Source organism: Hemiscyllium ocellatum, chromosome 18 (genome assembly GCF_020745735.1).
Source record: "Hemiscyllium ocellatum isolate sHemOce1 chromosome 18, sHemOce1.pat.X.cur, whole genome shotgun sequence".
Taxonomy (NCBI): Eukaryota; Metazoa; Chordata; class Chondrichthyes; order Orectolobiformes; family Hemiscylliidae; genus Hemiscyllium; species Hemiscyllium ocellatum.
This window is the reverse complement of record NC_083418.1, coordinates 44,895,945-44,968,033: the sequence shown is the minus strand read 5'-3', so window position 1 is coordinate 44,968,033 and position 72,089 is coordinate 44,895,945. Positions and strand designations below refer to the sequence as shown.

At 41.0% G+C, this 72,089-nt stretch overlaps 2 long non-coding RNA genes and 1 other non-coding gene across 3 annotated transcripts in view; all 3 read left to right on the top strand.

The window, feature by feature from the left end:
- LOC132824207 (uncharacterized) overlaps positions 1-2,254 on the top strand; it is a 5,636-nt gene extending 3,382 nt beyond the window's left edge. The window contains exon 2 of the long non-coding RNA XR_009645647.1: positions 459-2,254. This is a non-coding gene — a long non-coding RNA (uncharacterized LOC132824207). The remainder of the gene's footprint in view (positions 1-458) is intronic.
- A 25,796-nt stretch (positions 2,255-28,050) lies between these two features.
- LOC132824206 (uncharacterized) lies at positions 28,051-32,943 on the top strand. The gene is made up of 3 exons (XR_009645646.1): positions 28,051-28,325; positions 30,934-31,212; positions 32,727-32,943. It is a non-coding gene; the product is annotated as an uncharacterized LOC132824206 (long non-coding RNA).
- Positions 28,490-28,569, top strand: LOC132824557 (small nucleolar RNA SNORD35). Its single transcript, XR_009645678.1, has one exon. It is a non-coding gene; the product is annotated as a small nucleolar RNA SNORD35 (small nucleolar RNA).
- Positions 32,944-72,089: the final 39,146 nt, after the last annotated feature.

Below are 72,089 nucleotides of genomic sequence, written 5' to 3'. Positions count from 1 at the left end.
ATCAATTTTCATGTCATCAAGAAACTTATAACAAGGTCTCCTTTCTTCTCATCCATATCATTTTGTATAAATGACAGACAAAACTGGACCCAGTACCGATCCCTGTGGAATCCTGCTAGTCACAGGCCTCCAGTCCAAAAAAACAACCCTTCACCGCCCTAATTGTGGTGTACAGCCAATTTTATATCCATCTATTGTGAAAAGTATTTCTGAATACTGAGGGAACAGCAATTCTGACTACTGTCTCTTTTTCACATCCCTGCTTTATACTTTTGGTTGAATAAGGCTGATATAGGTCTCGGAAAGTGCTTGTCATGTGGACTGCAGTAAGCCACTTATTCAATTTATCATGAGTTAATTTATGTAATAACATCTGAATTGTTTCTGCAGACTGATATCTATTCAAAAGTAGTTCTAATCATTGATAGGCACTTGTGTTTTAACCTGCTTCTTTCTAGATAAGACTAGATCCTGTGAGAAGCTCACCATGAATCACTGCACCTGGTGTACTCAACCAAATCATGAAAATGCAAGAAGAAATCAAACCAGCAATGTGCACAGAACTGTTGTCTGGACTACCTTGTTATGGATTGCTTGTGAACCCATGAAACCATGTCAAGTGCTGCAGGTGGTGAACATATTAACTTTGCTTTCAAGACCAAGTTTGACATTTTCAATAGTGTGCTTCCTTTTCTCCTGGCAAGTTGCTTTTTTAAAAAAAAAGCAAGGGCAGGCTCCAATGTATTTTCATGAGCTAGGCACATTTGTGTGTCAGTTTTTTTACTATAGTTATTTCATGGCATGATGACTTAGCTCTGCTTAAATGTTGGTGTTATTTAGGGTTTTGTGCTGTTGTAGAGTTAGTTTGCCTCTGATTTCTGTCGAGACTTCTATGCTGATTTTTTTTTTAAAAAGTTATTCCAAAGTCTCCGAAGGGTGCCTAATCTACTTAGGTGCTTACCTAGAAGTGTACATTATATAGTCTAGCATTCTCAGCACTGACCTTATCTGGTCCAGGGTTAAAATTATGTTTATACTCGCGATGGTCTTAATGACTTTGAGATTGCTTTATAGCAATGATTGATTACCCTGGGGTAGGGATGAAGCACGTAATTGCAGTCACTGCATGTCATGCATTGCATGAATGTCTCTGTCACAGATGCAAATTCATGCAGCAAGATAATTAGCCCCTCAAACACCACTAGTCAGTAAGTGCATGGCTCCTCTAATTCATTTTCCCATTTAACAATGATGATAAATTCACTTAATCTGTCTTTTTGTGAAAAGAAAAATGACCCTGCTCTCCCACGGATTTGAGTTCCGAAGTTGAAGAACAAGTTTTTTTAAATCTCTCATCCCCTTCCTGAATTCAAGAATGAGTTCTCATTCTCACTCAGGCATTCATTTCAAGTTCACCCTGAGATTTGGGTAGATGTGAGTTCAATCGGGGCACCCCTCATTCTAACTCCCATAGAAACTTGCCTAGCCTCCTAACTTCAATTCCTCCTTTTTAATAAAGGATAGTATTGTTAACCCTATGTGCTTGCTGTACCTGCCCATAACTTTGACATAAGCCGGAACACTCGATCTCTGCATCTGAATTCTGGGGTCATTTTCTACTCAGTAATATTTTTTATTCTCTGTGCCAAAGTGAATAGCTTTACACTTGGCAAGATTTTTGCCCAGTAATTCAACTCTGCACTTGTGTACTCTTTATGGTATTAATTTTCCTAGATAACTTTGTCTTCTGAAAATTTGAAATGCTGTCTTTATTGATCATTTTAATCCTTGTATTATGATTATGGTATTTGTGATTAAATACCTTTTTTAAACAGCAAAAATTGCTGTCAGTTCAAGTTGCTGAAGTTAATATTAAATAAGTAGATTTTTCAAAGTTGTAATGTTGTCTTGAGGTTATGTAGATATTTTGCATAAACATGCCTGATATTGTCTGTTGGATCAGCATTAACAATGTCTATTTAGTTTTGCTTATGTTTAATGCTATCTAAATTAATGCCCTGATTAACATTGTAATCCAGAGACCACTATATTGGACATCAGTGAATTGGGCTGTTGAGTTTTTGAGAACACCTCCGTGGAAAGGCTGGAATGAATTGCAACATATTTCAAATCTGACCTGTTTCCCCAGCAGCATATTTGAAAAATATGAAGTGCCTCTTAAGACTTGTAAATATGCAATAATCACTTGGTGGTTATGTAGAATATATTCAAATAAAGATATTTATTCAAATTATCCATGCTTTTAAGTTATTCATAGTATTAGTTTTTTATTCCACTAAATGCTTGACTTAAATGCATCTAGTAAGTGTGTCAGTTGGAACACTGATTGGAATGGACTGTTGAGCCTGCTGTGCTACTCAGTGAGATCATGACAGAACTGTGATTTATTGCCAAGTGTTCCTTGCACTGTTCTAGGTTGACTTACTTCTAATGACATTTCTTCAAGATCAGGTGTAGGGGTTTATTAATGATGAGAATCGTGGGGTGGAGAGAGAGAAGGGTTATTCCTTAGCATGGTACAGTGAAATAAGCATGTTGGTTTTAACCTAGAAGAACTACTTCTGCAGAAATTAGGATGTTTCCAGATAAGGTATTCAGGAGTGCAAACTCATGTTATTTGGTCCACCTCCATTAGAAGGAGCAGTGAGCATTTGGAATAAAGACTATCTGCAGCATAGACTTCTTGCACAGAGGAAGGAATCAAAAGACCAAACAATGGTCAGCTATAATAAATACCAGTGGCCATTGTGATGTGATGTTACATGACTACTTTGAGTAGTCACAAGATAACAAATTCCAACAGACATCACCATGGGTATGTCAGTGTTGTATGTTGAAAGGAAATGATTATTTTTGGTGTTTTTGAGCCCATAGTTTATTTGACTGTATATAAAATATTTTTGTGGGACTGTCACTGTCTTGGACTTCTCCACTCCAGAGATTTCTTCCATGCTGCACTGGTAAGGAACTCAAAGATCAATTTGTGCTCCTGAACACAGGATTCAACTGAGATTTTGCTCCTGCAATTGGCAGGATGCCACACCTGTTCACAACCAACTGTGGGTCATTAGTCTTTGACAAATGAAAATGCACAGGCAGCATGATCAGAGTCTCAGCTGATGGTATTTAATAGTCCAAATGCCAGGTAATGTATGTTGTTCAGTCCAGCTACCTTCACTCACCTTTTTAAAGGGATTGAAATCTTTGTTTTCTTCCCCTCTCCTCTCTTCCCTCCCAGTTCATTGCATTCTGAAGCGAGAATGGCCTGAAATGACAACCAGTCGTGTGAATTTTTTTGAGCAGAATTGGGTTAGATAGTGACTCAGAATTAACTTGACATAGCCATGGTACTTTACAAGGAGTGAGGGAGTTTTGGATAAGAGCCACATCAACAATGCCAACCATCAATGAGAAAGTAGCCTGTCTGACAGGGATCCCATTCCACTGAGCATTTAATCCATTTTGTCAACAGCAGCTTGGATGCATTGACCAGGTACACTCCAGCAACTTGTCAACAACAACGCTTTGATCTGTTAGTGGGCATACTGGTGAGATGGTGTAGCCTGATAACATTCCCTGTTCATGGGGATTACAGCTTTTACTTAGGACTTTCAGATGTGAAGGTCAGTCTTCGTGATCCTTTTTCATTCAAATAATGCAGTTTGTATGATCTACAAACCTAGTACTGAGATACTTCAAACACACTGATTCCCTGTTTCTAACTTTCTCACCATTTAAAAGTATCCTGACCTTGTGTCTAATGTGGGTGATTTCACACTTATGTACACTACAGTCTGCTTCTAACAACCTAAGTTAGGCTTTTGGTGGCAAGGTTTATGGCATTCTATGCTATGTTTGCAATGCACTGAATAGGCAAATGATGCCAATTAATGCTTGCCCATTGTACCTCTTTTCCTACCATACTGGTCAATAGTTCTCCCAATGCAGAGCGTTGCTCAGTTTATGATTAAACTGTAGTGCATTGCATAGTTAGGATAATTTCTTATCTACTATTTAACAAAGTAACAATTGTCTAAATGGTGCCTTGTCAAGTTGTGTACTTCATAACCTGTGAATAGAACATTCCAATAAATAATCCATTTGTACATGATTTTAGCTCTTTACAGCCAGCTGGTCATTTATCTACAATTTTTCTCATGAGAAATATATGGTAGGTAGTCATGTGAGTAAGAGGGATCTCTAACCAGGGCAGTGGTTTTGAGTAGCATTTCTTGTTGAGAAAAACACCCAAAAGGCAGTGAGTATATGGTAGAAGTAGGATCCACCACCATTTGTATTGGATGAATACTTGGGCCCATAACAGCATGCAAGGCTGTTTCATGGTGGGAAATGGAATTAGGGCTGGTGTGTCCACAATGGTCGTCAAAACATCAGGTGCTTGAATTCTGTGCTGTGAGCAATAGGAAGCTAAACTACTGCTCAGGTTGAAGTTGGAGTTTTACCATGCTATAGTTTAGCTGCCTGTGTACATAATCCTATTCATTGAGACTAATCTAACTGTGAAGTTTGTTCTTGATTTTGTTGGAGTGGACAACATCAGGCAATATAAGCTTGCTTCCTAATGAAGGGCTCTTGCCCAAAATGTTAATTCTCCTGCTCCTGATGCTGCCTGGCCTGCTATGCATTTTCAGCACCCCACTTGACCCTGATCTCCAGCATCTGCAGTCCTCACTTTCATAGCAAAGCTTGCTACCCAGCAAATATACAGGTAAACATCACAACCTCTGCTGACAAATTGTATGGTTGATGAAAGCTGAGCTTCTGTGTTGCAGCCACCTTTGGCTAGTTACAACTCTGGAGAATCTAACCTGGTCTTTTGGCTGCCATATGATCTTCCCATTCCTGCAACTCTTGAGCTCAGAATTGTCAAGGTGAGCATGATTTAGATTTGAAGCTAAGGACCTCCTTTTTCCTAGGATAGCATTTTACTAGCAGCTTGGAAGTGTTGAATAAAAGCAAATTATTGTGGATACTGGAATCTGAAACCAAAGCTGAAAAAATCTCAGCAGGTCTGGCAGCATCTGTAATGGAGAGAAAAGCTGCTTTGACAAAGGGTCAGTTAGACTCAAAACGTCAGCTCTTTTTCTCTCCTTAACAGATGTTGCCAGACCTGCTGAGATTTTCCAGCATTTTGTCTTTTGGAAGTGTTGAATCTTGACTAAAGTTGGTTCTGCTGTAATGCATGTTTCTTAAATGCAATTGAAGAAGTTAGATTTGTTATTTGTAGTACCCCTGAAATTTCCTTGGCTGCATTGGCTATAATGTGATTATGGGTGAAGAGTGGCACTGGAAGAACACAGTAGGTCAGGCAGGATCTGAGGTGCAGAGAACTGATGTTTCAGGCAAGAGCCCCTCAGTAGCAATGAGGCTTGTGAGCCATGGGGATGGTGAGATAAACAGGAGGGGGGCTGGGGCAAAGTAACTCAGAGTGCGATAGGTGGGAAGGAAGATGGACAGATCATGGAGTGGTGCTGAGTTTGAAAGTTGGAGCTGGGATGGGGGGGGGGAGAGGGGAAATGAAGAAACTGGTGAAATCCCCATTGATGTCATGTGGTAGGAGGGTCCCAAGCCGGAATATGAGGTGTTCTTCCTCCAGGTGTTGGGGGTTAAGGAGTGGTGATGGAGGAGCCTAGGACCTGCATGTCTTTGGTGGAGTGGGATGGGAAGTTGGAGTGTTCGGCCTTGGGGCAGAGAGGTTGGTTGGTGTGGGTGTCCCAGAGATGTTCTCTGAAGCGTTCTGCAAGTAAATGTTCTGTCTCCCCAATGTAGTTGAGTCTATGATCAAGGAAGAAGTAGCAAGGCATCTAATAGAAATTGTCCCATTAGGCAGACAGCATTGGTTCATGAAAGGCAGATAATGTTTAACTACAGGAGACCCAGTAAATGTGGTGTATCTAGATTTCCAAAAGGCATTTGACAAGGTCTTGTAGAAAAGGCTGCTTTATAAGATAAAGATGCAAGACCTTACAGGCAATATATTAACATGGATAGAGGACTGGTTAACTAATATGAAGCAAAGACTGGATGGATGAATGAATTCTTTTCTGGTTGGCAGTCTGACTCGTGGTGTGCCTCAGGGATCAGTGTTGGGAATGCAATTATTCACAATTTACATGGATGACTTGGAGTTGGGGACCACCTATTGTGTCAAAGTTTGCAGATGACACTAAGCTGAATGGTAGAGCAAACTGTGCAGAGAAATTTTGCAAAGAGACATGGTTGAAGTGAGTAGGCAAAGTTTTGGCAGATGGAGTATAATGTTAATAAATGTGAAGTCATTCATTTTGGTAGGAATAACATTAAAAAGGGCTATTACTTGAATGTTAAAAAAAAATTGCAGCATGCTGCTATGCAGAAGGACTGGGTGTCCTTGTGTATGAATCAGAGGGTTGGTCTGCAGGTGCAAAAGGTAATTCAGGCTGCAAATGAAATTTTGACTTTCATTGCTAAAGGCTTTGAGTTTAAAAGCAGGGATGTTATGTTGCAGCTGTACAGGATGCTGGTGAGGTCACACCTGGAGTACTGTGTGCAGTTTTGGTCTCCTTACTTGAGAAAGGATGTCCAGGCACTAAAGGAATTGCAGAGGAGGTTCACTAGGTTGATTCTGGAGTTGAGGGGGTGGGAGTTAATGAGGAGAGTCTGAATAGACCGCAATTATATTCTTTGAAACTTGGAAGAATGAAAGGGGATCTTATAGAAACAAACTTATGCAAAAGATAGATAAACTAGCAGTAGCATGGATGTTTACACTGGCAGGTGAAACAAGGACAAGACCGCTCAGCCTCCAAACTGGGGGGAGCAGATTTAGGACTGAATTGAGAATGAACTTCTTCACCCATAGGGTTGTGAATCTGTGGAATTCCTGTCAAGTGAAGTAGTTGAGGCCTCCTCAGTAAATGCTTAAAGCTAAGATGGATAATTTCTTGAACAGTAAAGGAATTAATGGTTAGAGTGAAAGAGCGGGTAAGCATAGCTGAAGCCACAAAAACAATCAGCCATGATCTTATTGAATGGTGGAGCAGGCTAGAAGGGCCAGAGACCTGCTTCTCCTGGTTCTTTTGAATCTTTCCTCTCTCTCACCCTGAAACCTATGCCCTCAAGTTTTGGACTCCCCATCCCAGGGAAAAGATCTTGTCTATTTACCCTATCCACACTCCTCATAATCTTTTCAACTTCTCAGGTCACCCCTCAGCCTCTGCATCCAGGGGAAATAGCCCCAGTCTATTCAGCCTCTCCCTCTAGCTCAAATCCTCCAACCCTGGCAATATCCTTGTAAATCCTTTCTGAACCCTTTCACGTTTCACAACCTCTTTCCTTTGGAATGGAGACCAGAATTGCACACAGTACAGAGGAACCTCAATTATCTGAAGGCCATGGGTGTGGAGTATTTCATTCGGTTAATCAAATGCCAGATAACACAGTTTAGCTATGCATCGGGACCTTGTGATCTTGTTCAGATAATCTGAAATTCGAATAATTAAATGTCGAATAATTGAGGTTCCTTTGTATTCCAATAATGGCCTAATCAATGTCCTGTACAGCCACAACATAACTTCCCTACTCCTATACTCCATGCACTGACCAATAAAGGCAAACATATTAAATGCCGCCTTTGCCACCCTGTCTATCTGCAACTCTACTTCCAAGGAACTATGAACCTGCACTCCAAGGTCTCTTTGTTCAGCAACACTCTCCAGGACCTTACCATTAAGTTTATATGTCCTGCCCTGATTTGCCTTTCCAAAATGCAGCACCTCACATTTATCTAAATTAAACTCCATCTACAACTCCTCAGCCCATCTGATCAAGATCCCATAGTACTCTGAGGTAACCTTCTTCACTGTCCACTATAATTTGGTAGTTTCTATAAACTTACTAACCTTCATGCATCTACTTCTGTATCTAATTTAAATTTAGTTCGCCTATCATTTACCATAGTGTCTGGGTACCTGAATTCATCCTGCATATCTGTCACCAAGGGAGTCAATCTCCCAGAGGGCCTGCCTTACCCCAGGAAGAGTTCATTTTGCCCTCTCTGTCCAGCACTGTAAGGTCAGGTGCAGACTGTCGTGGTCTGTTTAATTCTTTGTGTTGGTGCTGCAGCTGTATCCCTCTCTTATTAAGCTGGCTGGTGGCATTTCATGGCATAGACTACACCGTTTTGATTTCTTGTTCCCTATTGTTACTTCCACAGTTTCATTCTCTCAGGTTCTGAAGGAGGGTCCCTGGATGTGAAACAATAACTCTTTTCTTTCTAGTGATGCTGACAAACCTGCAAAGTTCCTCAAATTTGTTTTTGTTCGTTTCAGCTCTGGCAGACACCTGCAGTTCTTTGTTTTATTTTACTCTCCAAGCTTAGTTTTTGCTTTGGTCTTTCTTTTCCTATGTAAAAGAAAGGCTCTAGTTGCCCATCTTGATATTTTTTGGCTGTCTTTTGTTGGCTTTTAATGATTTCCTAATCCTATGCCTTACCACTGATCTTTACCATGTCTATGTTTACATTTTAAATTTTATACAGTTCTTAACATTCTTGATGAACCATGATGGTTTATCCCCTTCCTAGAATCCTCCTTCCAGGCTTATCTTTTTAAAGTGAAGAGCTATTACATTTCTGCATTGCTTGTAAACTCTTTTCTGGTAAACTCCTTTTCCAGCTCACTCCAGCCAACTCTAATTTCATTCCTTTGTAATTACTCTTATTTAAGTTTAGTACAGGTCTTTCTCCATCTCAAACTGAAAGCTAAATTTTGCCGTGCTATGGTCTTGTTTTCTAGGTGATTGTTTTTGGCATCATTTATTAAATCTGCCTTATTGCATATCACTCACTAGACCCAAAATAGCCTGATCCCTGTTTGGATCCACTACACATTGTTCCAGAAAACTGTCCTGAATGCACTCTGAATTCTTCCTCATGGCTACCCCTGCCAATCTGACTTTCCCAATATACTTGAAGATTTTTACATGCCCTCATCTCCTGACTTATTCTCTTGTCCTATACTGTAGCCAGTGCTAGATTGTCTATAGACTGCTCCCACCTCTGTCCCCTTCTTTTGTTATTTCTTACCTTCATCCATATAAGTTCTATATCTTCTGATCGTAGGTCTCTTGTGGTACCTCTGAGCTAGAAGGCCGAGGTTCAAGTCCCACCTGTTCCAGAGGTTTGTAGTAAAGTCTCTGAACAAACTGATCAGAAAATATCAGTCACATAATTATAACAATTCACAGATGAGGTAATGCATTTTGATTGTTCCAATTTTCATTTCAGATTTATATAAAAGGTCCAGAAAAGAGACAGAATAATTTTGGTAGAATTTATAGCTAAGTGCTAGGCAACTCCCTAAGCATAGTTTTCAATGTAATAAGAACAGTATGTTGTGCATTTTTATTATTTGCTATTCACAGTATTGTATCCAATGATTTTAAGCTGAAATATGGACAAGAGGAATGAGATTGTTTACCATACTATGTTAAGTGCACTGCCCTTCAATACTTGAAAGCCTAATGAAATTCTAGGCACAGGCCGATACTCTTAAAGATGCTGGAAGAGATGTGGCCTGTAGCTATACTCTGCACTCAACTTTACTGCTTGTCAAAACATTCCAAGCTTCACTATAATCATTCAAGGGATGAGTGTTAAAAAGGAAAACCTATTTACCTGCAAAGTTTCCAAGTACAAGCTTAGGACCCTGGCAGACACTGGGTTGGAGTTCACTATTTTCTGTCAGCTCTTTATCTGTGCAATGCTTTCATGGTTGAAGCTGTAACCAGGTTTAGAACATAGAACAATATAGCACAGAACAGGTCCTTCAGCCCACGATGTTGTGCCGACCACTGATCCTCCTGTATGCACCCTCAAATTTCTGTGACCATATGCATGTCCAGGAGTCTCTTAAATGTCCCCAATGACCCTGCCTCCACAACTGCTGCTGGCAACGCATTCCATGCTCTCTCAACTCTGTCAGAACCCGCTTCTGACATCCCCTCTATGCTTGCCTCCAACCAGCTTAAAACTATGACCCCTCGTGTTAGTCATTTCTGCCCTGGGAAATAGCCTCTGGCTATCGACTCTATCTATGCCTCTCATTATCTTGTATACCTCAATTAGGTCCCCTCTTCTCCTCCTTTTCTCCAATGACAAAAGTCCGAGCTCAGTCAACCTCTCCTCATAAGATAAGCCCTCCAGTCTAGGCAGCATCCCTGGTAAACCTCCTCTGAACCCTTTCCAAAGCATCCACATCTTTTTTATAATAGGGCGACCAGAACTGGATGCAGTATTCCAAGTGCGGTCTAACTAAAGTTTTATAGAGCTGCAACAAGATCTCACGACTCTTTAACTCAATCCCCCTGTTAATGAAAGCCAAAACACCACATGCTTTCTTAACAACCCTGTCCACTTGGATGGCCATTTTAGGAGATCTATGTACCTGCACCCCAAGATCCCTCTGTTCCTCCACACTGCCAAGACTCCTATCCTTACTCCTGTACTCAACTTTCAAATTCGATCTTCTAAAATGCATCACCTCGCATTTATCCAGGTTGAACACCATCTGCCACCTCTCAGCCCATCTCTGCATCCTGTCAATGTCCTGCTGCAGCCTACAACAGCCCTCTATACTGTCAATGACACCTCTAACCTTTGTGTCATCTGCAAACTTGCTGACCCATCCTTCAATCCCCTCATCCAAGTCATTAATAAAAATGACAAACAATAGAGGCCCAAAGACAGAGCCCTGTGGAACACCACTCACCACAGACCTCCAGGCAGAATATTTTCCTTCTACTACCACTCGCTGTCTTCTATTGGCCAGCCAATTCTGTATCCAGACAGCTATGTTCCCCTGTATCCCATTCCTCCTGACCTTCTGAATAAGCATACCATGGGGAACCTTATCAAATGCTTTGCTGAAGTCCATATACACCACATCCACAGCTTGACCCTCATCAACCTTTCTAGTCACATCCTCAAAGAACTCGATAAGGTTTGTGAGGTATGACCTGCCCTCACAAAGCTGTGTTGACTGCATTTAATCAAGCCATGCTCTTCCAGATGGTCGTAAATCCTATCCCTCAGAATCCTTTCTCACACCTTGCAGACGACAGACGTGAGACTTACTGGTCTGTAATTGCCGGGGATTTCCCTATTTCCTTTCTTGAAGAGAGGAATTACATTTGCCTCTCTCCAGTCCTCAGGTACGACTCCAGTGGAGAGCAAGGATGGAAAGATCTTCGCAAGTGGCGAAGCAATTACATTTCTCGTTTCCCAAAGCAGCCGATGACAAATCTGGTCCGTGCCTGGCAACTTGTCAATCTTCATGTTTGACAAAGTTTTCAGCACATCAGCTTCCTCTATTTCTGTCCATTCCAGCATGCACACCTGCTCTTCAAAGGTTTCATTCACTACAAAATTTGTTTCTATCGTAAAGACAGAAGCAAAAAACTCATTTAGGGCCTCCCCTACCTCCACAGACTCCACACACAAGTTCCCTATGCTATCCCTGATCGGCCCTACTCTTTCTTTGTCCATTCTCTTATTCCTCACAAAAGTGTAAAATGCCTTTGTGTTCTCCCTAATCTGTTCTGCCAAGCCTTTCTTGTGCCCCCTCCTGGCTCTCCTCAGACCATTTTTAAGCTCCTTCCCCGCCTGCCTGTAATCCTGTAGAGCTGAGCTTGACCCTAGCTTCCTCCACCTTATGTAAGCTATCTTTTTCCTTTTGACGAGAAGCTCCACCGCTCTCGTCATCCAAGGTTCCTTTATGTTACCATTTCTTGCCTGTCTCAGAGGGACATATTTACTCATCACTTGCAACAACTGTTCCTTAAATAGTATCCACATGTCTATAGTGTTTTTACCATGGAACAATTGCTCCCAATACATGCTTCCAAACTCATGTCTAATCGCATCATAGTTTCCTCTTCCCCAATTAAATATCCTCCCATTTTGCCTAATCCTCTCCTTCTCCATAGCTATGTAGAATGTGAGGCAGTTGTGGTCACTATCACCAAAATGCTCTCCCACCACAAGATCTGATACCTGCTCCGGTTCATTTCCAAGCACCAAGTCTAGAATGGCCTCTCCCCTCGTCGGCCTGTCAACGTACTGAGTTAGGAAACCCTCCTGAACACACCTTACAAAAACAGCTCCATTCAAATCTTCTGCTCGAAGGAGGTTCCAATCAATATTGGGAAAGTTAAAGTCACCCATTACAACAACCCTACTACGTCCACACTTTTCCAAAATCTGCCAACCTATGTTTTCTTCCATCTCCCTGCTGCTATTTGGGGGCCTGTAATAAACCCCTAAAGAGGTGACTGCTCCCTTGCTGTTCCTAATTTCCACCCATACTGACTCGATAGGCAGATCTTCCTCGACAATGTAGCTGTGATACCCTCTTTGATTAGTAGTGCTACACCCCCTCTTCTTTTTCCCACGTCCGTATTCTTTTTAAATGCTGTAAACCCTGGAACATCTAGCAACCATTTCTGCCCCTGAGAAACCCATGTCTCTGTTATGGCCACAACATCATAGCACCAGGTACTGATCCATGCTCTAAGTTCGTCACTTTTATTCCTGATACTCCTTTAACTGATACCTTGGTTCCTTGCCAGGAAAATCCTTCCCACTAGCTGGTCTACCTCTTGCTATTGCCTCATTTGCATCAACTCTCACCTCCGGTATACAGCTCAGGTTCCCACCCCCCTGCCATACTAGTTTAAATCCTCTCGAACTACTCGAGCAAACCTTCCACCCAGGACATTGGTCCCCTTCCAGTTCAGATGCAGCCTGTCCTTCTTGTACAGGTCCCACCTTCCCCAGAAGGCATCCCAATTATCTACATATCTGGAGCCCTCCCTCCTATACCAGCTGTGCAGCCCTATATTAAGCTGCGCCCGCTCCCTGTTCCTCACCTCGCTATCTCGTGGCACCGGTAGTTAACTAGAGAACACTATTCTGTTCACCGTACTTTGCAGCTTCCATCCTAACTCCCTGAAATCATTTTTTATATCTTCGATCCTTTTACTGGCTATATCATTAGTGCCAATATGTAACAAGATTTCTGGCTGTTTGCCCTACCCTTTTAGAACCTTATACACCCGATCGGAGATGTCCCTGACCCTAGCACCAGGGAGGCAACATACCTTCCGGGAATCCCGATCCTGACCACAAAATCCCCTGTCGATTCCCCTAACTATCAAGTCCCCTACCACGAGTACTTTTCTATTCTACCCCTTCCCTTCTTTACCACAGTGTCAGGCTCAGTGCCAGAGAACTGACTGCCATGGCTTTCCTCTGGTAGGTCATATCCCCCCCAGCAGTATCCAAAACGGTATACTTATTGCTGAGGGGAATGTCCACAGGGGATCTCTGTACTGTCTGACTGTCCCCTGTCCCCTTTCCACCCCCTAACTGTAATCCATTTATCCTTGTCCTGAGCCTTAGGAGTGACCAACATCGCTAACTCCTTTCAATTACCCCCTCAGCTCTCGAATAATCCGTAGTTCATCCAGTGCCAGCTCCAATTCCCTAACACGGTTTTCAAGGAGCTGGAGTTGGGTGCACTTCCCACAGATGTAGCCAGCAGAGACGTGTGCCATGTCTCCCACCTGCCACATTCTGCAGGAGGAGCAAGCAACTGCCCTAGCATCCATACCCGACTTATCTGAACACCCACTCAGTACTAAAGTAGAAAGCTTACTTCAAGTTGCTATAAAATCAATAACAAACTTATATTCAATAGAGGAAGTTTAGAATGAACCTTACCTTATTAACTAAGTTAGAGGAGGAAAGCAGGTGGGAGACTCTACAGTTGTAGAGTCTCAGGTTTAGCCACCTTGCTGATATATATGGTCACTGCTTTCCTTCCCGACTGCCCCTCCGGTCCACGTCACTTCCCCCGCTGCTCCCGCTCCTTCTGTGAAAGGGAAAACACCGCTGTCCGCTACCGGTAAGTAATTTTTAAAAAACTGCCGTACCTTAGCTACAGTCTTCCGGGTTCGCCTTACCTCCACTGCTGCTCGCACTCAAATCCTGAATACTTCATGCATATATCACAAGGTTTTATGATAATGTACTCAAAAAAAATAAGGCAACAAATAAAATGAGGCCAGAAAGTGGAAGTGAATTTTCTGGCTCAGAACTATGTTAAATCTTCAAGCATAAGGTGAGTCTACTTTTAGAGTGTGACCTAGCTGCAATGACCAATATTATGTTATTTTGACATAACTTCTTCACGGATCTACAACATGAACGTAGAGTCTGGGTATTTGGGGAGTTAAGTGCTAGAAGTTCTTTAAATGTGCTCTTTAACCAATTAAATATTTTTTTCTTAAAAGGACTGCAGTTAGGATTCTAAAATGTAGCAATAGTTCAAAGTGATTTTTCCACTTTTGATTTTTCCAAAATCCCAATGAAGAGACAATCTCCCTTGTCTTCTTTTAGAGTTTGAGAAGATAACAATGAGGCATGCTCTTGAACTGTTGAAGTCTGTGTGCTATAGATATATCCACAGCCGTGTTAGGGAGGGAGTTCCAGGTTTTTGATATAGCACAAACCTCACCTTTGATCTGACTCCACTATGCAATAACCTAGTGGTATTATGGCTGGACTGGTAATCCAGAGACCCAGGTAGTGTTCTGGGGACTGTTTATGGAGAAAATATAGAGAATCACCAGGAGATGCAGACAGTTCTTCAAGAAGTAGGTCTTTTATTTGCAAACAAAAAACCATGACACTGAGAAAGCAGATTGTCGATTCCCTACGAACCTCAGGGTCCGTGGATTTTTATATTTTTTTTATCATGTTTCTGTTGGTTTATCAGCATGTCCAACTATATTAATCAAAGTACCTCACTCCAGTTACACAATAAACCAGTAATGTTAGTTCCCATTATCTCTTTAGTTGTACATTTTACTTAATGTTATTCTAATGTCACGGTTAGATATTTATTGCTAACTCTGCTACAGTGATCTTCCATTGCAGACTAACCTGTTATGATAGATATTTAGCTATTCCATCTGTTACAACAGTCTCCTGTCTCAAGCTGACTCTACTAACTATTAATTAGATATTTTAATGTCATGTCCCAAATATTTATGGTCCCAATCCTGTCAGAATAACACTTAACAGAGAAACTTGTTTTATTACTTGTGTTATTTCATCACGCCACAGTGACCTTTCAGCCTTAACCTTACTCTGCTAATTGGTGTAAGAGCATTCCACAATTCTTATCCCATCCTGTCTTCCACAGACCACAGATTGCCAGTGGTCTTCATGCTTTAACCTTTCCCATGCTTTCATGTTCTTTACTTTCCATAGGACCCAGCCAGATGCCAACACCAAGTGCATCCCAAAACAAGTATTCAAGCAGAAACAAGTGCTTCAGCAGTCATAAAACCCAAGTTGGTGAACCCCAGCAAACAAGTCCAGTATTTAGCATGAGATTATGCTGCTCCTTTAACAAGGTTATGTTGTCCTTGGTTTTTCTTTCAGAGCGATCATAAAGTACAGATTCCGGGGTTTCTAGGCTTGAAAGGTTTTAGGGCCAACTGATTATAGCTAACAGATACTGCCACAGACAAAAGGCTTTCAAATTAAAGAAAAATACTTCTACAATGAAAGGGAAGTGGCCAGTTCTCCCAGCTCAGCTTTTCTATGGTTTGGTTTGGTTTGGTTTTGACAAGCAGTTGGATTTGATGCTGCTGGTCCAAGAAACAGCTATGTCAAAGAAGGTGTTCCATGCTGAATCCCTCTGCCATCTCTCTCACTCTCCTATTACACTGTATTTGATTTTACCTTTTTTTGCCAAGGGGTGTTTATGGGGATTGTTGCAGGAATTTGGAATAGCATCATTAGGTTGGGATAGTCTGTTGGGTTTTTGGCTAGGTTAAGTTACTCTAATCTTGCAAGTCAACTCTGTTTTCTTTAAGACTAAGCAGTTGGGCCAGCTACATCACTCCTGGAATATCCATTTACCCCTGCTTCAAACAACTAGCAAGTTTGGGTCTGTGCTACTTTTTTGAAATGGTTTGAGGGGGTCTGGCCTGGTCCATAACACATTGGGGGCTCTTCTGGGATTTGTTCTATTGTTCCAAATTGGGATTAGGGTTGTTGGACTCAAAGGCTACGAGTGGCATGTGTTAATGTCTTTTGTTCTGGGTGTTGATTTCGGCTGATTTAAACAGTACTTGGGATAACAGTGGTTCTTTCAGTCTTCTGGTGGTGGAAGAAGTGACTTTGGGGGTTTTACAAAAGGTGAATAAGGTCAAGTTGTTGGAATTAGCAAACAAACTGGAGTTGTTGCTGTTTCCTTCTGTAGGGAAAGGAGAGATAATTACAGCAATAGCTCAGCATTTAAATTTGCTGGAAACACCATCAGAATCTTTAGAGATAATTGAAGTTCAATTGAAAATGTAGCACCTTGAATTAGAGGCAAAAGAGAAGGAAAGGGCAAATGAAATGAAACTTTGAATTACGTGAAAAGCAGAGGAAGGAGAAAAATAACAAATTGCTTTACCAAAAGAAAAAGAGAGAGAGAGAAAAGGAAAGGAAGAAAGAGAGGGAGTTTGAACTTCGGAAATTGGCACTTAGACAAGAAACTGGATCAGTAGTGCTGGAAGAGCACAACAGTTCAGGCAGCATCCAACGAGCAGCGAAATCGATGTTTCGGGCAAAAGCCCTTCATCAGGAATAAAGGCAGAGAGACTGAAGCGTGGAGAGATAAGCTTGGCTAGGTTGGGGGTGGGGAGAGAGTAGCATGGAGTACAATGAAGGGCTTTTGCCCGAAACGTCGATTTCGCTGCTCGTTGGATGCTGCCTGAACTGCTGTGCTCTTCCAGCACTACTGATCCAGAATCTGGTTTCCAGCATCTGCAGTCATTGTTTTTATCCACTTAGACAAGAAAGTCAGCTTAAAAGGATGGAGATGAATGCTGAAGGTAAGCTTAGTGAGGAAGAGAGTGAGGGTGAGAAAACCCATCTTAGCCAAAGGCCTGGTGAGAAAATGTTTAAATATATTCACGCATTGCCTAAATTGATAAGATGGATGTGGAAGCCTTTTTCGTCTATTTGAAAAAGGCAGCTGAAAAAATGCAGTGGCCAATGACCATGTGGGTTTTGTTGTAGACTTGTAGATAGAGCTAATGAGGTATTTGTTTCACTATCAGAGGAGATAGGTGGGAAGTATGATGAGGTGAAGAAAGCCATCTTAAGTGCATATGAGTTTGTGCCAGAAGCCTACAGACAGTGTTTCAAGAATCTAAGGAGGGACCCTGGTCAAGCCTACATTGAGTTTGAAAGGATCCAACAAAGTAATTTTGATAAGGGCATTAAAAATAGAGCAAACCTGTGATGCCCTTAGATAGATGAATATTTTGGAGGAGTTCAAAAGTTCACTTCCTGAAGTAAAGAGAAATCATGTGGACAAGCAGAGAGTTAAAATGGCAAAATTAGCAGCTGAAATGGCTGATGATTATGAGTTGGTCCATAAATCAAAGTTTTGGCTTCCAAAATCAATTTCAATCCATGAGGGATAGAAATTGGGGAAAAGAGAAATCCTCGCGTGGAAAGGGAAAGGTAGATCTTGGTAAAGATCATAACAATAACTTATCACAGGGCAAAAAAGAAATCTTATAGGGAAAGAGAAGTTAAAATGCTCTTGTGTTTTCACTGCAACATGAAATCAGTCTTGGCGGGTTTGGAAAAGCACGGGGAAGCCAGATGTAGGAAAACAGGATAAGCCAACCAATTTTGTTGGAGTGGTAATAGAAAGCACAGTGGAGGCTAGAAAGCTGCACCAAATGTGCAAGCTGGTTGAAGGTTGGTTAAGGAGGAAGAGTCAGATCTTCTTAAACCATATACCCATGAATGTAAAGTTTAATTGCACAAGCCAGGAGCAGCAGGTAAAGAGGTTACAATATTTAGAGATACTGGATCCTCTCGATCTTTGATATTGAAAGAGGAGGAGATATGTACCTCTGAAGGACTATTGCCAGAAAAGGTGCTAGTAATGGGAATTCACATTAAGACAAGAAGCGTTGAATTATGTAAAGTGAGGTTAGAGTGTCCAGTGAAGAGTGAAGAAGTTATGGTAGGAGTACTGGACCATCTCTCAGCTCCAGGAATACAATTTGTCTTTGCTAATGATATAGCTGGTTCACAGGTAGGCATGCTTCCTACTGTGATTGAAAAACCAGTGGAAATTCAGACAACTGAACTATTGCAGGTCACATATCCTGGGATTTTTCCTGACTCTGTGGTAATGAGGTCACAAATTCACCAGTCGAAACAGGAGAGATCAAAGAATATAGATAAGAAAGGTGAAGTGGTATCAGATTAGATTGGATTCCCTACTCAGTGGAAACAGGCCCTTTGGCCCAACCAGTCCACACTGACCCTCCGAAGAGTAACCCACCCAGATCCATTTCCCTCTGACTAATGCTCCTAACACTATGGGCAATTTAGCATGGCCAATTCACCTGGCCTGCACATCTTTGGACTGTGGGAGGAAACCAAAGCACCTGGAGGAAACACATGCAGACACGGGAAAAATGTGCAAACTCCACACAGACAGTTGCCCGAGGCAGGAATTGAACCTGGGACCCTGGTGCTGTGAGGCAGCAGTGCTAGCCGCTGTGCCACCCCCAGAGATTCTGTTCGATCGGATGGTAGGCACAAACCAGGAGCAGATAGATAACAGTGCAGACATCTTTAGCTCAGATAAATTAACTGAGTTACAGCAGAAAGATGAAAATTTAAAGCAATTATATCAAAAGGCACACATGGAACAAGAATCCTAATGTATTCCTGAATGCTACTATTTTAAAAATGATGTCTGAATGAGGAAATGGAGATCACCACATATTAAGCAGATGAGAAATGGGCAGACGTTCATCATATTCCTGATGAAGGGCTTTTGCCCGATACATCGATTTTGCTGCTCCTCAGATGCTGCCTGAACCGCTGTGCTTTTCCAGCACCACTCTAATCTAGAAGTTCATCAAGTCGTATTGCCAGTGGGTTATAGAACAGAGATGTTGCAAGTGTTGTATGAACTATCAGTAGGGGGTCATTTAGGGATAAGAAAAATACAAACTAAAATACAAAAACATTTTAACTGGCCTAGACTGCACAAGGATGTAGTTGAATTTTGTCAGACAAGAAAATCACAGGCAGTAATAAAATTTAATAGTAATCTTGCATTTGAGGAAACTTTATAAGAGTCTTACGTTATCGCATAGGACCCCAATCTAAAACAAAAAGTGGGAATCAGTATTTGTAAACAATAATGGATGGTCCACTAGATTTCGAGAGGCCGTTTCAATTACATAATAGCACAGCTAAAAGGATTGTAGAGGAGTTACTCAAACTTTTCATGAGATACAGACTTTCCACAAAGATACAGTCAGATCAGGGGTGAAACATCATACTGAAATTATTCAAGGAAGTCGTGGACAGCTTAGAAATAAAGCTATTCAAATCTACTGCATACTATCCAGAGTCGCAGGGAGCACAGAAAGGTGGCATCAGACATTAAAGACCACGTTGAGGGCTTTTAGTCAAGACTATCCACATGATTGGGATAAGGGGAACTCCGTTTGCACCAAATTAATCAACCAAATTCACTCCATTTGAATTAGTTTTTGAGCATGAAGTGAGAGGTCTGCTGAAATGGATTAAGGAGAAATTGGTAAGTCATAATTCAGAGACCACTCATTTGGACTATGTTTCAAATTTTAGGGAGCGATTAAATAGAGTGGGGGAGTTGGTTAGACAGCATTTAAAAATATCACTTGGTTAGAGACAAATAAAACTGTCCATGCTGGAATGCAAAGTGGACACACAGGAGGCTTGAAGAACACAGCAAGCCAGGCAGCATCAAGAGGTGGAGAAGTCAACTTTAAGATATAACCCTTCTTCAGGACCCTGAAACAGGAAGCAGACAAGAAATCAAAAACTCGCAATTTTGCTATCGGAGATAAGGTGTTGCTGTTACTTCCATTGATAGGTGAACCTTTAAAAGCAAGATTTAGTGGACCTTATTAAGTCGAAAAGAAATTGAATGAGGTGAACTACTTGATAAGGATTTCAGACAGAAAGAAATCTCACAGAGTGTGTCATGTGAATATGCTCAAAAGGCATTTTGACAGGGAAGGAAAGCCAAAGGATACTGCGTTATTGGTTACAACACAGAGTTCAGAGGATTCTGAATTGGACATTCCTCAAATAAAATTGGACAATGAGGACGTTGTCAAATGTTGGGAAATTATTGAATTACCTTCCGGAGGAAAATCAAAATGCCCTAAAAGAGTTATTACTATCACATGGGGAGACCTGTGAAACTAAGGTGGGAAGTACCAACCTATTATGCATGGTGTAGATATAGGAGATGCTGTTTCGATTAAGCAACATTGTTACAGGCATAACTCTCTAAAGTTAGCACAGGTTCAAAAGGACATTGAATGCACGCTCCAAGACAACATAATCGAACTGAGTTACAATGACTGGTATTCACTCATATTAACCCAACGGTGAGTGTGGATGACCGTAAAGTCAATGCCGTTAAATAGACTGATGCATATGCAATTCCATGTTTGGAAGACTGTTGAAAAGATACGATGAGCAACTTCTATTTCTAAGTAGGACTTGTTCAGAGGATACTCGCAGGTACCTTTGTCTGAAAGAGCGAAGACAATTTTGACTTTTGTAACATTGAACGGACGGTATCAGTTTAAAGCCATGTCTTTAAGTAGAAATAATGTGCTAGCCACATTTCAGAGACTAACCGATAAGGTCATTTCCAGATTACCCAATTGTGTAGTTCGTATTGATGACCTGGTGATTTTTAATCACACATGGAAAGAACATTTGCAACATTTATCAGAATTGTTCAATCGACTTCGGGAAGCAGACTTGGTAATAAACCTGGCTAAAAGTGAATTTGCCAAAGCCCAAGTCACCTTCCTGGGCCACGTTATTGAACATGGACAAATGGCCCCACTGAATGCAAAAACAAAGATAATTGGGGAATTTCCCATACCATCGACAAAAAGGGCAGTCCTGAAATTGAGTGGATTTTATTGAAAATTCGTACTGGAATTTAGCAGTTTGGCTGCTCCACTCACTGAATTGCCAAAGAAAGGCAAGAAGTTTCAGTGGACAGCATTCAGTCAGAATGCATTTGACAACCTGAAAGCTGTGTTAACCATTGCCCCAGTGTTAGCCACATCTAATTACGCAAAGCCATTTGGGGTGGCTTTCGATGCAAGTGATGTGGGTGTTGGTGCTGTGCTCTTACAGGAAAACAACATAAAGACAGAAAGACCAGGAAATTGAACATTAATCAGTAGAAATATTTGACAGTTGAGAAGGAGACTTTGAGCTTGGTGTTGGCGTTATAACACTTCCATGTTTGTTACCAGTAATGTATCTGAGACTATCATATACTCTGATCACAACCCTTTGAAAGTTGTGGAGAAATTTAAGGACAAAAATTCCAGACTGTTTAGATGGAACTTGTTGTTACAGCCATTCAATTTGAAAATTGTGCATGTTGCAGGATGAGAAAATGTGACTGCTGATGCATTGTCGAGACTTGAATGACAAACAGAGGCATTCAGTAGCAGGAGTAAAACAGACTGGAACACAATGTAGCAGTGTATGCTTGCATGATTATTGTCGATATATGTGTCTTGTAGCATACTAACAATTTACGATTAAGGGGTTTTAAAATAAAGCCACCTTTGGATATTATTTTTTTTAAGGGGGAGATATGACGATGCTGCTCCTTTAACAAGGTTATGTTGTCCTTGGTTTTCTTTTTCAGAGCGGTCATAAAGGCACATGTTCTGGGGTGTCTAGGTTTGAAAGGTCTTAGGGTCAATTTGATTAGAGCTAACAGATACTGCCTCAGGAAAAAAAGCCTTTCAAGTTTAAAAAAAACAGTTGTACAATGAAAGTTCTCACAGCTCAGCTACTTTCTCCCCACCCACACCCTCCTCTAGCTTATCTCTCCACGCTTCAGGCTCACTGCCTTTATTCCTAATAAAGGGCTTTTGCCTGAAACGTTGATCTCGCTGCACTTTGGATGCTGCCTGAACTGCTGTGCTCTTCTAGCACCACTGATCCAGAATCTGGTTTCCAGCATCTGCAGTCAATGTTTTTACCTCCTTTTTTCTCTGACTTGGTTTGGTTTGGCAAGCAGTCAGGTTTGATGCTGCTGGTCCAAGAAACAGCTCCATGGAAGAAGATGTTCCATGCTGACCCTCTCTGACATCTCTCTCGCTCTCTGTGTTTGATTTTACCTGTTTTGTTTTGAGGTGTTTATAGAGATTGTTGCAGGAATTTGGAACAGCATCATGAACTTGGGATGGTCTGTTGGGTTTTCGGATACGTTGTTATTCTACATTCTGTTCTGTTTTGTTTGTGTAATTTTGCAAAGAAATTCTGTTTTGTTTAAAACTAAGTGGCTGGGCCAGTTGCATCACTCCAGGAATATCCACTTACACCTGGACCATAACAAGCTGAAACTGTGTTTTTTCTTTCTGAGAAATCCTTTCTTTAAAATGTTCCTGGGTCCTAAAAGACCGTCAATGACCCTTTAAAATAGAAACAAACCAGGTGTCCACAGATTTTCAAATTAATTCATTATTTCCTCAAATCTCAAAAATAGACGCTTTTGTAACATTACCTCATGAAACGTCTGAGCCCAAGATCTGCAGGTCAAGAATCGATCTGCCCAGTCACACAATAACACATGGCAGAAACTAGGGACCCCATGTAGATAGCAGCTTGAATCAGGGGACAGTGAACAAGGACATGGAGTAATTTCCCAATAACAGATGTTAAGCTAAGGTATCTTGGTTTCTCTTCTTCCCTATTCTTAAATAGTGAGATGGATACACAATTTTTCAATCTGTAGGATTCATTTTATTTCAGGAGAACTTTGGAGGATTAAAGGACACGTTAAAATGCTTTCATTTACTTCCTCTTAAATTCTGAAATAGATCTGGGGAGTTTGTCAGTATTTAGGAGAGTTATGTTCTTCATTACTGTTATAAGGATTCTTGAAATAGAAGGCGGCCATTTAGGACCTCATGTCCACTCTACCATTCAATAAGATCCCAAAATACTGGGGAACACACAGTCTACTGAGAAGGAGCAACTGAACGAAATCAGTATTGGTCAGGTAGTCGGGTTGGAGAAATCGATGGGATTAAAGGCATATATATCCACATGGTCTAACAATCTACATCCCAGAGGATATAAGGAAGTGTTCCTACAAATAGTGGATGCATTGATGGTCATGTTTCAAGATTCTATGGAGTCAGGGACAGTTCTTATGGATTGGAGGGTTGTTAACATAACCCCACTATTTTAAAAAAAAGGAGAGAAAACAGGGAAATTTAGACTGGTTTGCCTGACATTGGTAGTGGGGAAAGTACTAGATATCATAAAAGATCGATTATCACAGCACTTGGAAAACAATGACAGGATTGAAGTCATTATGGATTTTTGAAAGGGAATATCTATTGGAACATTTTGAGGCTGTAGAGTTGATAAGGGAAAGCCAGTGGAATTTGTTTACTTGGACTTTCACAAGGCTTTTGATAAAACTCGCGTAAGACAATTTGCAAAATTAAAGTGCATGGGATTGAAGTAGTGTACTATCATGGTTAGAGTACTGGTTTGGCAGACAGGAAATAAAGAATAGGAATTAATGGGCTTTTTTCAGAACGTGGGTGTGATCAGTATTTTACTGCAGGGATGTCTCCAAGTTAGCAGACACATAAAGCTGGGTGGGAGGAGGAGTTATATGGAGGATACAGAAATGCTTCAGCATGATTTGGACAAATTAAGCAGCCAGCTGAATTCTAATGTGTATTAATGTGAAATTATCTAAATTGGTAGCAAAAACGGAAGATAAATTATCTGAATGGAAATAGGGGAGATCCAATGAGACCAGAGTGTCATCATACACCAGTACCTGGAAGTAAACATGCCGGTGCAGCACGTGGTGGAGAAGACAAAAAAAAAATTGGCCTTATGAGTGGGAGGATTAAGGACAGCAGCAGGGATTTTTATTGCAATTGTACAGGGTCTTGGTAAAACAATACCTGCTTGTTGAGAGCAGTTTCAGTCTCCTTATCCGAGGAAATGTACCTCACAAAAACCTATGACATTCTATCAGGACTGGACAGGGTAAATGCTGGAAGGATGCTCTCAATGGCCAGAGTCCAGGATGTGGAGGTGCCAGTGTTGGACTGTTGTGGACAAGGTCAAACATCATACGACCCCAGGTTCATAATCCAATGGGTTTATTAAGAAACACATGCTTTCGGAATGCTGCCCTTTCGTCAGGTGAACTTCTGAGGATATGATGTAGGCCATTTCGGATCAAGATGAGGAGAAATCTTTTCACCAAAAGAATGGCATGCCTGTGAATTCTCTGCTACAGAAAGCCACTGAGGCCAAAGCATCAAATGTTTTTAAGGAGGAGTTACATGTAGTTCTTAGAGCTGAAGGTATCAAAGTGAATGCGTAGAAAGCAGGAACAGGGTACTGATTCGACAATCAGCCATGAATACATGGAATTGTGGACCAGCTCAAAAGGGCTTATTCTTGCTCTTATGTTCTAGTTTCTAAGATCACGGACTAAGCTCCATTCATCATCCTGTCCCCTCAATCAATGACTGAGCTCAGCACTTTGCTTCTCCATTTGGCAGATCCCTAATCCCCTTTCAACATTAGTTTCCTTGGAAATTTGGACTGATAGAGCAAACCATCATAAATACTGATGCATAGTAATTATTCTGCATATCTGTCATTTCTTGATTTTCACTCACATTATCACTACCAGTTTTCAAGGGGCTTATATTATTCCTGACCGCACTTTATGCTAATACAATTGTAGAAAATGGTGACTTTGTTACACCTTGCAAGTTTTTTTCCCAATCAAATCGGTTTTGTCAGCTGCGCTGTTTTACTATCTCATTATCCAGGATCCAGGTTATTTTTTACATTTTGCTATACTATGTATTTGAATTTTCTGATGCCTCCCAGGTCTTCAGTTATTTTTCATAAGTAGAGTTCTGGCCTCTTTGGAAATATAAATTGGTCATGTATCACATTAAAAAAATGATTTAAACATTCCCTACTGATCATCTGTTGACTTATCTTTTAAACTTGCCTACAGGAATACAAAAGCCATTTTTTTCAGCTTCTGCCACAAAAGTTCCACTTCTTCCAGATGATGGTCACACCAAAGCCTTTGCAGGCACAAGAGAATCTGTTTGTCACTGCACGTGTCCCTCAGTATGGAATGTTTGTGCAGCATCATCAACATACGGCAATTCTCTGAATGACGGTTTGGTGGATTTTGTCTTCGAGCCCAGGCTAGCAAAGGCTCTAGTATGAAAGTAGACAGTCTCAGCAAATGTCTTGTAGGCAGAGAACCACATTTTTATTGCCAGAAACAACCTGGTTGACCCTGCTGAAGATATCAAAGGATTCTGATGTTGCCCCATCAGACCTGACATTACAGTCTGTTGTAATGGAAGGAGGTGGTCACGCCAAGCAGCTATGACAGGCGATTAGGTTTCCTCAGAGGGTTAAAATTAGCTGCCCTGCTCACATGCTTGTATGCCTTGGAGAGATCAAAGAAGGCAAAGTGCAGTGGTCTCCTTGTTCAAAGTATTTCTCGTGCACTGCTGGGGCTGAAATGTTCACATCATGAATCTTCCTGTTCTGGGAAACTGGGATTTGGAATAGATGCATCTGACCAGAAGTTGCAGTGTGATAGCAAGAATGGAGGAACATAGTTCTCATGATGCTCAACAGTGAAATGTCTCAACAGTCACTGTAACTGTTGCTCTTACTCTTGTTCAGGGTCACAATCTTTGTATCTTTCAAGTCCTGAGGTGCTGATACCTCCCTTTAACAAGAGATTAAAGTTCATGGATATGTACAGGAGTATCTATTTCATTTGCTTGATGAGTTCAGGCAACATTGGATTATCACTTTACCCACAGTGAACACGTCTACAACTTTGACAAGTCCCTTTGTTCTGGGTTAGACATCTAGCTTTACAATGACAGACCAGCTTTCTACGGTGTCGATTGCTGTCACTGAAAAGGCATTCTCCCAAAAAACTTGGTAGCTGACTCTCACTTACCTCATCAAAAGTTCACTGTAACAGCAATGGCCTCTTGTTTTTTTTATTGATGGATATGTTGCCTTTTAGATCCCATCATGCACACCCATGGCACTACTTATGATGGATATCTAATTATTCTGGCAGACGTGTAATCAGTAATTATTGGTGCACCTAGCACAAACTATTGTTTTTTCAAAACAACTAGCTTTATACTGTTCTCCAACCCACTCTTCTCAACATTGACGATATGACTATCATTTTTCAAGGAGCCCACATTGCCCTTGAGAAAATAAATAAGAGCAATTAATATTACCCTAACCAGTGACACCCGTGTCCCATGAACGTATTTTGTAAAAATCCTTTGTTCAGCATGAGATTCCAGGATTTAAACTATCGTCTCCTAGGTTTTTCATAGCATCGCCCTATTATAATTCCAAAACCTCTTTGGGCACTATATTTCTCTTCGCTTTCAGCCTCAGTAAAACACTCCCTAAACTCCTCCTCATTATTTTGCCCTGTCTCTAACTCATTCATTTCCAACGCTTCCCTCTAGATTACATCAGGGTGTACTTTTACTCTGAAAATCACTACTTAAACATGCTATGGTTCTGGTGAAAACAACACATATGCTGCTATCACCAGTGGATAGCAACTGAAAATAGTGCCAAGGATCAGTTTTGCATGACTAGAATTAGAGATAACATTCATTTCGAGCCTGAGCTGTTTTGTGTCAAAATACTGAAAAACTGACAACATATAGGATAGAAATAAGCCTTTTGCTCCCTATAAATTACCCAGTTCAAACTGAACTATAGTTGATCTAAACTCAACATCATTTGCTGGATTATATAAACAACCCATGGAACACCAATTACAGAACCAATTTCACAGAAAACATTTCCAACTAAACTATCTGAACAAGTGGTCAAGTTACTTTACGACCCAGCAATGCATGCTTCAGCAGATGGGAAAAACAAATTGTCAAACCACAGGCATGGGCAGAAATATGTAGAAACTTGGATGAAATCATACATGATACATGAAGGTTGCAAAAATAAATTTTATTGAACAGAAGCATAACAATGAAAATAATGATGATAAGTGTATCGTGTTGTGAAGAATACATGGCCGGGCTGGAATGAACAGTAGGAGGAATGGGGAAAGGAGTATTGAAAGGCGGTATGAGTATTGAGAGGGTGTTTGTGACCAGCAGGCGAGAGAGGATAACTAAGTAGGGTGGCGGGGGGGGTGTCAGTAGGGAGAGTAGAGTGGGGTGGAGATGAGAGGGGGTCAGTGAGCAAGTGGGGGGGAAGAAGGTATCAAATGGTGGGGGAGGAGGTCAGTGAGTGAGTGAGTGAGAAGGAGGGGGATGTGACTGAGTGGGCGGGTGAGTGTAGGGGGCAGGAGCATGAGGAGAAGAGGGGTGAGTGGGGGGGAGAGAGAAGAGGGGTGAGTGGGGGGGAGAGAGAGAAGAGGGGTGAGTGGGGGGGGGAGAAGAGGGGTGAGTGGGGGGGGAGAGAGAAGAGGGGTGAGTGGGGGGGAGAGAGAGAGAAGAGGGGTGAGTGGGGGGGGAGAGAGAGAGAAGAGGGGTGAGTGGGGGGGGAGAGAAGAGGGGGGGGGAGAGAAGAGGGATCCCCATCCTTACCCTCCGGTGGTGGAGCCTTGTCTCTGGTCCCTCGGGGAATGAAGAGTTTGGAGAAGATCACTGAGGAGCAGAGCACGACACAGGAAACCAAAGCCACTTTGTGTCCGGTCGAGGCCATGGCACCGACACCGGGGGAAGGGGCGGGGCGGAGGGGGTCACGTGCCCGCGATTTCCGGTCGCCCTGGCAATAAATAGTGCTCCGGAAGTAGATATCGGCCTCTGTCTTTCTCTGGGGAAGGTTCTGGAAGGAGCTGTTGGGGGTAGCGGCGGGGATTCGGCTTCACATGGCGGTGATCTCCTGGGAAAGGCCCCGCCCGGCTCAATCCCACCCCCCCCCCCCCCCGGGCCCAGAGGGCTCCCTCCCGGATCTCGGTCGCACCGGTTAAACTTTTGTCTCTTTGAAGCCCCGTTTTCAGGTCCCGGGTGAAATGTGGAGCTGGCGGAGCCGGGGCTCTGGCTGGAGGGTGAGCCGAGTCTGGAGCGAGTGGGCGGTAGGTCTCTGACAGCCCGCTGGAGCTTTCTGATGGTTTACTCTTTAACCTCCCGCTTTAACAGATTGATAATTCTCTATAATCTCCTGCTTTACTCGACACTAACAGCCACGTGCACTCGCTTTATAAAACCAGAAAGATCTGAGATTAATGATTTACTGAGCAGAATATGATGTTTAACTCACGATGGTCTTCATAGCCTTCTGTGATGAGACTGCCTTAAGGCATTGCTGATTACTGCTCAGGATTTCATCAAATGTGACCAGTGGAGTGCCACAAGGATCGGTGCTGGATCCTCTACTTTTTGTCATTTAAATTAATGATTTGGATATGAGCATAAGAGGTATAGTTAGTAAGTTTGCAGATGACACCAAAATTGGAGGTGTGGACAGCGAAGAGGGTTACCTCAGATTACAAAAGGATCTGGACAATAGGCTGAGAAGTGGCAGATGGAGTTTAATTCAGATAATTGCTGCATTTTGGGAAAGCAAATCTTAGGACTTGTACACTTAATGGTAAGGTCCTCAGGTGTGTTGCTGAACAAAGACCTTGGAGTGCAGGTTCATCACTCCTTGAAAGTGGAGCCGCAGGTAGATAGGATAGTGAAGAAGGCATTTGGTATGTTTTCCTTTATTGGTCAGAGCATTGAGTACAGGAGTTGGGAGGAGAAAGTGAGGTCTGCAGATGCTGGAGATCAGAGCTGAAAATGTGTTGCTGGAAAAGTGCAGCAGGTCAGGCAGCATCCAAGGAACAGGAAATTTGACTTTTCGGGCATAAGCTATTGGGAGGTCATGCTGTGGCTGTACAGGACATTGGTTAGGCCACTGTTGGAATAAGGTTCAGAAAAGATTAACAAGGATGTTGCCAGGTTTGGAGGATTTGAGCTACAGGGAGAGGCTACAGACTGGAGCTGTTTTCCCTGTGTCGTAGGCTGAGGGGTGACCTTTTTATAGAGGTTTACAAAATTTGAGGGGCATGGATAGGATAAATAGGCAGTCTTTTCCCTGGGGCTGGGGAGTCCAGAACTAGAGGGCATAGGTTTAGGGTGAGAGGGGCAAGATAAGACCTAAGGGGCAAATGTTTCAAGCAGAGGGTGGTACAATTGCTGCCAGAGGAAGTGGTGGATGCTGGTACAATTGCAACATTTGAGGCATTTGGATGGGTATATGAATAGGAAGAGTTTGGAGGGATATGGGCTGGGTGCTGGCAGGTGAGACTAGATTGGGCTGGGATATCTGATTGGCATGGATGGGTTGGACCAAAGGGTCTGTTTCCATGCTGTACACCTGACTCCAACATCAATTTTCTAAATTTAATTTAGAAATCTATTGAGTAATAGGTTCCTTAAATGGGAAAAGTAACAAATGCCATTTTGAATCTTGCTGTTGTCTGTCTCTAACTTTTGATAATCTCCTGTCCTAATGCTGTTTCAACTGAAAAGTTTAAGGCTTGTTTTGTAATAAAACAAATCTACGTTTGATCCATGTGCTGAGTACTGTATTGCTCACCCAGTTGCAACTTTCGGTTTCCATCTGATCTTCTGTATTGGGAGGTTCCTGGCAATTAGCTTGGAAGTTTAGATCTGTTATGCAAACCAAGTGTGCAATCTATGCTTGAGTAACAGCTTGAGAAAGAAGTAGGCAAAGAACTGGTAGTTGAGTACGAAAATGAACGGTGGTGTTCCTTGTGATAGCTTATTGAACTTCATTAGAACGCTGAAGGGAGGAAGTCCTGGCCTATCCTTGTCACTCAGGCTCTCTTCCTGGCAAACATCCTTGTAAACCTTTCCTGAACCACCACCAATTTAATAACCCTCCTATAGCAGGGCAACCAGATCTGGACACAGTACTCAAGCAAAGGCCTTGTCAAAGTCTTGAACCTCAATATGATACTCCAACTTCTCTGAAATGTTTGAGCAATCAAGATAAGTATGTTAAACATTGCCATAGCACTCACTGTCTACCTGTGACCTAAATTTTGAAGCATTAAGCACCCAAACTCCTAGTATCTGTTGTAAACACTACTCTGGGACCTAACACTTAATTGTTTGCGTCCTGTCCTTGTTTTTTTTACCAAAAATGCAATCCCCCTCATTTATTCAAATTAAACTCCATCTGCCCCTCAGCCCACTGATACATTGATAAAAATCTCTTGTAATCTAAATACCAACTTGTGGTGTCATCGACAAACTTACTAACCATGTCTTCTGTATTCTCATCTAAATTCCTAATATAAATTACACGCAAGTGGACATAGTACACTGCTTTTCACAGGCCTCCAGTCTGAAAAATAATGCTCCACCACACACCTACCTGTAAAGCCAACTTTGTATCCATCTGTTCTGAAGTGTTTGAATACTGAGGGAGCGGCAATTCTGACTCCAGCCCTGGTCTCTTTCACATCCCTGATTTTTACTTTTGGCTGTACAAGGCTGATACATGATCTCTGAAAATACTTATGGGCAACAGTAAGCCATCTTATTTTTTTGCAGCATTCAATTTATCATGAGTTAATTGTATATAATGGTCTCTGAATTGTTTCTGCAGAATATGACTTTAATTCAAAAGTTGTTGTAATCATTAATCTATTGTGACCTGCTTATTTGTAGATATTACTGGGTTCTGGGAGAAACTCACCTGGTGCGCCCAACTGAAACATGAAAATGCAAGGAGAAGAAATCCCAAGCCAGCAATGTGCACAAAACTCTTGTCCGCACTAACCTGTTCTGGGTTCACAAGTAATCCATGAAACCATATCAACCACTGCAGGTGGTGAGCATTGTTAACTTTGCTTTCAAGACTAAGTTTGACATTTTCTGGAGTGGACCTGTGCTTCCTTTCCTCCTGGCAAATCTTTTAAAGAGGAGGCGCTGCTGTATTTTCACCAGGTAAGCACAATTCAAGGTGTCAGTTTTCATTCTATAGTTATTTCATGCCATGATTACTTTGCATTGCTTACATGTTAGTTATTTGGGATCTGCTGGTGGTGTTGCAGATTTCTGCAGGGACTGCTGTACTGATTTTTATTTCTAAGCCTCTGAAGTCTAATCTACTTAGATGCTTATCCAGAAATGTACATTACATAGTCAAGCATTCTCGATACTGACGTTATCTAGTCCAGGGTTAAAATGTTTTATACTCATGGTCATCTTAATGACTGTGATGAGATTCCTTTAAAAGTGACTGATTACCCTGGGATGAGGATGAAGCAAATAGTTAATGTGATGCATTGCATGAATGTCTGTCACAGATGCAAATTCATAGGGCAAGATAATTACTCCTTCAGCATTACTACTTGAATTACTCCATTTTCCCACTTAATAACCTCACTTTAAGAAAAAGACAAGACTCTTAATAAGTAAAAGGTGACCCTGCTTCCCAATGGACACCAGATTAGAGTTGAGCAACACCTGGCATTTTTTTTTTAAAAAACTCCCTCACTCCTTCCTGAACTGTCTCTGACTCCTTCATGGAGGCACCCATTCCAAGTTCACCTGAACAGACTTGACTTCACTCGGGATACCTCTTACTAAGTTAGTAGCAATGAGTTCAGCCTGCCTAACCTAGCCTCATAGGGTCGGCTGCTAAGTATCTATTTTAGTCAGTTATGAATTGATGTGTATATATCCTTCATTGTGGTCTTATGTGCCAGCTTTCTTAATAAAGTATTGTATAGCAAGCACACAAGGTTAACAATACATGCCCATGTCATTGTTATGGGCTAGAACACTCAAATGTCAGCACCTGAGTTCTACAGTCATTTTCCACAAGTAATTTGGCAGGGAGAATAAAAATTAATAGCTTTACACTTTCCCACATTATACTACTATGTCACTTTTTTCCAATTTAGTCAACTCTGCACTCCTATTAGATTAGGTTCCACACAGACCCTCCACAGTGCAACTCATCAAGACCCATTTCCCTCTAATGCACCTAACACTATGGGCAATTTAGCATGGCCAATCCACCTGACTTCCACATCTTTGGACTGTGGGAGGAAACCCATGCAGACAATGTGCAAACTCCACACAGATGGTCACCCAAGGCTAAAATCTAACCTGGGTCCCTGGCGCTGAGGTTGCACTCTTTAATTTTCCTAGCTAACTGTCATCTGAATTTAATATGCTGCCTTTATTGATCACTGTAATCCTTGCATTAAGATTATGCAGTTTATGAAATACCTTAACAGCAATAATAACTGTCACTTAAAGTTGCTGAAGAAGTTGAGATATTGAATAAGTAGATTTTTCAAACTTGTAATGCTATCTGGTTATGTAGATATTTTGCAGAAACATTCCTGATAACTGTCTCTCTGTAGGATCAGCATTAACAATGAATCTGTTTAGTTTTGCTTACGTTTAATGTTATCTAAATTAACACCCAGATTAACATTATGTTCCAGATGCCACTATATTGGACATGAGTGAATCAGGCTGTGATGAGTTTTGAGAACACCACCTCCATGGAAAAGCTGGAATGAATTTCAACATATGTCAAATCTGACCTGATTCCCCAGCAGAATATTACACACTTGAAGTGCCACTTAAGGCTTGTAAATGTGCAATAATCAATTTTAGGTTATATAGAATATATTCAAATAAAGAGCCTTATTCAAATTATCAATGCTTTTAAGTTGTCCATTGTATTAATTTTTGATTTCACTGTTTGGTGACTGGGTGCATCTAGTAAGTGGTCAATTGGAAACTTGTGCAGTTGGAACACTGTTCAGAATGGATTGTTGACCAACACTGCAGGTTCAATGAGATCATGCCTGAACTGTGATCTAACACCAAAATATTTATTCCTTTTTATAGTGTTCTATGATTTGCTTCTAATGACCTTTCTTCAAGATCAGATGTAGGACTTTTTATTAAGGAAGATGAGAATCATGGGGTTGGGGTGGAAGAAAAGAATTTTCTTAGTATGGCAGTGAAATATACATTTTTAAAAAAAAACTAGGAGACCTATTTATGCAGAAATTAGCATGTTTCCAGATAATGTATTCAATAGTGCAAACTCATGTATTTCGGCCCAACTCCAGTTCTTGGGGAACAGTCAGCACTTGGGAATAAAGGTTATCTGCAGCATAAGATTTTATTCCTTCCTGTGTAGGAAAATATGACTTAGTCCAAAGACCAAACCACAGTCAGCCATAATGTACATTGTGTTGCATTGTTACATGATTACTTTGAGTAGTCATGAAGAATTCTAACAGACATTGCAGCAAGGACATAGGTCAATGCTTGTTGAAAGGAAATTTTTATTCTTGTCTTTGATCTAGATTAATATGGCTATTGTGACAGTGTATAAATATAATTGGAACTGTCTTTGGACTTCTCCAGAAATTTCTTCCACACTGCATTGCTAAGGAGCTCTAAAGATCCATTTGTGCTACTGAACACAGGATTCACGACAAAGATCTCTCCAACAATTGGTGCAATTGACAGGATGCTACACCTGTCCTCCGCCAACTGTGGGTCATTTGTCTTCAGTTACATGGTATTTAATAGCCCAAATGCCAGCTAAATGTCTTATTCAGAGTCCAGCTACTTCACTTTTGCATTTTAAAGGGATTGAAATCTTGTGTTTTCTTTCCCTCCCTCTTCTCCCAGTCCCATCACAGCATTCAGAAGGGAGAATGGCATGAAATGACTACCAGTCACATGAATTCTTTTGTGGACAGAATCTGGTTAGGCACTGACTCAGAACAAGCCTGACCTGGCCATGGCAGAAGTGTGTGGGGAATTTTGGTTGAGAGCCACATTGACAATCCAGGATGCAATCTCCTGATGAAGGAGCAGCACTCTGAAAGTTAGTGCTTTCAAATAAGCCTGTTGGACTGTAACCTGGTGTTGATATTTAACTTTTGACATTCAGGAGAAAGTAGCCAGCCTAACTGGAAACCCATCCCACTGAGCATTTAGTCCACTTATCAACACCTTGTATGCACTGACCAGGTGTACTGCAGCAACTTGCCAACAGTAACTCTTCTGATTTTTAGTGGGCTTACTGATGAGGTGGTGTAACCTGATAACAGTTGCTGTTCATGGGGATGAGAGCTATTACTTTTTACTTCCAGATGTAAAGACCAGTCTTTCATTAGCCTAACACATGGAGAAACTTTGAATACTCCTTAATTCCCTGTTTCCAACTTAATACCATTTAAAAGTATCCAGATCTTGTGTCTAATGTAGTTGACTTCACGTTTGTGTACATTGTTTTGGAAGCAGACTGCAATGTTAATGTGATTGGCAAGGTTTGTGGCATTTTATGCTATGTTCACAATGCTTTTAATTGTCAAATGATGCCAATTAGTGCTTGCCCATTGTTCCTCTTGTCTCCTGCCATACTGGTCAATGGTTTGTCTCTGCATATGTCAGATCAGTTCATGATAAACTGAATTTGAGATTCATATTGTCTCCTTCTTGTGGAAATTATTCTGTAAAAGGTTCCCTTATACAATGGATCTTGTCCATAGAATTGTGGTGCACTATATAGTTAGAACAATTGCTTATTGCTTTTGTTCAATAGTAGACAATGGTCTAACTTATTGGGACCGTGGCAAGTTATGTAGTTAGTAACCTTTACATAGTGCATTCCAGCAACTAATCCATTTGTTCACGATTTTAGTCAGCTGGTCCTCATTCTCAATTTTGTCTCTACCTTATGTCTCTCATTTGAGAAATCACCTGACCAGAGATCAATAACCAGGGGTGTACTTTAAGGGGCAATGGTTTGAGAGCATTTTTTTAAGGGAAAACACCCAAGAGTGGGTATAGTAGAGATAGGAACCACCACAACATTTAGTATTGGATGAACACCTGGACCCATAACAGCATGCAAGGCTGTTTTCAAGGTGAGAAATGGGATTAGAGCTAATGTGTCCACAATGGTCGTCATGCACCTGATAACCTTTTTTTTATTTAGTGCTGAGAGTAATATGAAGCTAAACTGCTGCATAGAGTAGTACAAGTGCCTAAGGAAGTTGGTGTTTTACTGTGCAAGTAGTTTGGTAGCTGCCTCTGTTCATGATATGTTCTTCAATATCAGGACTCTTTAACTATCGATAAAGAATTAATGTCAACCTCTTATTCCTGATGAAGGGCTTATGCTCGAAACGTCGAATTCTCTATTCCTGAGATGCTGCCTGGCCTGCTGTGCTTTGACCAGCAACACACTTGCAGCTGTGATCTCCAGCATCTGCAGACCTCACTTTTTACTCGAAGAGCATATGCTTGCTACCCAGTAAATATACAAGTAAACATCACAACCTCTAAGGACCAATTGCTGAAAGTTGAGCTGTGTTGCCACTGCCTTCAGCTAGTTAGACTTTTACAGCTGTGGACCAATTAACCAGGTCTTGCTGCTCTATGATCTGTTCTGACTGCAGCTTTTGAGCTCAGAATTGTCAAGGTGGGCATGATGTAGTTTGAAGCTAAGCACATTTTTTTTTCTCTTGGGAATGCATTTTACCAGCAGCTTGAAAGTGATGAACCTTGACCATAAATTCAGTTCTGCTTTAACACGAATGAAGAATTTCAACCATTATTTGTAGAACACTAACTTTCCTTACCTATATTGGCTATAATGTGGTTCTGGTCCCATTAGTTTGAATGGCATAACTTGTGCAATTTTAACACTATCTCGTAAGAATGTAGCTATCACATTATACCAGAACTAACTGTACTGAGAATGAAGTGCAGTCCTGAATGCCCTCTGGTGGCTAGTTGGTACCATCTGCATCCTTCCCATTTGAGGGAAAATGGACTGAACTCCCATTTTTGCAATTCTGGAGCTAGTATGTCTTCTAAAGAGATTCCTAGTGCTTTTGAGTTGGATTTAGCTCCTGTTAAAAACATTGCATGCTCTAGTTAATAAACATTAATGTGGAATAATTATCTCTGAACTGTGAGGTAGAGCATGCACATGTTCTTTTCCCTAAACCTTTAGTATCACCAGTGCCACAAGGTTGAAAGGATGTTAAACTTTCTTTTTTAAAAAAAACTGCAGATGTTAGAAAAACTCAGGTCTACCACCATCGGATAAAGAGAAATCAGTTTATGTTTCTGGTCTAGTGACCCTTCAGAATTTAAGCTTTTTTTTTCTGTTGTAACCATGGCTTAAAAGAATTAGTCATAGAGTTGCACAACATGGAAAAGTACCCTTCGATCCAACTCGTCCATGCTGTCCTGATATCCTAAATAAACTTAGACCAATTTGCCAGCATTTGGCCTATATTCCTCTCAACCCTTCCTATTCATCTACCCATCTAGATGTGTTTAAATGTAATTGTACTAGCCTCCATCACTTTCTCTGGTAGCTCGCTTCATTTATGCACCACCCTCTGGAAAACATTACACCTTTAGATCCCTTTGTGATGCTACTGTTTAAAATGAGGTAGATGAAAGGGGAATTATAGACTCATTAGCTTAACCTCTCCATGGGGAAAATGCTTGAGTCTATTACCAAGGAGAAATAGCAAGGAATCTAGATAGAAATTGTCCTGTTTGGCAGAAGCAGCATGGGTTCATGAAGGGTAGGTAATGCTTAACTTATCTGCTGGAATTCTGTGAAGATATAAGCATAATGGACAACGGAAACTCAGTAGCTGTGATGGATCTAGATTTCCAAAAAGCTTACAATGAGGTGCTGCAAAAAACTGATGCATAAGATACAGATACAAGGTATTACAGGCAATGTGTTAGCATGGATAGAGAATTGGTTAACCAATAGGAAGCAAAGAGTGTAGTTAAATGTGCCCTTTTCTGGTTGGCAGTGACTAGTGGTATTGTGGTTAAGCTTGTCCTTTCTCAAGGTGACTGTGCCCTTGATATTTTTTTTCCCAGAGAGGTGGGGTGGGAGTGGTAATTGGCTAGGCTCGAACTAGACTGGGTTTGAATGGTTTAATAAGGCCCTTTTTGCTTACACCTACCACATATTGCCTCCAACAGTAGGCGTTCAAGTCTTTAAAAAAATCTATAATCAAAAGGGATTGGCTAGCTAGCTGTGTAGCTAGTCTTCATTTAGATTAGTCAGTTGAGTTCAACTGGCATCTGTGTGAGGAGCTGACTCTCTCCATTTGTCTTCAAAGCCTGTAAGACTTTTTTTTTCCTTTTGTGCTAAGGGATATTGGGATTTTTGCAAGTAGTTTGGCACAGCATCATTAAGTTGGGATAGCCTGTCATGTTCAGATAGGATAAGCTATTTCGTGTTCTTTTTTTCTGTTCTTTGTGTTTCATTCAGTATTCTTGTAAATAAATTCTATTTTTGTTTAAAACTAAGTCTGACCAGCTTATTCTCTCCTGCTATATCCACTGTACGCTTGCTGAAATCAATAGCAAAGTTAGGGTCTGGGCTACTTTTTTGAAATGTTTTGAGCAGTCTGGCCTGGTCCAGTGTACCTCTAGGGTCAGTGTTGACACTGCACTTATTCACAATTTACATAGACGATTTAGAGTTGTGGACCACGTGTAGTGTGTCAAAGTTTGCGAATGACACAAAGATCGAGCAAAGTGTGCAGAGGAATGTGAAACTTTGCAAAGGGACAATTTCAGAGTTGGTAGAAGTCTGACAAAAGGAGTTCAATATAATGTGACATCATCAATTTTGGTAGGAATAACAGTAAAAAGGTCTATTACTTGAATTGTAAAAAAAAATGTAGCATGCTGCTCTGCAGAGGGACCTGGTTATCCGTGTGCATGAATCACAGTAGGTTGGTTTGAAGGTGCAATGAGTAATTAAGTCAAATGCAGTTTTATCCTTCATTGCTAAAGGAATTGAGTTTAAAAGCAGGGAAGTTATGTTGCACCTGCACAGGATGCTGTTGAGGTTACACCTGGAGTACTGTGTGCAGTTTTAGTCTCTTTACTTGAGAAAGGATGTACTGGCACTGGAGGGGGTGTAGCGGAGGTTCACTAGGTTGATTCAGGAGTTGAGGGGTTTAACTTATGAGGAGAGACTGAGTAGACTGGGATTATATTCATTGGAATTTAGAAGAATGAGGGGGGAATCTTACAGAAACATATAAAATTATGAGAAGAATAGATAAGCTTTAAGTAGAGAGGATGTTTCCACTGATGGGTGAAACTAGGACAAGAAGGCATAGCCTCAAAATTAGAGGGAGCAGATTTAGGATTGAATTGAGAGGGAAATTGTTCATCCAGAGGGTTGTGAACCTATGGAATTCTCTGCCCAGTGAAGTAGTTGAGGCCTCCTCAGTAAATGCTTTTAAAGCTAAGAGAATTTTTTGAACAGTAAAGGAATTAAGGGTTAGAGTGAGAATGTGGGTAGGCGGAGCTGAGGCCACAGAAAGATCAGCTACTATCTTAGTGAATGGGGGGAGCAGACCCAAAAGGCCAAATGGTCCACCCCTCCTCCTGGTTCTTATGTTCTTTTAAATCTTTCCTCTCTCACCTTAAACCTATGTCCTCTAGTTTTGGACTCCCTCATCTGGGGAAAAGACTTTGTCTATTTACCCTATCCATGTCTGTAATAATCTTTTAAATCTATATAAAGTCACCCCTCAACCTCTACGCTCCAGGAAAAATAGCCCCAGTCTATTCAGCCTCTTCCTATAGCTCAAAGTATCCAACCCTACATCCTTGAAAGTCCTTTCTGAATCCTTTCAAGTTTCACAACAGCCTTCCTATAGCAGGGAGACCAGAATTGCATACAGTATTTCAAAATAACCAAACCAATGTCCTGTATAGCCACAACATGACCTCCCAATTCCTATACTCAATGCACTGACCAATAAAGGCAAATATACCAAATGCCTTCTTTGCCCTGTCTACCTGCAACTTCACTTTCAAGGAACTATGAACTGTACTCCAAGGTCTCTTTATTCAGCAATAGTTCCCCAGGACCTTACCATTAAGTATATAAGTCCTGCCCTGATTTGCCATTTCAAAATGCAGCACCTCACATTTATCTAAACTAAACCCCATCTGCCACACCTCGGCCCATTGACCCATCTGATCAAGATCCCATTGTACCCAAAGGACACCTTTTTCACTGTCTGCTACACGTCCGATTTGGTATTTTTTGCAAACTTATTAACCTTGATGTATCTACTTGCGTATCCAATTTGAATTTAGTTCGCCTATCATTTACCATAGCGTCTGGGTACCTGAATTCATCCTGCATGTCTGTCACCAAGGGAGTCAATCTCCCAGTAGGTTTGCCTTACCCCCAGGAAGAGTTCATTTTGCCCCCTCTGTCCATCACTGTAGAACCGGGTGCAAACTGCCATGGTCTATTGATTCTTTGCATCGGTGCTGCAGCTGTGACCCTCTCTATAAAACTGGCTGGTGGCATTCCATGGCATTGACTACACCCTGTTTCTTTGCAAACTTACCATTGGTGGATCTTTGAGTAAATGCTTTTCTCCTATGATTGTAAGAAGCGTTGGTTCTCCGTAAAGCTTTACCTATTGTGGTCAATTTAATGTTTGTTTCCTTGTTCCCTATTGTTACTTCTCCAGTTTCATTCTCTCAGGTTCTGAAGGAGGGTTCCTGGATGTGAAACAATAACTCTTTTCTCTCTAGTGATGCTGCCAAACCTGCAAAATTCCTCAAATTTGTTTTTGTTTGTTTCAACTCTGGCACCTGCAGATCTTTGTTTTATCTCATTCTCCAAGGTTGGTTTTCCCTTTGGCCTCTCTTTTCCTATTTAAATAAAAACTCTTGTTGCCCATCTTGAGTTAATTGCAAGTTTACCTGAAGTTTATTTTCTCCCTCTTTATTTTTTGGCTTTTTATGATTTCCTAATCCTGTGCCTTACCACTAATCTTTACCATGTCCATGTTTACTTTTTAAATTTTATACAATTCTTAACGTCCTTGATGAACCATGTTAGTTTATTCCCTTCCTAAAATCTTCCTTCCAAGCTTATCTTTTTAAAGTGATGAACAATTTTCTTAAATTTCTTCATTGTTTGGAACTTTTTTCTGGTAAACTCCTTTTCCAGCCCAGTCTAGCCAACTCTAATTTCATTCCTTTGTAATTACTCTTATTTAAGTTTAGTACAGTTGTTTCTCCATCTCAAACTAAAAGCTAAATTCTGCCATGCTATGGTCCCTGTTTTCTCTGGGATCTTTTTTCTGGCATCATTTATTAAATCTGCCTTATTACATATCACTCACTAGATCCAAAATAGCCTGATGTATTTTTGGTCCACTACACATTGTTCCAGGAAACTGTCCTGAACGCACTCTGAATTCTTCCTCATGGCTACCCCTGCCAATCTGACTTTCCCAATGTACTTGAAGATTTTTACATGCCCTCATCTCCTAATTCATTCTCTGTCCTATCCTATAGCCAGTGCTAGGTTGTCTACAGACTACTCCCACGTCTGTCCCCTTCTTCTGATATTATACTCATGATAAAACTACAAATGCATTGAAGAGTTAACAGCACAACCCCTGTTGCAAACCCCAGAAAGACATTTTGAACAGAAGGTCATGTTGAGTGTTTGGACAATTTGAAATCCTTTTGTGAGAACATTGACTAATGCATTGTGCATGGGATGGAGTTTCATGGGGCAAGTAACAAGCAGTTATTCACTATCCAGAGCTTGATTTGAATTTTTATTTATGATCTCAATTTCCAGGAATATAAAAGAACTATCAAAGTGGAATTTGATGAGGCAATATGTGTTGCCTTAAGCTTGCAAATCCCTTTTGTCAGTAAAGCTGTGTGAAAGCAAAAGCACAATTCTGGAAAACAGAAGGTTTCAAAGTACTTTTTAATATAATGAGAATTTACCCTTGAAGAGGATAAATGTTTCGTTTTGCATGACACTAACCTGAATAGTTTTAATTTTAAAAATGACATTTCCTCCAAGAGGGTAGTGCTGCTTTCTGGGTTATTTCCCTATGTAATAATGGCAGCATTGTGACACTTCAAAAATTACCTTTTTGGTTTAAGATGCGTACGTCCCTGTGGATAAACAGTGATGTTTCTTTTTTCTGACACATTGTCTGAAATGAAGTGAAGGCATCTCTAAATCCCATGCACAGTTTCCAGTTCTCCAGTCTTTTTGTTTTGTTATGCATCACCAGAATTTAACGAGAAGGCTGAAGAATCCGATCGCTGCATGTTTGTGATAAGCTCTAAATACAGCTCTCTCATTGATTGCTGGAATGAAGCATTTTGTATGCAAATGAAGTATGGATTGGCAGAGCTAATGCTGCCAGGATGGAAAATAACAAACATTTAGTCCCTTGAATACACTGTTTGCATAAGCTTTAAGTAACTTTGAACAGGAAAATGTTTTGCCTAATTGTAATGCACAATGCAACTTAGACCCCTTGTTTTATTTTGTAATTCTAATCATTGGGAGAAATATGAAATACAGTCCATTGTAATTATACAAAGTTATTCTTTTCCAAACAAAGTAACCATAGAACTGACCATCTAATAACTGTTGTGGTGAAAATGCACTACATTGGGAAATACTCATTCTTTGACACTTGTGTTGGATATTTGTGTGCTTTAAGATTTTATTCTTATTCCTTCATCTTTTCATTCTCCTATCCTAATACCACTTTTTAGTTTAGTTTACTGTGATCACAGACGACTCTGCATCTGAGTTAAGAAGTTATGGGTGTTCTCACTCCAGAAAATTGACATATACTTTAGGCTAACAATTCAGTGCAGAATAGGCAAGTGAAGTATGTGCATTATCTGATATAATCCCTTTGAGATGAAATCGAAAATTCCAGCTACATATTTGGATGATACTATTCAAATTCTGTGGTGTGCTGGCCAATATTTAATCCTTGACCAACAACACACGAAACATCGAATCTCCTGTTCCTTGGATGCTGCCTGACCTGCTGCGCTTTTCCAGCAACACATTTTCAACAACATAAAACCCAATTAAGCAGTAGTTCACTTCATTATTATTTGTAGATACTGGTGTAAAGTCCAGGCTATTTTCCTATATAACATTAGCTGTTCTTCAAAATAATATTCGTTGTCTTTACAATGAAGCAAGAATGCAAAAAGAACAGTGCAAATTATAATCACTGGTATGTTTTGACAGTAAATGCTGGCAGACAATTGGACAGTGCTAATGTCCATGCTTGCTACTAATGAATATATTTTCTGCTAGACTTCACTTAATATTGGTCAGAACTGGACCAACATTTTACCTAGCTCTTGCCTTGAATGCTGGTGCTGCCATCTTTGCCCATATTCAGATTATCAGCATTAATGTTGATTATACAGTATTTACAATAAAGATGTGTTTTATTGATGTTGCAACAAATTTTCATTGTTTAACTTAGAGAAATGGCACTTCTACTGAAGTGTTTTTTTTTCAAATTTTAAGTGCATAAGCAGAGTATAATGTACTTTATTTGTCTGGGTTCATTGTATTCAGTAATGCATTGATTGGTTAAACTAATGGTTAGTGTTGTTTTTTAACAAAGATGGGAAAACAAGGGAGGAAACTAAAGCAGAATAATGGTGCAGTGGGAGATAATGCACTCTAACCCCTGTGGTGCCCATCTGTGTCTAAAAGCTTCTAGTTACCAGCATGTTTCCTCTCTACGGACACCAGGACACAAATGTAGCTATGGAAGAGGCAGTCAGTCAGGAATTACAAGCCTCCACCATGACTTGCTGCCTGGACCTGTTGATGATTACTTTTTAAAAAATATATACTTTTATTGGAAAAATAGATTTTTTAATATTACAACAAATGCAAAACAATAGAATTCCAAACATATAATAAAACCCCAACCCATCTTCATGTACAAATGTTTAAAGATATATAGGAAAGTATAGAATAAAAAAAAACCAAACTAGCTATTTAACTAAATAAAAAAAACCAACAACAAACTAATAAATAGTAATAACTTAGCCCAGCCAAACAAAGTACCCATATGTTCATAGTTCCTCTTCCCTGGATATTGATCTCATAAAACACAATTGTTTTATGGCTATATAAAAGCCCTTGTTAGTGTGGCAGATAAATCAGTGCTGAAAATGTGTTGCTGGAAAAGTGCAGCAGGTCAGGCAGCATCCAAGGAACAGGAGAATCAACGTTTCGGGCATAAGCCCTTCGTCCAGATATTCCAAAAAGGGCAGTCATGTCTTATAAAAATTCTCAGTTTGTGGTGTACCATATTTGTGAGGAAATCCAGGGGAATATGCTCCTTAAAAATCTTTCGCCAACCCAACAGGCCCGGGGGGGTTTTCAGATATCCCACTTAGCAAGATATTCTTTCTTGCACAGAATGTGAGAATATGGACGGGTTGCACCTGAATCAGAAGGGCACCAATATCCTGGGAGGTAGGTTTGCTAGCACTCTTCGGGGGGGTTTAAACTAATTTGGTAGGGGGATGGGATCCGGACTTGTAGTCCAGCAAGTAGGTTGGCTGTTTTTCAGGATGTCCAAGAATGTAGGGAGGCTGTGGAGAAGATGGCACTGACAGGGAATACTTACGGACACAGAGATGGGCTCAAGTGTGTATACTTCAACGCAAGGAGTATCAGAAATAAGGTGGGTGAACGTAAGGCGTGGATTGGTACTTGGGACTACGATGTTGTGGCGATCACGGAAACATGGATAGAAGAGGGACAGGAATGGTTGTTGGAGGTTCCTGGTTACAGATGTTTCAGTAAGATTAGGGAGGGTGGTTAAAAAAGGAGGAGGTGTGGCGTTGCTAATTAGAAATGGCATAATGGCTGCAGAAAGGCAGTTCAAGGGGGAGATCTGCCTTTGGAGGTAGTATGGGCTCAAGTCAGAAATAGGAAAGGAGCAGTCACCTTGTTGGGTGTTTACTACAGGCCCCTCAATAGCAGCAGAGATGTGGAGAAACAGATTGGGAAACAGATTTTGGAAAGGTGCAGAAGTCACAGGGTAGTAGTCATGGGCGATTTCAACTTCCCAAATATTGATTGGAAGCTCTTTAGATCAAGTAGATTGGACAGGGTGGTGTTTGTGCAGTGTGTCCAGGAAGCTTTTCTAACTCAGTATGTAGATTGTCCGACCAGAGGGGAGGCCATATTGGATTTGGTACTAGGTAACGAATGGGGACAAGTGATGGGCTTGTTAGTGGGTGAGCATTTTGGTGATGGTGACCACAATTCTGTGACTGTCACCTTGGTTATGGAGAGAGATAGGTGCGTGCCACAGGGTAGGTTTTACAATTGGGGGAAGGGTAAATACAATGCTGCAAGACAGGAGCTGAGGAGCATAAGTTGGGAGCATAGGCTGTCAGGGAAGGATGGCATTGAAATGTGGAACTTTTTCAAGGAATAGATACGACGTGTCCTTGATATGTATGTACCTGTCAGGCAGGAAAGAGATGGTCATGTGAGGGAACCTTGGTTGATGAGGGAGGTTGAATGTCTATTAAAGAGGAAGAAGGAGCCTTACATAAGGTTAAGGAAACAAGGTTCAGACAGAGCGTTGGAGGGATACAGGATAGCCAGGAGGGAGCTGAAGAAAGGGATTAGGAGAGCTAAGAGAGGGCATGAAAAATCTTTGGCGGGTAGGATCAAGGATAAACCCAAGGCCTTTTATGTGTATGTGAGAAACATGAGAATGACGAGAATGAGGGTAGGTCCGATCAAGGATAGCAGTGGGAGACTGTGTATTGAGTCGGGAGAGATAGGAGAGGTCTTGAATGAGTACTTTTCTTCAGTATTTACAAATGAGAGGGACCGTATTGTTGAAGAGGAGAGTATGAAATGGACTGGTAAGCTAGAGGAGATACTCGTTAGGAAGGAAGATATGTTGGGCATTTTGAAAAACTTGAGGATAGACAAGTCCCCGGGCCTGACGGGATATATCCTAGGATTATGTGGGAAGCAAGAGAGGAAATTGCAGAGCCATTGGCAATGATCTTTTTGTCTTCACTGTCAAAGGGGTGGTACCAGGGGACTGGAGAGTGGCGAATGTTGTGCCCCTGTTCAAAAAAGGGAATAGGGATAACCCTGGGAATTACAGGCCAGTTAGTCTTACTTCAGTGGTAGGCAAAGTAATGGAAAGGGTACTGAGGGATAGGATTTATGAGTATCTGGAAAGACACTGCTTGATTAGGGACAGCCAGCACGAATTTGTGAGGGGTAGGTCTTGCCTTACAAGTCTTATTGAATTCTTTGAGGAGGTGACCAAGCAAGTGGATGAGGGTAGAGCAGTGGATGTAGTGTACATGGATTTTAGTAAGGCATTTGATAAGGTTCCCCATGGTAGGCTTATGTGGAAAGTCAGGAGGCATGGGATAGTGGGAAATTTGGCCAGTTGGATAGAGAAATGGATAACCGGTCGAAGTCAGAGAGTGGTGGTAGATGGTAAATATTCAGCCTGGAGCCCAGTTACAAGTGGAGTTCCGCAGGGATCAGTTCTGGGTCCTCTGCTGTTTGTAATTTTTATTAATGACTTGGAAGAGGGAGTCGAAGGGTGGGTCAGTAAATTTGCAGACGATACGAAGATTGGGGGAGTTGTGGATAGTGAGGAGGGCTGTTGTCAGCTGCAAAGGGGCTTAGATATGATGCAGAGCTGGGCTGAGGAGTGGCAGATGGAATTCAACCCTGTCAAGTGTGAGGTTGTCCATTTTGGAAGGACAAATAAGAATGCGGAATACAGGGTTAACAGTAGGGTTCTTAGTAAGGTGGAGGAGCAGAGGGATCTTGGGGTCTAAGCTCATTGCTCTTTGAAAGTTGCCACTCAGGTGGATAGAGCTTGTAAGAAGGCCTATGGTGTATTAGCGTTCATTAGCAGAGGGATTGAATTCAAGAGTTGTGATGTTGCAGCTGTACAGGACCTTGGTAAGGTCACATTTGGAGTACTGTGTGCAGTTCTGGTCGCCTCACTTTAGGAAAGATGTGGAAGCTTTGGAGAGGGTGCAGAGGAGATTTACCAGGCTGTTGCCTGGAATGGCGAATAGATCGTACAAGGATAGGTTGAGAGTGCTAGGCCTTTTCTCATTGGATCGGCGAAGGATGAGGGGTGACTTGATAGAGGTTTATAAGATGATCAGGGGAATAGATAGAGTAGACAGTCAGAGACTTTTTCCCTGGGTACAACAGAGTGTTACAACGAGACATAAATTTAAGGAGAAGGGTGGAAGGAATAGGGGGGATGTCAGGGGTAGGTTCTTTACCCAGAGAGTGGTGGGAGCATGGAATGCGCTGCCTGTGGGAGTGGCAGAGTCAGAATCATTGGTGACCTTTAAGCGGCAATTGGATAGGTGCATGGATAGGTGCTTAAGCTAGGACAAATGTTCGGCACAACATCGTGGGCCAAAGGGCCTGTTCTGTGCTGTATTGTTCTATGTTTTATTGAAAAGCATTTTCTTATGCAAGTCTGCAGGAAATACAGAGGGCAGGCAAAAGGAGCGAGATAGGGTCCTTCTCCACCCTTACACCCAAAATCCTCTCCGTAGCGCCCGCCACAGCACTCCAATATGTTTGAAGCCTATCGCGAGACCAGAGACAATGGGTAAGAGTGCCCGTGCAGACCTTGCACTTGGGACATGTTGAAGATACCCCTGGTTTAAATTTTGACAAACGGTCCGGAGCCAAGTGGACCCTGTGGAGAATCTTCAACTGTAAAGCATGGGTCCTATTGCAAATTGATATCTTCCTTGCATTCTCCCAAATATCCTCCCATGCCTCTAAAGAGACTTCAACACCCAGCTCTCTCTCTCTCTCACATCCTGCAAAGTCGATCAAACTCATCTGAGGGGGCACTCCCCCAGTTGATGATATAAAATGCTGACAGAAAGTGTACTCTTAGGACTTAGCACACTTCTCTCTCTGTCGGATTTGTAGGGATCAGTCAAAATTGTGGTAGTTTTTTGAATAAAATCCCTAACTTGAAAAACAAAACAAAAGAGGTCTCTATTAGATAACTCGTACTTCTGTACTAACTGATTGAAAGACATCATTCTGTCTCCCTCAAATACATCACCCATGCAAGACACACCCCTAGCTGCCCAAAGTTTAAATCCTGAATCTATCATATTCAGTTGAAAATCTGGCACACCCACTAAAGGTGTAAACAAAGATGTTTTGCCAATATTGCTTTCACTCTGCCGAATTGCTCTCCATGCTTTAACAGTTTTGAAAACTATTGGGTTATGGCAATATTCCCTAACTGTCCTTATTTTGTCCAAAAACAGCAAACTGGTAAAGGGGCATCTTGCACGGGAGGCTTTGATATCTTGCTGAGATATTTGTAACATCGATAGTCACAGGTGAGGCGCCAGAAGACTGGAGGTTGGCTAACATGGTGCCACTGTTTAAAAAGGACGGTAAGGAGAAGTCAGGGAACTACAGATCATTGGGCCTGACGTTGGAGGTGGGCAAGTTGTTGGATGGAATCCTGAGGGACAGGATGTACATGTATTTGGAAAGGCAAGGAATGATTAGGAATAGTCAACACGGCTTTGTGCGTAGGAAATTATGTCCCACAAGCTTGACTGAGTTTTTTGAAGAGGTAACAAGGAGAATTGATGAGGGCAGAGCGGTAGTTGTGATCTATATGGACTTCAGTAAGGTGTTCGACAGGGTTCCCCATGGGAAACTGGTTAGCAAGGTTAGAGCTCACGGAATAAAGGGAGAACTAGCCATTTGCATACAGAACTGGCTCAAAGGTAGAAGACAGAGGGTGATGGCGGAGGGTTGTTTTTCAGACCTGAGGCCTGTGACCTGTGGAATGCCACAAGGATCGGTGCTGGGTTCTCTACTCTTTGTCATTTACATCAGAGATTTGGGTGCGAGCATAAGAAGTACAGTTGGTAAGTTTGCAGATGACACCAAAATTGGAGGTGTAGTGGACAGAGAAGAAGGTTATCTCAGATTACAACAGGATCTTGATCAGATGAGCCAATGGGCTGAGATGGAGTTTAATTCAGATAAAAGCGAGGTGCTGCATTTTGGAAAAGCAAATCTTAGCAGGACTTATACACTTGATGGTAAGGTCCTAGGGAGTGTTGCTGAACAAAGAGACTTTGGAGTGCTGGTTCATAGCTCCTTGAAAGTGGAGTCACAGGTAGATAGGATAGTGAAGAAGGCGTTTGGTATGCTTTCTTTTATTGGTCAGAGTATTGAGTACAGGGGTTGGGAGGTGATGTTGTAGCTGTACAGGACATTGGTTAGGCCACTGTTGGAATATTGCATGCAATTCTGGTCTCCTTCCTACGGGAAAGATGTTGTGAAACTTGAAAGAGTTCAGAAAAGATTTACAAGGAGTTTGCCAGGGTTGGAGGATTTGAGCTACAGGGAGAGGCTGGACAGGCTGGGGCTGTTTTCCCTGGACTGTCGGAGGCTGAGGGATGACCTCATAGAGATTTACCAAATTAAGAGGGGCATGGATAGGATAAATAGACAAAGTCTTTTCCCTGGGGTGGGGGAGTCAAGAACTAGAGGGCATAGGTTTAGGGTGAGAGGGGAAAGATATAAAAATGCCCTAAGGGGCAACCTTTTCACGCAGAGGGTGGTATGTGTATGGAATGAGCTGCCAGAGGAAGTGGTGGAGGCTGGTACAATTGCAGCATTTAAACGGCATTTGGATGGGTACATGAATAGGAAAAGTTTGGAGGGATATGGGCCGGGTGCTGGCAGGTGGGACTAGATTGGATTGGGATATCTGGTCGGCATGGATGAGTTGGACTGAAAGCTCTGTTTCCATGCTGTACATCTGTATGACTCTATAATTGGATAAAATTGGCTTTGAACAGCCGAGCCAGAACTGGAGTAATGAATATGCCCAAATACACAAAACCCAGCTGTGACCACCTAAATGGGAACCTATAGTATCCTTCAAGACCTAGTTCCTTCGTAAGACCACCCATAGGTATAGCCTCTGATTTTGCAAAATTAATCTTGTACTCTGAAAAATCACCAAACGCGAATGCATTGTATCAGGCGAGGCACTGAAACTGCTGGGTTTGTCAAAAAAGTTAGGACATCGTCTGCATACAACGAAATCTTACGTAATTTTGACCCCACTTCTGGAGCTGATATATTAGGATCCCCACAGATGACCTCCGCCCAATGGTTCAATCACCAACATAAAAAGCAATGATGAAAGGTTGCCAGCTGCCCCTAAAAATATTAAAATTGCTTGATCGTAACCTGTTGGTGATGACCGCCATGAGAGGGTCACCGTAGAGAACCTTTACCCATCTTATAAAGACTTCACCCAAACCAAACCGCTCCAAAGTATAGAAAAGGTATGGCCACTCAACTCGGTCAAATGCCCTGTCTGCATCTAGAGAAATCACCAATCCCTGTGTTGACTGTTGTTGGCATGCTTGAATTACATTAAGCAACCTCCCAACATTATTGGAGTATCTGTGACCCTTTATGAAACCCGTCTGATCCTTTTTAATAATAGAAGGTAACACAGTCTCCAGCCTTAATGCGAGAGTCATAGAAAGGACTTTAAAGTCTACATTTAAGAGTGAGATGGGCCAGTATGAAGCACAGTATTCCAGGTGTTTCCTGGTTTTAAGGATAAGTGAAATATTGGCCTCTCTCACAGATGATGGGAGACAACCATGACTGTATGAATCATTAAACATATTCAGCATCGGGCCTGACGGTATACTTACAAATTCCTTATAGAACTCACTGGGAAGTCTGTCAGGATCGGGCGCCTTTCCACTCTGAAGCTGCCTCACAGCTTCACTTTTTGCTTTGATAAAGGATGGTTGTTCGGGAGTCACACCCAGGAGCTTCAGATCCCTAAAAAAAATTTCCATTTTGGCCTGCCCCTCCCTACAATCTTCGGTTTGGTATAACTTAGAGTAACATCTCTGGAACGCCACATTAATCTTCATAGAATCACATGTTAGGTTCCCAGACCCTTCCCTAATCGCCATAATGGCTTGTGGGCACTCCTTGTTCTGGCGAGATACCCTAAGTATTTGCCTGGCTTGTCACCATGCTCATATAACTTTGCTTTGCAAAAACCAGCTCCTTCTTTGCCGTCTGTGTGAGCACTGAATTGAATGCAGACCGCAGCGCCATAATCCTCTGTGACCAATGAGGGTCTGTCAAAGTAGGCCTTCTCGGCTGCCTTCAACTGTGCTTCATGGAGATGTTGCTGCTCACCCTTCTGCTGCTTCCTACCGAATTTGAAATAACTAACCCCCTAGCATAGGCTTTGGCAGGTTTCCAGAGGACGGATGAGCTACCAACTGAGCCTAAGTTAATGTCTAGGAACACCCGAAATTCCCGAGAGAAATGCTCTACGAACTTGTTATCCTTGAGGATAACAGGATCCATTCGCCAGTACCTTGAACCCACTCTAACATCCTTAATCTTAACCATAAGGTACATTGGAGCACGATCAGAGATGGTAATATTACCAATTGAACAAGATGCCACTAAATCCAGGGTTACTGCAGGGGTCAGAAAAAAATCAATCCTAGTGTGACATCTGTGCGGATTGGAAAAAAACGTAAATTTTTTACCTGTAGTGCGGAGGCACCTCCAGACGTCCATCAACCCTAACTCCCGACACAGACCCACTAACTGTTTAGTTTGTACAGAGGGTATCGAGAGATCTTTGGACAACCTGTCTACTGTGGGATCCATGAGACAGTTAAAATTTCTCCCTATAACTCCCAGGACTCGAGACTGATCAGTTTAGGAAAAGCGTCTACCAAAAATTTAAGAGGATGAGCTAGAGGACAATGAACATTTAAAACACTATATTCTTCCCCATTTATCAAGGCTTGAAGAATTACAAACCTCCCGTGTGTGGCTTTAGCATACCCTAACAGCTTAAATGGGAGATTCTTCCTAACCAATATAGCTACTCCCCTACTTCTGGTATTAAATGATGGTCAAAGCCATTCTGCTGTAATTTCAGGTGCTCTTTATCATCTTACATGTGTCTCCTGTAACAAAGCAATATCCACCTTCTCCTTTCTAAGACTCAAGAGTACCTTCTTCCTCTTAATTGGTGAATAACTTCCCTTGATTTTCCAGGTACACCATTTAATCAAGTCATTAGCCATAACCTTCTGCAATAACATTGAAAGTCCAGAAAGGAGGAACCTGAACCACAAACTGCTGAGCCTTAATGTTACATGACCCACCAAATACAAAAACTACAGAAACTAAAACTACTGAATTTAACAAATCTAAAAAGCGATTAAAAATTAATAACAACAAAAAACAAAAAAACAAACTAACGTATAAAGTGCCAACAGTACTGAATAGGGGAACTCACCCCCTGCTCAGAGCAGGCAACAACCCATCCCAAACTGCCCATAAGTAGACATCTAATCATCTCAAGCACCTTCACTTCTCCCAGCTACAGCCGCACCACAGACACAAACAAAAAAAGAGTAAACACCCCATAGAATACCAATATGAATAAAAAAACACTTTTTTTGTTAAAAAGGGGAAATAAATACCCCAACCACCCTTTAGTATATTCTAACTTAGAAATTGAAAATGTACATCTCAACCGCCACCAACCATAGTTTAAAACCAATTATTATCAGTAGAAGGAAAGAAAATAAAGTTTAAGTGGACATCCTCTGTTTCTTTTACAAAATGATAAAGACATACCCAAACAACACTATTTATATATACTAAAATTGTTCAAATTAGGTTAATTTGTCCACCACTGCAAATGTGTTGCTGGTCAAAGCACAGCAGGCCAGGCAGCATCTCAGGAATAGAGAATTCGACGTTTCGAGCATAAGCCCTTCATCAGGAAATCTCCAACATGTCAAAGAGATGTATGGATCCATCTCAGGTGATCCGAAGCATCACCAGATACCTTAGGGAATACTGAATCCCAAGCTCCCTCAGTCTTCTCTTGACACTGTCATAGGACTTTTGTTTCTGGATCACTGCTGCTGAGAAGTCCTGAAATAACATGATCTTAGAACCCTCATAAATTAGGGCCTTTGGATCCTGCCCCTGGACTCTGGAAGTCTCCATGACTCTCTCCTTATCCTGGTAATGATGGATCTGCACCAGAAGAGGATGAGAACGTTGACCCAGACCCAATCTCCACGCTGTGACCTAGTGAGCCCTCTCTATCTTCAATCCTCTCATGTCGGCCTCTAAGTTAAGGAATTTCGGCAGCCAATCCTCAAAAAATTCTGCAGGTCGCTCACCTTCCTTACCCTCAGGCAGACCGATGATCCGAATGTTTTGTCTACTGCCGCTGTTCTCAAGATCATCCACTTGGTTGCACAAATTACAGACCTACATCTCCAGGGCTTGGATCCTATCCCTGGATGAACTTCCAGCACTGTGACCCTATGCTCCACTTCAGCTGTCCTCTTCTCCACGTCTCCCAGCTGCTGCTCATGATTCTTCAGCATGAGAGAGTTTGAAGCCAGCTTCTCTTCAATCTGTTTCCCCAGCATCTCATGAGATTTCGCGAGCTTGTTCACCAGACCCTGGAAAGTAATCGACTATGAGGATCCTGCAGCCTGAACTGCAGACCCGGCCTCGGATGCTCCTCCTCCGTTTTACTGCATCTCTGAATGGCTGGAATCAGAGGTAAGTTAATTTTTGAAGTTTTTGGGACTCATGATCTTCCCAGAGTCCCAAGATGTCACAATGATCTGGGTTGGGCGGGTTAAAGGTTCATCCCGTTTGTGCTGTGATACAGAGCTCTGTAGTGCGATCTTCTCAGATCGCGCCATCTTGGATCCCCCTGATGATTACTTTAATGGGACCCAGGAGCAGGCCCACAAAGAAATTTTGTGACTTGCCCACCCCAAAGATCAAGAGCATGGGCCTGAAGTACAACCAAAAAAACCCAACAAATTCTTCAAATAATTACAAAAATGAATGCAATCTCCATCAGCCAATGCATATGTAATCCTTGGGCTCCATAGCAATGTAGAACAAACAGTTGAAAGGTTTGTGTGAATTACAAGTACTACCCACCTGGGGCACCACAACAACAAAAGAGAATGGTAGGAAAACAAGAAGGGGCTTCAAAAAAAGGAATTTAAGGGGATAACATTTTTATTGTTTTCTTTTTTATCTAAAGAATGTCTTTTTTCTGTTTGATTGCCACAAGGTCACCCATATTTCTAATTAATGAGGAATTTTGTGCAAAGCCTGTCAGGGGTGGTGCAATGACAATATAAATGAGAGAAAGATAGTGAGGGGCCAAATTAAAATGGAGGTGGAGGAGAAAATGCTGCATTGCACCCTCTGCTGTACCCAGGTCTCTGTAAAGGCATAAAGTGTGTTGGTGGACACTACGGGCTCCATTTCCAAAGACATTCGGGCACAAATGTAGCCCTGGGAGAGGGCAAGGCCCAGTCAGGAATGATAATGCCTCCACTACCCGGACCTGTTGATGGCCATTTTGATGAGACACATGTGGAGGTTCTTTAATACTCCTGCATCTTCCACACCAGATACCCAAAGGTAAGGGTGTGGGACTGAAGTGTCATCAAAGGAAGAGTAAAAGATTTTTTAAAGTATTTAAATAGTGGATTCAAATGCCCAAAACCAACATTTGTGTAGTCTATAGACTATGCAACACCAGAGAATAAATGGTTGTGCTGGGAGATTTGTATTTATTTTTTCAAAGCCAGTAAGAAAAGAGGAAGGGGCTAAATCAAAACAGAATTGGAAGGTGATCGCAAATTTTTGTGCTAATTATTTTTGTAGCATTACTCTTCCTTTTTCTTTTTATATCCAGGAGTGCTCTTAGCCACTATTATTTTTGATCCACCACCAAGTCCCCCTTGTTACTTTTCTCCTTTATTCTTCACTACTAAATTGCCTATCATTCTAATTAATGACCAATTTGCATTCAAAGATGTTGGCAACAAAAGGGAATGGTAGGGAGACAGGAAGAGGGCAGAATCATAATAGAATTGGAGGGAGAAATAAGAAACGTCACCTTCTGCGGTGCCCACCTCTCTTAAAATACGTCGAAAATAGCTGTGGACATGGCATGATCCCTCCCCCAGGATACCCGGGTCGGAATGTAACTGGAAGAGATGACAATCAGGTTGTGTATTGTTATCATAACTGTTATTTTTGAGATAAATCTTTCATCTCAATTCAAAATTATAGTGGGAAGCAGGTTTGACATTTCAGATACTCAGGTTGCCCTCTTCCCTCGGCACTCATGCTGCTGTTTAACTCCATTGTTACAAGGTGCCTTACAGCCCCTACCTCAAAAGCATTTAGTTATTACTTCAAATAAAAAATAATTTGAACTCTTTTATCTGTGTACGTATTCAATTTCCCATGGTCCTTCACCTCACTTTGAAAGTCCCCCAAGCAGCCTGCATTCTGATGTGACTGCACCCCTCTGTTTGTGTGGGTTGCAATTACCATGATGTCAAGGTTCATTTGCAGCTGGTTCATAGACTAGTTCAGAGTTGTTGGATGTTTGTGCTTAAATTGATTATTAACCCCTAATTTGTACTACCTCATGATAAATTGTACTCAACCTCATATATTGTAAATTCAAAAATGTGGAAGGATTACCATATTGATCAAATACTCCAACAGACATTAAGTATTAGAACTAAAACTGGATATTAAGACTTGCAGGTTAATGGGGGTAAAGCATTGGAGTAAAGCTCAAGGGAGCTCAGGCTAAATGCGGCCTAAAGAATTAACAATATAATATCCTTTTCACATTAATCTCATCATGTGCATATGTTGGTTTAGCAGTTGAGAGAAGTTTGACAGTGGTGGGTGGCTGGGTAAGCAACATGTTTAGTATCTTGCTGCAGACCTGCTTCATTGTGCTTCATTGTGAAGAACTTGGAGCAGTGAGATTTGAGCTAGCTTTGTATTCCTGTGTTAGATCAGACTGCACACCCTGAATTGAAATGGGACCAGAAAAAATACAATGTTAATCTATTCCTTGTAGTCTAAACACAACTGCCAATTCATCTAGATACATAGTGCATAAAGTGCACGATTGAGTGCGCATTGAACATAAGAACACTATCAAAGGACAACGCAAGGAATAAAATGCCAAAGGAATACAAGCTATGTGTGAAGATTAGTAACTATTACAGCAAAGTAATAGTGACAAGTGTGGAGCTAAGTGAAAGTGGGTATTATTAATTTGCATGTGAATATTTTCTGTAGATATATTCCATTGGTGAGGAATTCTTGCCATGCCTTGTGCACTGTAATTAAGTTTGTTTGTCACTTTGGGCCAGGCTCACAGGAAAACCCTTAGCTCTAAAATGGTCCAGCTTGCAGATCTGATATCAGGCCAATCTCTGTCAGGCCTAACTGTTACCTCTATGTTGTAACCTCAACTTCTACCTGGAATCCATGGATCAAGTGGACAACTGTAGTCTCCACTTTGCAGCTGTTATTTGTCAACCCCTAATTCTGCCATTCTAAGTAGCAAAAACAAAATCCTAGGATTAAGCATATGCTAATACAGATGCAAGTGAGAGATGAGGTTGCAAAAGGACAGATTATCATGGAGAGTAGTGGAGATGAAAGTCAAGATAGAAACAGTACAGTTGCTCAGCTCTCGGTACAGTGCCTCAGTGGTTAGCAGTGCTGCCTCATAGTGCCAGGGACCAGGTTCAGTTTCAGCCTCACTGACTGTCTGTGTGGAGTTTGCACCCTGTCTCTGTATGGGTTTTCTCCCACAATCCAATGATGTGTATATTAGGTGAATTGGCCATGCTAAATTGCCCATAGTTTTCAGGGATCTGCAGGTTAGATACATTAGTCAGGGGCCATGTAGAGTAATAGGGGAGTGGGTCTGGATGGGATACCCTTCGGAGGGTTGGTGTGGACTTGCTGGGCCAAATGGCCTGTTTCCACATTGTAGGGATTCGATAATAAAAGCTTCCACATGAGCCAGAAAGAAAAATCTAGAAAAGAAGTGAATATCATTATACAGCACAACTGGAAATTTGAAAAAAAACACAATTATCAGCGTTAAGTCTGCTTCCCCCACAGCAGACTTAATGTTAAAAAAGAGAGTAAAGTTACAGATATAATGCTTACAAGAGAACTGACAGATACAAACTGAGACTTGATGAGTTACCATCATTTGATTAGTTGAATATTAAGTTTACGCTACAGATTTGATATCAATGCACCTCTACTCAAATAAGAACTAGTGCACGTATGTCTAATAACCAGCAACCTGACGAAAAGAGCCAAACTTCCAGAATATAAACCAATATTAGGCCCAATGACAGTCTTCAGGAATTCCTGAAGAAGAGCTCATGCCCGAAACGTCGATTCTCCTGCTCCTTGGATGCTGCCTGACCTGCTGCGCTTTTCCAGCAACACATTTTCAGCTCTGATCTCCAGCATCTGCAGTCCTCACTTTCTCCAATGACAGTCTTCCCTATACTTGATAAAATTGACAAAGGAGCATGGTAAAATTATGTTTGAATTACACCTTTGTTTTTTTTTCTTTTGGAGCTGGTTTAATACCTCCTTGCAATGACATCATTGCAGGTTCTGTTGGCAAGACTTTCTCCTGTGCTTCATGCTCAGTCACATATGGATTGAATTTCATATGAAGGAATGGAAGAGTTGATGGATACAAAGAAAAGTAGGACCAAGGATAGAAACTGGAGTACAAAAGGAGATGCATTTATAAAAATGGAACAGAAGGAGAAAGAATACATAGAATCAATTGAGAGTTGCAGGGAAAAATAACATGGACACCCATCTATGATAACATTGCTATTAATGGAATGGGTTTCAGATAACAATTCTAAGGTGACAAGGTGATCTTATTTACTGTTTTTTTGACTTACACAAGACACAGATGGAGGTAGATTGTGAACATACTGCACTTTTATATTCATACACACTTTCATGACATAAAACAGCTTCCAACATTTTAAAAACATTTTTCTGATGTGGCTGTCACTGTAATGGCCAGCATTTAATACTCTCACTGCCCTTGAACTGAATGGTTTGCCAGGCCATTGCAGGTTGCTAAAATCAACCACATTATTGTGGGTCTGGAATCCAGAGTTACATGTAGGCCAGACCAGTTAAGGATGACAATTTTCTTTCCTAAAGGACATTAGTGAACTGGATGGGTATTTATAACAATCAACAGTGATTACATTGTCATCATTAAAACAGCTTTTAGTTCCAGATTTTTATTGAATTCAAATTCCACCATCTGTTATTGTGAGATTTTAAACCCATGTCCCCCGAAAATTGGATTACAAATCTAGTGACATTACCACTATGTCACAGCCAGCCCTTAGTGAGTGTGGAACTAAGTCCTCTGAACAACAATGAGGCTCTCTGCCTGATATTTTACATAGTTTTTGAAAGAAGAATGACTAGTGAACCACGGGAGAAGGACCATTGACAAAACAATCACCAGCCCATTCTGCCATTTTAAATACTATCGCAGCAAGAAGAGGAGGAAAAAAATACTTGGTTTTAAAAATTGTACATGAGCCACATATCAGTGGCACTAAATGTCCTGATATCTTCTCTGTGCACTCACAGAAAACCACAGCTTGGAGATGCAGACGGTGCCAGGATGATAATCGGGGAGCATTGTTCTCCGACATCTGGCTAGCAGATAAGGAACGTCTGCATACAGATGATAATGAAAGTAGGCATCTGTGGTACTGTGTCTTCGAAATTTTCCCTTAGTTTCTGAAAAGGTTTTATTTAGCCCACTGACCTTAATTGAATATTAATTAACTAATTACAGAAATATTGTTCTTCACAAATCCTGAATAGGTGACTTTTTAAAAAAAATGCCATATTTTTATTAATGTTTGCATAGCGTATAATTGAATCTTTGTGGCTGCCAGCAGCTGTCAGATACACCTCTCAGCTTCTGTAATAAGCCAAATTAAAAAAAGTGCTGGGAGTATGATTTATATCACTATAGCAAGCTGGTTGTGAGCTTTATATTGAATATATTTGGACAAAAACAATTTCTTCGCTGGCTCCCAAATATCAACAAAATTGTCTTTTACTTTCTTCCACAGTATCTCAATGTGTTAGGTTCAATATAACTTGAATTAAAAGTGGTCAGACCAGGTTAGTTTACCACATAAAGACTGTTCTGTCTGTGGGCTGTGAGTGGTGGTATTACAGGAAATAATGTTGTGATCACTTGCCAAGTAAAAATAAAATATAAAATTTATATTTAAGTTTAATATTTATCTAAGGAATAAAAATATAAAGTGGTCAATAAAGAAATAAGACAAAACAGATTATTAAAAAGAAGAATGGTGCCCCATCTACTTTCTGTGACCCATAGGACAGATAGCATACCCTTCAGCCATGTTTATGGTGTGAATGGACAATTCAGGTATGTGACTTCAGAATTTGTCAACATTGAAAGCTCTGGATAATGGATAGTTGAACCAAAGTCACTGAGGTAGTGATTAATATTTTTTATTGAATTGAACAAATCCAGTGGCAAAAGCAAATATCATAAAATCTTGTAAGAAGCAAGGTTAAATAGTTGGGATTTAGCCTCTCTTGATTAAATTATTACCTTAATTCCACTAAAGTGACTATTATTGTTCCTAACCATCACAATTTGAAGCAAACTTATAATTATTTTACAATAAAATATTACAATTTCACTGGAGCTAGAACAAAGCACTGTATTTGTACTATAATTCTATTGCTGTTGCTATCACATGTGGGTACTCTATTCCAACGTAAGAATGGAATTAATAGCTTCATCATACTCTACAGCCTGAAGGAATAGCTCTGTTATTAGTGGATCTTAAAGTATAGCTTAGCTACAGTGGAGTGTGTGAGGAAAGGTTGTGTTACTGTTCAAGTTCTGGAGAGCTAGCCTGCTTGAAGTTGCAGCATATTGTGAGAATCACAAACTTGGTGGCTTCAGCATACTTTGGACTTTGATCACTTTTATTTATTTATGATCATTGCTGGCAAGACCATTTATGCTGTTTTTATAATTGCACTTGACATGTTGGTGGTGAACTATCTTCTTGAACTGCCACAATCTGTGTGTTGTAGGCACACCCTCAGTGTATTTAAGGAGGGAGGTCCAGGATTTGACACAGTGTTAATGAAGAAATGGTGTTTCTAGTCAGGATGTTTTGTAGCTTGAGGGTGAACCTGTAGATATTGCTATTTGCATGTTCTATCTGCCCTTGTCCTTCTAGTTGGTACTGGTTGCAAATTTGGGAGGTGCTGTTGAAAAGGCCTTAGTGAGTCATTGCAGAGCAACCTGTAGATGGTACACATTGCAGCCATGATGCATCAGGAGTGAAGGGAGTAAATGTTTAAGGTAGTGGATGCTGCGCCAACAAAGCAGGCAATTTATTTCAATAGGATCAAGTTCCTTGGCCATGATTGGATCAGCATTCATCCATGAAAATGGAGAATATTTCAGCACACACTTGACATTTGGCTTGTAGGTGATGGAAAAGGCTATAGGAACAAAGGAGGTGAAACATTCTTTACAAAACTCCCAATCTTTGATGTGCTTTTATGGCCAATCCAATTAAGGCTTTGGTCAATGATGACTCATGGCTGGGAAATTCAGTGTTGCCATGCTGTTGAATATCAAAGGAGAGGTGGTTTGAATCTCCCTTGATGAAGATGAGTATTGCAAACTATCACCTCAGTGCAGTAGTGAGGGAGTGCTGTGTTGTTAGAGATTTTTTCATTTGGATGATGTGTTACATCGTGCCTCTGAATCCCATTTCAGGTGTATGGGCAAGACTCTTTAGCATTAATTGACAAAGACTAAAGGAGCTCCTCCATTGTTCTAATGAGCATTGTTCCTTCAACTAACACCATCATACATAAAATCTCAGTTACCTGAGTGTTGTTTATAAGAAATACATTTGGAATATTTCTGAGCAGTGATAATTACTATATAAATGCAAGTTTCTTTCTGAAGATAATAACTCCTTTACAATATGAAAGGAGCACAAGCGAATGTCTGATACAGAGTCCTGCCTTTTTACTGCCCTTTTGATCTTTGCCTCTTTCTAGACTGAAGAGGTGATCTGGCAGTCAAGCACTTGTTAATGTTATTCCATATAAAGTCACTGGGATGCCTGTAAAATTGACCTGGAGTTCAAACCCTCTTTCCTTCTGACTTCCACTTGCATCCCATAGGAAAATATTGTGCTTCATTTATCTTACTGATAAGTTTACTACTTTGTAAGATATCCCAGTGTATTTTATGTACATTTTCTGCAATTTCTCAGCTGGAATGACAATTGGCTGGAATTCTCCTAGGATAGAAAGGAGAAATCATCCAGAGATACTCGACCAGATGTATGAAACCTCATGCTGGGGTTCAGTTCTACTTTTCTCACTGTTAAGTACAGATAGCCTGTTGGTATTCATTGTTAAGGATCACACATGGAAATGGCCATATGGATGAGATAGTGTTTTTAAAATTCATCGAATCATATTTTAGAAAGAAACCGCAGCTTTCAGAAGCAATAGGTGGGATAATTAGCCAAAACAAATATTCTAGCACATATTTGTATGTTTAGTCAGGTAATTATGAGTCAGGTAAAGTGTTCAGTGATTTGGAGTTGTAAGAAAAATGTCATGTGACATCTGTTCTGGAGTAATCCCGTAGGAGTTAAGGAGGATTAGAGAGCTTTTTATGCCAATTTATTTGAATGAAAGGATACTGCTCTTGGGAATGGTTTAGTATTATTTCAGAGAATAGAATTTATAGAAGTGGCTGTATTGAAAAGGCAGCCAGGGCATAGGGAATGAACTGGATTTAAGGGTTATCTTGGACAGATTTGGATAAGCTCACTTTGTACTTCTACATTGTTCCAAGAATGTGAATGATAATTTCACTGCCCAGTGATGTGATCATCTGTGGCAGTAAATTATAAGTTAATAGTCAAATTCCAGAATGCGTTAGAATGAAACCATGAATCACCTTGAGAACAGATAGTTGCAGCAATGTTAATGGTGCATTACTGACATTCTTTCAGTCATGCCAGAGAGTATTGGAATTCATTTGCACCTGTGACTGATGAATTATCGGCTGTTCTCATTTCTGAGAATTTCACCATTAAAATGTCTTCCATTCATTGTGAATATTCTCTGGCCTCCATTGAAAGTATAATTGCCATCTTATAATAATTTACAATTTTTTTTGTATTCTTCCTTTCTTTGAGTCAAACAAAATTTCCTTTCCAATGCAGCAAATTTTCTATCTGCCCCCAAGCTTTTGAGAATGCTGCTCCTGATTCAGAAATAATTAACCACTCAAGTAGTCTGGAATAAACAGTCCAAGGAACATCTGCACATTTCAGCTTACATTTCCATCTTTCTGCTCTCTAAACAGCACAGTCAGTCATTTTGTAAAGGTACTTTTAGACCTTTATATCACAATTCATTGGAGATAGACTACTTGCCTATTACATTATTATGCCCTATTACAATATTCAATCCAGACAAATGCAAATAGCCTAAATTTATATGAAGTGAACATGAATGTTGATAGACAATTAAGTGGCTTCGGAGTAGTTAAAACTCTTTTTCTATTTTACCACCTGCCTATGTAGTCATTGTATGGTTTAAGGTTCCTCATCACAATACACAGTTATGGATGGGTACATCAATTGCAATTATAAAATTGATTTTCTCACACTTTGGACAACAAAATCACCAGAGGCACAACTATCTCCAAAGTTAACATCTGTTATCCAATTAAACAAATAGTCATGGCAAAGGCTGATTAAATTTTGCACCTCATGAAAAACTGAACTAAAGACAAAGGATATGGAACAAAGGCTGTGGAATGAAGTTGAAATACAGATTATAATGATTGGATAGTATAGTGCAACAATGTTGAGGAGCTCCATGAGTGGAATCACAATGGCATATCTAGAAGACTGAGATAGCATATTCAGAGAGATGGTCTCACCACAGCTTAAATGACTGAAGGCAGAAAGGGAATGAGTGACAACCAGGCAGTTCAAGAGAAACAGACAGGTAGTGCACAAGTCCACTAAGATCCCATTCTCAAATCGGTTTTCTTGTTTTGGAAGCTGCTGAGTACATTAGTTTCACAAGATGGTGCCGTTAAAGCCAAGTTTATGGCACCACAGGAATAAGAACAAAGGAACATAATAGTGATAGAGATTTATTAGTTAGAGGAACAGATAAGCGTTTCTGCAGCTGTGACTCCAGGATGGGATGTTGTCTCCCTGATGCCAGGGATAAGGATGTCATAGAGCAGCTGCAGGATATAGTTCTAGATTGATTCATAAGAAACTATGATCAGATTGGTACCAATCACTTGGTTAGGAAAAGATAGGTCCTAAAATCAGAACCTAGGGAGCTAGGTAGAAAATGGGTAAGCAGGATCTCAAACATAGCCAACTTCAGATTAATCCCAGTGCCCCTTGCAAGTGAAATATAAAGATAAGGCAGGTGAGTGCATTAATGGAAAGATGGTCCAGGAGGGAAGACTTTGGATTTCAGGAGCACTGCCATTGGCTCTGGGGAAAGTAGCACCAGTACAAGCCAATAGCTTGCACCTGAACAGAGATGGGACTGAGTTCCTTGTGGATGTTTTTGTGGTGCTGTTCAAGGAATTTAACTGACTAAGGGTGTGGAAACCAAGAGAGAATGTTAGAGAGGGATACCAGAACAAACAGTTTACTTGGAGAGATGAATAACAATGCATAGAGAACAGAAAGTCATTCATGAAGTCTAAGTAAGGGAGAAAATAATGATGTTTAATTGAGGTTGCTATGCATGTATGTATATATGTGAATGCACAGAGTATAGTAAATAAGATTGAGGAATTACAGCTTGCCATAGGGAATTATGATGTGATTATAACAGAGACCTAGATCAAGGAAAGGCAGGATTGGATATGAAATTTTATTGAGTGCAAAGTGTTCAGAAAGATAGGGAAGGAGGGAGAAGTGGTGGTGGTGTTGGTTAAAGAGGGCGGGTGGAAGAGAATGTCCTAGAAGGCTAAAGACCAGAATCAATTTGGCAGCAGCTAATGAACAAAAGAAAACATCTACGTTGCTCAGTGTAGTGTAAGGACCAGCAACTAATTGGAAGGATATAGAGGAACAAACTGTAGAAAAATAACACGAGAGTGCCAACATTATGTAACTGGGAGCTTTAACTACCTGAATGTAGACTAGGTCAATGGTAACATTAAGGGTGGAAAGAGATCAATATTCTGCAATTGTGTTCGTAAAAGTTTGCAACAACTGTTTGTGGCCAGATCGAGAAAGGATACACTGCTGGATCTAGACCATGGAAATGAAGTGTCAGGTAGATCAAGTGTCAGTGGTGGAATATTTAGGAGGCTGTGATCATTACACTCTAAGGTTTAATGTCCTAATAGAAAAGGACAATTGGCAATCAAGACTAAGAGTAATTAACTGCTGCAGAGCCAACTTCAATGGGGCAAATACAGAGCTGGCCAGGATTGACTGGAACTGTAATATTGACAGGAAAATCTGTAGCTGAGCAATGGGTCACCTTCAAAAATGAAATGGTTTGTGTCAGCGTATATTCTGTCACAAGGGAAAGGGAGGTCATTCAAATCCAGGGCTCCATGGGTATAAAAAGGGATGGAAATTAACATAAAAAAGTAACAATTTGTCAATGACAGGTGTCAGGCAGAAAATACAATTGAGAACCAAGAGAAATAGAGAAGGTTCAGAAAAGAGGTGAAAATGCATGAGAAGCAAAGATGGATTATAAGGAAAGACTGGCAGCCGATACAAAGTGTTCTAAAAGCACAACATAGTAAAAGTGTGGTAAGAGGAGTTGGGCCAATTATTTAACTAAAAGGGAATTTACACATGGCAGCAAGAGACATGACTATGATATGAATATAGTACTTTGCATCTGTCCTTACCAAGAATGTATGTGACATCCTGGCTATGGTATAGAAGAAGAAGCTCTGTCACCAGAAGGATTCAAAATTAATCAAGAGGAAATGTTGGATAGGCTATCGATTATTAAAGCTGACAGCCAAATGAGAAGCATCTTAGGATATTGAAGGAAGTGAAAGTGAGTGTTGCAGGGCACTGGCAATAATATTTCAGTCTTCCCGAGATTCAGGGGAGGTGCCAAAGGATTGGAGAATTGGAAATGTCACTTCCTTGTTCAAAATAGGTTGTAAAGATAAGCCAAGCAACTACAGACTAGTCAGTTTAACTCCAATGATGGGGAAGCTTCTAGAGAGAATTATTCAGCATATAATTCATAGACACATAGAGTCATAGAGATGTAAAAGCATGGAAACAGACCCTTTGTTCAACTTGTCCATGCTGACCAGATAACCTAAATTAATCTAGTCTCATTTGTCAGCATATGGCTCATAAACCACTAAACCACTCCTATTCATATACCCATCAGATGCCTTTTACATTTCGTAACTGTACAGTCTCCACTACTTCCTCTGGCAGCTAATTCCATACATGCACCACCATCTGCGTGAAAAAGTTGCCCCATAGGTCCGTTTTAAATCTTTCCCTTCTCACCTTAAGCCTATGCCCTCTAGTTCTGGACACCCCCACCTTAGTGAAAAGACCTTGCCTATTTATGGTATCCATGCTCCTCATAATTTTTATAAACCTCTATAAGGTCACCCCTCATCCCCTGACCCTCCAACCTCTTCTGGCACAGTGGTAGAGTCACTATCTCTAGGCTAGGGGCCCTGTGTTCAAGAACCACTTGCTCTGGACCTGTGTTTAATGTGTTGAAACACGTTGACTGAAACAAATATAAATCAATATATCTAGGGTATAATCTGTGAGGGAGGGGGAGTTGTGGCTCAGTGGTAGTGAGCCACAAGTGAGTGAGAACACCTGGGTTCTAAGCCAGAATGCCTGGGTTCAAATGACACCTGCCTTTGAGGGTGTGTCATAACATCCCTGGGCAGGTTGATTAAGAGTATTAAAAATACTGGCCCACAGCTGTTGTCTGTGTTGGTACAACAGTTAGCCCAAGGCTTGGGAGTCCTTTAGCTATAAAAACATTAATTTACAGACATTCCATAACCATTCACATGGGTATATCATGCATTTAACCAGAAAGATTTTCAGCACAGGAGGAGGATAACATTCAACTCATTATGCCATGCTAGCTCTTTGTTCAAGCAATGCAAAATTATCTCATGGTATGGCATTTTCCCCACAGCCTTGCATTTTACCCAGTTTGAAACATTTAGCTTGTTTTCCTTTGAAAGACTAGTCTCCCTCTGGGGGCAAAAAGAATCCCCAAACAGTTTGCAAACCAAGGCATTTTCCAAAATCTCCAAAGTGAATTGGATAGTCTACTAAAGAAAAAGCATGGCAAACATGGGGTGGTGGGGTGGGGAAACGAGCTGAGCTGTTCTAAACAAGCAGCTCAGATGAACATAATTATCTTCTATCCTGCATGGTCCTCACTCTCTCTTAAAATTTTTTGATCTTTACCACAAAATGTTTGTATTCCTGCCCAAGGCTATTACTTCCCTAGTCACTAACAGCAGTTATGTTTACACAATGAGTGAGTCGCAATTGGAACTGGCCATAATTGCTGACCCCCAACAGGTTATAACTTCCAGGGTTTAACTGACACATTGTATATATATGATCCAAATTGGAAATGAAAATGCTCACTGATGATCAGCATGCATGTGGGAAACAAAGATGGCTGACAAGTTACAGAGGATTACATCCATGTCATTGTCACATCAATGACAACAGAGCTGTCGAAATGTACCTTCACCACAATCGAATAATATAGAGCATGTAGCATTAATGTTTAGAATGTGAAGAAAGGTATTTCTTCAGTAAGAGCCACATGGATTTCCAAAGGGAAACTCATGTTGGACTAACTTGCTGGAGTTTTTTTTGGAAAGGAAACAGAAAGGGTTGATGAGGATAATGCTGTTGAGGACTTTCAAAAAGATTCAGTACATTGATGCACAATTAACCCATGAGAAAAGTTATAGCTCATGGAATATATGGAGCAGTAGCAACATGGATACAAACTTGGCTGAGTCATTGGAAACTGTAATGGTCAATGGATATATTTTTGAGATTGAGGAAGGTTTGTTGAACAATTCCCCAGGGATCAGTATTGGGATATTTGATTTTCCTAATATATGTTGACAATTTACATCTTGATGTCCAGGGGACAATTTCAAATGTTATGAATTGTACGAAACTTGGAAACTTTATAAACTATGAGGAGGATACTGCAGATGTCCAAAAGGATATAGACAGATTGGTGGAGTGGGCAGGTGAAGTTCAATGAGAAGAAATATGAGGTGATGCATTTTGTTAGGATGAACATGGACAGGTAATATAACATACAGGGTTCAATACTTGAGGGAATGCAGGTGCAGGGGGACTGTGTGTATATGTACGTAGATCACTGTGGGTGGAAGGACAGTGGCAAGAACTGAATTTAGTATTCTAGGCTTTAGTAATAGGGTTATTGAGCTCAAAATAGGGAGGTTATGCTGAATGTATACAGGACACCTGTTGAACCTCAGCTGGAATATTAGTTTAGTTCTGAGTGCAATATTTTAGGACAGATGTGAATGCATTAGAGAGTGTGCAGAAGAGATTTACAAAAATTATTCCAGGGTTGAGAAATGTCAGTTATCAGGATAGATTTGAGAAGTTAGGAATGTTCTCCTCAAAGAACAGAAGGCCAAGAGAAGATCTGACAAAAATGTTCAGAACCATGAGAGGTTATATGTTAGATATGGGTATATCAGGGGAAACTGTTAATACTCATAAAATGATTGAAAACAAGAGGGCACATATTTTAAGTGATTCACAAACTTAATAAATATTATGTGGATAAAAACATTTTCACTTAACAAATGGTTCGGTCTTGGAATGCACTGCCTGGGAGTATGGTGGAGGCAAAGTTAATTGAAGCATTCATAAGGGTTTTGGATGATTATTTAAATAGAACGCTGTGCAAGGGTTTGGGGAAAAGGTATGTGAATGGCAGTAGGTCATAATGCTCATTGGAGAGCTGGTGAAAACACAATGAGCTGAATGGCCTCCTTCCACTCCAGAACCATTTTTTTCATTCCTGTTTATGTGTAAATTGGAACACTGTCCAGTCAACTTTGAGAGACAATGAGAATGTTGTTGACTCTTAGGGGGAAAGAGTTTTTTATTCACTATTGGGATGTGACCAGCATTTATTGCCAGTCCCCAGCTACCTTGAGAAGCTGGTGGCAAGCTGCCTTCTTGAACTGCTGTAATTCACGTGCTATAGGTTGACCCACAATGCCTTTAGTGAGGGATTTCCAAGAATTTGACCCAATGAAAGTGAAGGAACAGTGATATATTTTCAAGTCAACATGGCAAGTGACTTGGAAGGGAACTTGCATGTGGTGGTGTTCCCATGTATCCGTTGTCTTTGTGCTTCTAGATGGAATTGGTCATGGATTTGGAGGGTGCTGTTGAAGGATCTTTGGTGAATTTCTGCAGTGCACCTTGAAGGTAGTACATACTGCTGCTGCTAAGAGTCAGTGGTGGAAGGGATTTATATTTCTGGATGTAGTGCCAGTAAATTTGGCTGTTTTTTTCTGGATGGTGTCAAGCTTCTTGCATGTTGTTGGAGCTGCACTCATTCAAGCAAGTGGGGAGTATTCCATCACACTCATGACTTTATCCTTGTAGATGATGGACTGGCTTTAGGGAGTCAGGAGGTGAGTTACTCGCCACAGTATTCCTAGCTTCCTAGCTGTTGTAACTACTGTATTTATATGGTAAGTCCAGTGAGTTTCTGGTCAATGGCAACCCCAAGGATATTAATAGTGGAGGATTCAGCGATGAAAATACCATTGAATGCCAAGGGGCAGTTGTTAGATTATTGCTTATTGGAGATGGTCATTGCCTGGCATTTGTGTAGCATGAATGTTACTTGGCACTTGTCAGCCCAAACCTGGATACTGTCCAGATCTTGGTGCATTTGAACATGGGCTATCACGAATGGTGCTGACCATTGTATAATCATTGGCAAATAGTCCCTTTTCTGACATTATGACGGAATGTAACTGAAGATGATTGGGCCTAGGACACTACCCTGAGGAACTCCTGCAGAGTTATCCTGGAGCTGATATGACTGACCTTCAACCATCATAGCCATCTTCCCATGTGCCAGGTCTGAGTCCAAATAGCGGGGTATGTGCCTCTCAATCCATTGATTCTAGTTTTGCTAGGGCTCCTTGATGATACTTGGTCAAATATAGCCTTGATGTCGAGGGCTGTCACTCCCAACTCAACTCTGGAATTCAACTCTTTTGGCCATGTTTGAACCAAGGCTGTAATGAGGGCAGAAGCTAAGTAGCCCTGACGGAACCCAAACTGGACGCCGCTGAGTAGGTGCTGCTTGATGACACTGTTGATAAAGTGTTCCATCACTTTACTGATGGACAAATAATTCCTGATGAAGGGCTTATGCCTGAAACATTGACTTTCCTACTCCTTGGATGGTGCCTGATCTGCTGTGCTTTTCCAGTGCCATACCTTTCAACAGATGGCAGTAATTGGCTGGCTTGGATTTGTCCTGCTTTTTGTGGACAAGGATAAACCAGCAGTCTGCAGGACTGTAGATGCTTATTGGATCTGATCTGTTGGTTGTGGAATCGCTTAGCTCTATCATTTTCTGCTTATTCTTTTGGATGAAAGTAGTCCTGTTCGGTAGCTTCACCAGGTTGACACCTCAATTTTAGGCATGTTCATAGCTTATCGTTCTGTACCCTCCATTGTACCAGGGTTGATCCCTTGGCTTGATGCTAATGGTTGACTGGGGAATATGCCAAGCCATGAAGTTACAAATTATGCTGGAGAACAATTCTGCTGCTGTTGATGGCCCACAGCACCTCATGGATGCACAGTCTTCAGTTGCTAAATCTGTTCAAAGTCTGTCCCTTGAGTAAGGTGACAGTGCCACACAATATGATGGAGGGTATTCCCACCATGAAGGCAAGACTTTGTCTCCACAAGAACTATGCATTGGTCACTCTTACCGATACTGCCGTGGACAGATGCATCTGTGGCTGGCAGATTGGCAAGTATGAGATAAAGTAGTTTTTCACTCTTGTTATTCACTCACCCCCTGCCAGTCTAGCAACTGTGTCCTTTAGGGAGCAGCCAGCTTGATCAGTAGTGATGCTGCCCAGAGACTCTTGGTGGTGGACATTGAACTCTCCCAGCCTTACAACCCTCAGTGCTTTCTCCAAGTATGGTTCAACATGGAGCATGGAGGAGTACCACTTCATTAGCTGAGAGAGGATGGTACGTGATAATCAGCAGAGCTTTCCTTGCCCATGTTTGACCTGAAGCTATGAGATTTCATGTGGTCTGGGGTCAATGTTGAGAATTCCTAGGGCAACTCCCTCCTGACTGTATGCTATTCTGTTGCTGTCTCTGCTGAGTCTGTTTAGCTGGTGGGACAGGACATATCCAGGGATGGTGATGGTAGTGTCTGTCAGTTATGATTATGTGAGTGTGATTATGTCAGTCTGTTGCTTTACTAGTCTGTGAGACAGCTCCCCCAATTTTGGCACTGGTTTCCAGATGTTAATAAGGAAGGCTTTACAGAACTGTTTCTGTCCTTGTCTTTTCTGGCACCTCAGTCGATGGCAGATGGTCCATCCGGTTTAACTTCCTTGTCGAGACTTCATAGTGATTGATATAATTGAGTGCCTTGCTCAGATGCCAGTTCAGAGTCAGCCATGTTGCCATGGGTCTGGAATGACATGTAGGCCGAAGCAGGTGAGGATGGCAGATTTCCTTCCCTGAAGAAAATCAGTGAACCTGTGATATGCTGTGAATATGCCATTTTCTTTAGTTTAGGCATTGTTAATAGATAGAAATGCAAAAGATGCATATAAACAGGCCATTGGTTTATGCTGTTGTTTATGCTGCACATAAGCTTCCTCTTTCCCAGTTTCATGTAATTCTATTTGCATCATGCCATTTCCTTTCTTCCTCTTCCTTAGAAATCTAGCTTTCCCTTAAACATATCAATGCTCTGCATTACAATTTACCATGTGGTTGAGAGTTTTACATTGTAACCACTCATTGAATAATGAGGCATCTGAATTCCCAATTGACTTACTAATGTGTATTTATACTTTTGAGCCCATTTTGTTTGAACCACAAGTTGAAACATCTTCTCTATATCAATCCTATACTGCTTTTCATTCTCTTAAAGATATTTCCGTGATCACCTCTATTTCTTCTCCTCCAATTAGAAACACCAAGCCTGCTGAATCCTTGTTAATAGACATAACTTTTAAGTTTAGTATGATCAATGTGAATAATACAATCAGCTACAGTCAGCTATGTGTGTAACAAACAGAGGAGACTATTTCTGTTCCAGATCAGATAAAAGAGTATCTTTTTATCTTTGCACATTTTTTTTAGAACCAGCAGAATCCAGTGCACAGATGCAGTGTGTAACCCATTCAGGCAGCATCAGAGTGAATGGTTGTAGAAACCATGCACCCTTATTATGTATTCTAACAAGTAAAGTGTGCAATAATCCTTAGAACATTTTGGCAGCTATTGAGAAAAAGTAGGTGAGTGAGGGTCTACATAGTGTTATGTTAATGTATTTATGATAAAGATCTAATTATCAATTTCTTATCAGGAATTATTTATCTACATTGATTGCTTATTTAAAACAGTAAAACATATTATATGTTATGAAGTAGACATCACTACAAACTAGCAAATTTCTGTGTATTCTGCTTGCATATCCACAGCAGAAAAACTGCCAGTCAAAACATTGCATATACAGACTACATGGAGTCCCTAAATGTGAATTCTCTTAAAGACAAGAGATAACAGATGGAAAAAGGCATGGAGTGCCATGTGGTGAGAAAGTAGGGTGACATGGGTGTGATTGACTAGGGTGTTGGTGCGTGAGAGGTTAGCATCTGTAGATAGTTGAGAAGGCATAGATAGGTAGGTAATCGGATGAGGGGCAAGTCAGGTCAAGGCTGCAAATGTGTTGCTGGTCAAAGCACAGCAGGCCAGGCAGCATCTCAGGATTGTCAAGTGAGGTTTCTATCGGGGATGAATGTATCGATGTTTCTTGGGGCTTGGGTATCTATGTAGGTGGATCATGTGTCAGGGTGAGGGGTCAGTTATCCCAGGCTCAGGTGTTATGAGGGATCAGGTGTCTGATGAGGGTCGAATGGTGGAGGCAGCTGGGGAATGGTTGAGTTCAAAGTTGGGTGTCGGGCTGAATCAGGGTCTTCTGAGAATCTTCTCTAATCCATGTGAGCAATTGAGTCATTGTGGGGGGGGACGGTGTCAGGAAGATGGCCCAGGATTTATTGTCAGTGTTATAGATGGTCAGGTGTTAGAGCAGCTTTTAATTGCTCTTCATTTTCCCGGGTTGCTGTGAGAGTAATTGAGCCTGTATTGTCTGAAGTACCTGACTCCAGCCCTTTTTAGAGGATTCCGATGCTGGATAATTCCCCATTTTAAGTTTAAATCTCCCATGCAATTACCACAAAATCAATACCTCAGGACTTTGAGGGGGTCCCAACACACATCTTCACTGGATGTGACTGGTCTCTCACTATACAGACGCTAGAAGATCTCGGCCAATGATCTCCTTTTTCTCTAATCATGCTTACATATGCAGAACTGAGTTCTGTTATATGTACAAAATAACAGTTAAGGCCTCTGGAATGATGTTTGTTTCGTGACATCCTTGAAACAGACACAAAGACTACAGATTCTGCCAAGAAGAATTTGGTATGTGTGAGCTACCCTCATAATTTCTGGGAGCTTGAAAGCTACTGTGGATTAATTCCTGTAAACTGAAATGATAGTGATTG